Source organism: Neltuma alba, unplaced genomic scaffold, assembly GCF_004799145.2.
Source record: "Neltuma alba isolate B1F8T4 unplaced genomic scaffold, ASM479914v2 tig00002360_pilon, whole genome shotgun sequence".
Taxonomy (NCBI): Eukaryota; Viridiplantae; Streptophyta; class Magnoliopsida; order Fabales; family Fabaceae; genus Neltuma; species Neltuma alba.
In genome coordinates this window covers 1-54732 of record NW_021632831.1, presented here as the reverse complement: position 1 = coordinate 54732, position 54732 = coordinate 1, and the positions used below count along the sequence as shown (strand labels likewise).

At 32.7% G+C, this 54732-nt stretch overlaps 2 protein-coding genes and 1 pseudogene across 2 annotated transcripts; 1 reads left to right on the top strand and 2 right to left on the bottom strand.

Annotated features, from left to right (window-relative positions):
* Positions 1 to 3204: 3204 nt before the first annotated feature.
* Positions 3205 to 7674, bottom strand: LOC114722658 (chaperone protein ClpC, chloroplastic-like; annotated as a pseudogene).
* A 17158-nt stretch (positions 7675 to 24832) lies between these two features.
* LOC114722641 (transcription factor ICE1) lies at positions 24833 to 29683 on the top strand. Its single transcript, XM_028908720.1, has 4 exons — positions 24833 to 26046; positions 26654 to 26881; positions 28876 to 29046; positions 29346 to 29683. The coding sequence occupies exons 1-4, from the start codon at positions 24934 to 24936 to the stop codon at positions 29430 to 29432; spliced, it is 1599 nt and encodes a 532-aa protein (XP_028764553.1). The 5' UTR covers positions 24833 to 24933; the 3' UTR covers positions 29433 to 29683.
* A 1405-nt stretch (positions 29684 to 31088) lies between these two features.
* Positions 31089 to 36830, bottom strand: LOC114722650 (auxin response factor 2). The gene is made up of 15 exons (XM_028908731.1): positions 36231 to 36830; positions 36017 to 36129; positions 35626 to 35721; positions 35437 to 35493; positions 35192 to 35338; positions 35026 to 35110; positions 34701 to 34791; positions 34451 to 34615; positions 34155 to 34274; positions 33906 to 33981; positions 33649 to 33820; positions 32634 to 33532; positions 32345 to 32535; positions 32053 to 32249; positions 31089 to 31894 (listed from the first exon to the last, which is right to left on the bottom strand). Exons 1-14 carry the CDS (start codon positions 36364 to 36366, stop codon positions 32075 to 32077), a joined length of 2523 nt encoding a protein of 840 aa, XP_028764564.1. The 5' UTR covers positions 36367 to 36830; the 3' UTR covers positions 31089 to 31894; positions 32053 to 32074.
* Between the last annotated feature and the right edge of the window lie 17902 nt (positions 36831 to 54732).

Genomic DNA, 54732 nt, shown 5'->3' with positions numbered 1-54732 from the left:
TCTTCTCCCTCGTCCAAAACTAGCAACCTTGGAATTAAAACCTCGTACAAGTCTCACAGCATTAATAATGTGTTTGTGTCGTTCAAAAAAGGATTAACATTCGGAGTCCTGAGAAATCCGACATTCTTGAACCAGACGACGTTGTTCATATTCCATGTCCTTTGTGCTGATGATGATGATGATGATGACCATTCCTTTGGCCGGCCACTAAACCAGGCACATTAGTTGATTGAGCCGAAAGCCTCGACATGATTTCTCAACGGTTTTTTGGTTAATAATGGGATGGGATGTGTTAGCCACGCAAGTAATGAATTACACTCTTCGAGTTCAAAGATTAAAATGAGGGGAAACCACGAAGCACGCCATTAAAAAGAAACCAAAAACAAAATTAAAACAAACTCACCACAAGACTTGGCAGTTGCCAATAAGTAATTCAGAAATTCAGAAAGTTACGAATTGCCAGAGTAAAGGGGGAAAAAATCCACAAAGAGATGAAGTTAAAGGTTAAATTTTGCCTTGTCTTCTTTCATTTATCGGTCAAGGGCTTATACATAACAGGATAGCAGATCGTACCTAGACATATATCTTTTCTTCTTATACTCGTCTGGTCTTAATTATAAGACCCTCTCGTAGTGTAAATTACACTACAAAAGGGTCTTATATTTAAAATTGGAAAAATATATACTTATTTGGTTTGGCCAAAATATATATATTTATTTGGTTGTTAGATCTAGAGGGGGATCTAGATGAGATATCATATCTCTCCTTCAATATATTTTTTCCATCTACGAAATTTTATAGAACACAAAATTTTGTTAACTCTGGCATCACATCAATAAAATTAAGTGGGATAATCTAAAATAGAACCCATAATATAATTTTAAATTTTCAAAAATAAGAATATTGGTATAATTAATTGTAATTTTCATAAAATGTTTATTCCCTGTTATTGCTTTCTGAAAAAACTTTTTAACATGAAAAATACTACATCCAATCTTTAATATAACATCTCATTTGGCTTTTATTTTGATCCTAAATATAAAATCCCAATTCACTTTTTCTCTCATATTTTTTCATTTTCCCATAATAGTCCTTTTAATATGGTAGTTATAACCAATAAACTTGATTAGAAAAGATATTTTAGGAGAGACAATATATATTTATTACAAATAACTAACTTAATATATTTTCTTAATATACTCAAATTATTCAACTAGTTCTTATATTTAGGAGTGGAGGTAGTACACAATTATTTAATAACCACTTAAATACTCATCCGGTTCTTAATATAAGACCATTTAAACTAATTTGATTAGATTAAGAAAGTTCGATAAGTTAGTTAATTATAAGAAATATGACATATTTTTCCTAAAACCTCATAATCATCTTCCTCAATATCCTCCCTCTCTCTTTTACTTGATTATGGTTGAGGGAATATCCATAGAGGTAATTTAGAAAAAACTGATAAACATGAAAAATAGATCTTATATTTAGGACCAAAATCAATTCAATAATTAGGTCCTATATTAAGAACCAGAGGAGTATGTTTTTATGTGATGAACTTATTGTTAAAATTTTAAATTTTAAATATCAAATCTAATTTTTATTGTTTTTTCGCTAAAAATTTATGTACACCTTCATTTCCCATAAGAGAAGGAAAACTATATATGGTTCAGTAACAAACATGCAGCAGAACCAAAACCAGCAAAACATGCAAAAGCAAAACCCAAAGAACTAAAGTAGAAACAAAACACAAAAACAAAACGAAATCCAAGACATTAATTCCCAACCATCCTTGAATCCATCCCCTCAAAGCAACAGAGGGTAAAAGCTTTGTCAAGATTCACGAACTCCTCCACCAGTTTCAAGCCTGGCGAGGGATATTAAATTTTAATCGCTTGAATCAATGGAAGAAAATAATTTACAGAATGGGCAATGAATCTTCATCCCAATATCTGGGAGACCAGCTCAAATCACCCATTTTTCAAAGAAAAACCAACCAAAAACAATCAACAACTGGTGGAATATCCCCATTATGTAGGGGAACAACCTTCCAAACCAAAATCCAATCCTTATCATAGTGTTATTCTTAACTTCAATAAAAGTGATTACAGAGTGGTGAAATTGAGCTATTTCATCACGAATAAAAAGGTATCCGCCAATGCTTTGAACATATAATAGTATCAAATTTTGAACAAGAGTATATAATAAAATACTTTTTTCCTCCCTCAGCTGTTGCAAATAGTCTATTCGTTGGTGGAGCACTGGCTTCAAGATCTGTGTACACTGCAACATTTGGGAATCATGCACATTCTGTGTTTGTACTCCAGTGAAATTGGACAGTCAAATTTTCAGTTTCCTGACGTATTTGAGTGCAAAAATTACCGTGTAAGTCAAATTTTCTGCTGTTTTATCCACCATAATATTATCATTATTTTGAATATGCTAATTCTGACCTTTTCATAAGCATTTATATGGGATACAGATGACATTGAAAACTAGAGGGTGATTGTTTGTTTCTTTCTTCATTATCTTTACCTTCTGTAAATCTTGAGTCTGTCAATTCCTATCTCTTTATGCCATTGGGAAAGGCATTATAGCTTCTTTTTGATAATAATATTAGAGTCCAATACTGAACCAGATATGAGAAGTCAGGTTATCTACTAGGGGCGACCTTCAACATGTTATTCTTTATGCTTGTGATCTGTATGCTGCTTTATCTAATTATACTATACACTTGTTCTTGTGCTCGTGCATAATACGCTCTAACTCTGATGTTAGATAGCATAACAGCTAAGCTGTTACTGTCAGATTCAAAGGGGATTTGTGATGATGTAGATTCTAACATATCAGCAGGATATTTGAAGAAACCTGTGATTTTATAGATCATGTTGAACAGAAAGGCCAGTCAATTTTAGTTCATTCCTTTTGAAGGAAGAAGTAGATGCTCAAGAAGCAAAATATTTTTTTTTAAAAAAAAAAAACTTTGTAATCATATTTACAGTAAAGAATGTACTATTAATATACATCAAAGATGGCTTCGCAAAGATCTTACAGGGACTGCATGAGAAACGGCATGGAAGGGGTGGCAACAAAGAAAAACAACGATGAAGGCTTTGCCCAAAAAGAAAGACCGACTATGACTAGGGTTTAAATAAGAAATAAGCGCTAACATCATCTCCACATAAGCAGAAGATGGCCATTTTATGCTAGGATAGCCTCCGGCAAGGTCTCTAAAGCACCAATGCTTCCATTCAGCACCATCACACTCCCATCAGAATCAACATCCACTATAACAGAATCACCCTCTTTGATCTCTCTGGCCAGCATCTTCTCCGCCATGCTGTCCTCCAAAAGTGCCATTATGGCTCTTCTTAAAGGCCTCGCACCATACCTGGGATCATAACCTTCCTCGACCACTCTATCCCTAAACTTTCTGTAACTTGAAGTTCAATTTCCTTGGCTTTTAATCTGTCAAAGACTTCAGCATTATATCAGCAATCTCCTTCACTTCCAGCTTTGTGAGTTGCCTGAAAACAATCATTTCATCTAATCTATTCAAAAACTCTGGTCTAAAGTATTGTTTCAATTCCTCAATCACCAAACCCTTTATACGGTTATAGTTGTTGTCCTTCTCATCATAGTCAAGGTTGAATCCTATTCGACGGCCACCTTTCTCAATCACACTGCTTCCTACGTTTGAAGTCATTATAAGAAGTGTATTCTTGAAGTCCACAGTTCTGCCCTTACTGTCTGTTAGCCTTCCGTCTTCAAGAATTTGAAGCATCATGTTGAATACATCAGGATGAGCTTTCTCGATTTCATCGAAGAGGACTACAGTATAGGGCCGACGCCGAACCGCCTCCGTCAACTGGCCACCTTCAGTGTAACCGACATATCCAGGAGGGGAACCAATGAGCTTGGAGACAGTGTGCATTTCCATATATTCACTCATGTCAAGCCGAACCATGGCTTCTTCAGAGCCAAAGCAATATGTAGCCAATGCTTTTGCCAACTCAGATTTCCCTACACCAGTTGGACCGGAAAATATGAAGCTGGCAATGGGACGATTCGGGTTCTTCAACCCAACCCGGGCTCGGCGTATAGCTCGACTAATGGCTTCCACTGCTTCATCCTGACCAATGACCCTCTTGCGTAGGGTCTCTTCCATCTTAAGGAGAAGGTCAGATTCATCCGCTGAGATTTTCTTAACAGGAATACCAGTCCAAGAAGAGACTATGTGTCGGATGTCATCCTCAGTAACAACTTGAACTCCATCTCCTGCCTCACTCTCAGCCTTGTTCATCTCCTTGCGTTTCTCTACAAGTGCTGAGATTTGTGTCTTAAGATCCATTTCTCTATCTCGCAGCTCTGCCGCCTGCTCAAAAATTCATGTGCCAGCAGCAATCCATTAATTATTAACTAAACAAGACTCCAAGTTATTAGGACATAAGCTCACTTGATTAAAATAAGGAAAATGTTAACACTAAACCCTAAGTTATTGTGAAACTAGATAAGTTGCTTCAATTTTTAAAGAAAACCACCATTCTCTTCTTTAGAGTAAAAGCATTACCATTTTAAAGTCTTGGTGGTGTGAAGCTTCTTCTTTCTCCTTCACAATCTGCCTGACCTCCTTTTGTAGCTCTTTAGCTTCCTCAGGTAACTGGAATAACATAAACCCAGCTCAAGTATCACAAAACTAATCAATACAAAAATTGCTAGTTAAGTAAGGTAAAATTACACAAGATACCTGTGCATGTCGAAGTCCAACCCAGCATCCAGCCTCATCAACCAAATCTATAGCTTTGTCTGGTAGAAATCGATCACTGCAGAAAACATAATTATTTAGAAACCAGGAATCACTTGGTTAAAAACACACTTCAAGAAGAAAATAACAAGCTTGAAAGAGCATCTAATTAATCTAATGATATTGCACAATTACATTAGACATGAAATTTTCAAAAAGTTAAAAAGGGCTGTTAACATTATACCACGAGCTTCATTTTAACATGCAACCTTAAAATAATATATTTTTATATATGCTACATCGAAAAAAGAAAAGATTAAGTAAAAGAAATAAATAAAATTGCAACAAACCTGATGTACTGGTGTGACAACTGAGCAGCAGCTACAAGAGCCTCATTAGTGTAGCGGACTTTGTGGTAAATCTCAAAACGTTCTCTCACTCCTGTCAAAATCTGTATCGTCTCGTCCACAGTAGGCTCCGGTATTTTAACAGGCTGGAATCGCCTCTCCAATGCTGCATCTTTTTCAATGTGTTTCCTGTATTCATCCAGAGTTGTGGCTCCTATACACTGTATAGATCATTAAGCATAAACTTAATTTCAATACAAGCAGCAATAGCGATATTTAGCTACTCATTAATGGTCATTTCAGTAAAGGCTTGCCAAGAACTCCACTAACAGTTGGTCTAACTTGATCATTTGGCATTTTAATGTCAAAACTGTTTTGGAAATTCACATTCCAAACCTCAATGTTGGTTATTACTTGTTATTAGATCCATTTGTATTACTCAATAACAAATATTACCTGCAGTTCACCTCTTGCAAGAGCTGGTTTTAGCATATTTGCAGCATCAAGTGTTCCTTCAGCTGATCCAGCTCCAATTAGTGTGTGCACTTCATCGATGAAAAGTATTATATCATTATTTTGTTTGATTTCCTCCACTAATTTCTCTAATCTCTCCTCAAACTCTCCACGATATTTAGTTCCAGCAACAAGTAGACCCATATCAAGACTGATAACCTAAATTATTCAGAAGAAATCAATCTGTTAGAAAACAATGGGAAAGGCACCAAGATATAACTAACTACTTATTATCTAGGAAACAGAATTCTGAACCATGCATCTATTACAGCAGCAAGATTGACAAAATAACAAGGACAGAGAAACTGCCTTGGCACTTCTGTTAATTTGACAGAGACGTCTAGAGGTAGCCACTATGTGCCAAATACAATTGAGATGCAAGATCTTTCAAATGATTAAAGTTCCGAATTCCCCAAAAATGTGTTTAAATTTACACTGAACTTAAGAACTATATAATTAATCCTTTAATATCGATGGAAGTATTTCTAACCTTCTTCCCCTCTAGAGTTGCAGGCACTTCACCATTTACAATCCTCTGAGCAAGACCCTCAGCAATAGCTGTCTTCCCAACACCAGGTTCTCCAATTAGACAAGCATTATTTTTTGTACAACGACTTAAAATTAGAGTGACACGTTCAATTTGCTCCTGCCTTCCAACAACAGGATTCAATTTTCCCTGCAAGAACAGAAATAATAAGCCTACGTACACATTGACGCATCATAATTATCAGTCATCAATAAATATAAACTTTCAATTACCTCTTCAGCTAGCTTGGTCAAATTTGTACCATATCCCTCTAAAGTGGGCATTTTCTTTTGTGGACGAAAAATTGGCATTAGATTGCCACCACCACTTGGGCCCACAATATAAGGGGCCTCGATAGAACTCGCAGTAATTATGCAAATAACCTGTGCCCGTAAACTAAAATTTAATAACTAACATGGAAGTTAAGATTATCAGCAGATAAAAAACAGAAAAGATGGAAGGAAACTAGCCTCTGAGCGAATTGTAGTTGGTTTAGTACCCAGGTTTTGAAGAACACGTGCTGCAACACCTTCGCCCTCAGCAAGGATACCCAAAAGCAAATGCTCAGATCCAATATAGTCGTGTCCTGAAATTCTCATCAAGATTAAAATGTTGGGGCAAGCTAGGCCAAAATATAGAAACAACTAATATAGAATCTTCATTATCAAAATGGCCACTTATGGGAACACAAAAGCTCCGACTCTCTTAAATGGTTCCCTTGAAAACCATATATAGAAACACCTCAAGCATGTATAAGGTTAAACTTGGAAGTTGGAAGTTGGAAGCTTTCTGATGTCTAACTACTCTTAGTTTTTTCTGTTCATGGTTTCCCATCCTCCAATAATAGGCACTTAACTGGCCTCCTCAAGTTGTGCAAAATAACTATAAACATATAAGACAAATTACCAAGTTAGTAATTTGATCACATGAAAAATAGATGAAGGTATTAACAAATTACTAAGTTTTTTCGCTTCTTCATTTGAGAGTTCCAACACATGCTTTGCTTGACGTGTGAATGGAATTTCAACAGCAGCAAATCCACTGCCCTTTCCAATTATTTTCTCAACCTCTTTACGTGCATCTTCAAGGTTGATTCCGTTTGACTTGAGAGCATGAGCAGCAATACCCGTGCCTTCGCTAATGAGACCCAGTAGAATTTGCTCTGTTCCAACAAAATTATGACCAAGACGTCTCGCCTCCTCCTGTGAAAGCGTGATTACTCGGATTGCTCTCTCTGTGTAACGATCAAACATGGCTTTAGGTACAAATCGTTTGGCCCTCCCTCCTCTAGAAGAAGTTGCAATTGACACCATGGAACGAAAATCTTGTCGAGGTCTCAGAATTGTATTTGTGTGCTCCAAAGGAATAACAGCTTGGAGTCCTGATGAGAAACCTGACATTCTTAAACCAGATGCTCCTAAAGTGTGGCACATTATTTTAACTGATCTTCGTGATTTTTTAGACTGCTTACGTTGATGGCCATTCCTTTGCCCACAGACTAAACCAGCGACGGTAATTGGCTGAGCCAAAAGCCTGGACATGATTCCTGATGGGAGGGGGAACGAGAAGCGACAGTCACAGGAGAGGAAGAGAAAGGTTTCGATTCATTAAAACGTGTATTTAAGGCACTATTTATAGGTTTCCCCGTAACTCTATAAATAGATAAACGAAACACAAGACAATGATAAATTATCAAGACTCAAATTTAAGAATAAAGAGTTGCCTAGGAGAAGATAGCTACATTTTGACCCCAAAAAAATCTTTTCTTTAATCCTCATATCATATTGGGATCTTTGTAATATCTTTTTTTTAATTTCTATCAGTTAGCCAAATAAATAACTATACTATTTTTTTTTGTTGCCAAAAGTAATTATATTCTTAAAATTCAAGTATTAAAATGAAATTACAAACTCAATAGAAGCCTTGGCAATTTACGATAGCTAATTCAAAAATTCGGAAAGTTAAAATTGATCCGTGGGACGCAAGGATAAGGCTGATGCTAGAAAGGAAATCATAAAAATTCCTATTGATTCAAATATTTTCTTTCCAAAAGTAAAAATAGAATAATCCAGAACATTAAAAATTAATGACTAAATTCTAAATGTAAAGCAAAAGATATTCTAAAATATCCTAACTTTCTAACCAACATGAAATGATCTAGATTATGATCACATTAGATGGATTCTAATCTTTATTATTAATGAGAAGATTTTTATTCGACTTTATTAATACAATAGAAAACAATTAAATCATCAATACAAAATAAAAAACTTTAAAATAAAACAAATATAGTTCTAACTAATATATCATATAAAATAATCCTTTACGCTTCTTAAAGCTTTTTGACCTTTTATGCAGGTCCCCATTTTATCATTGCAAAAATAATTGGCACATCATTATACTTTACCTCAATTTTAAATTTAAATTAGTTCCCTTAGTTTGAATTTTTTTTAATTAAAGTTTATAATTTCATTAGTAAAGCAATTAGTCCTAAATTGCCAAGTGGATAATTATTCTCTTAAAAAGGCATAAACACGCTGGGGGAAAAATAAAATTAAAAAAAAAAAAGCATAAACATCATCGTTTCAAATCAACGTCTTCTCAAAAGGGGGAGGATATCACTCGAAAGTCAAAACCAGATGAATAGCATAAAAGTCAAAGAACGAATAAGACAAATCAGACAGGGGCACGCTTAATCGTATCCCTCTCGTGTCCCATTTCTTGTTCTTCAGGATCTCGACAAAGCTCTGCGCCGACGGGATCAACGTATTGTATTGTAGGTGAAATTGAAGGAATTCAGAGGCATGAAGGCAGCTTATAGAAGGAAAGATTAAACACATGGCCAAAGCGAGGAAATGACAATCGCTTGGCCACGACTCCGATGGGCACCGCAGGGTCGTCTTCTTCCTCCCCAATCCTGACCACAAGCCCCAATCCAACGCCATGGAAATACGTTTGGGACAATGGTATTATGCGTTTTTAGGTAAATAATACTCGGGTCCTTATATAAGACCCATTTAACTAATTTAATTAGATTAAGGAAGTTAGTTAATTATAAGAAATGTGACACGTCTTTCCTAAAATACCATAATCATCTTTCTTAATACCTCCTCTCCCTCTTCTACTTGATTATGGTTGAGAGAGTATCCATAAGGGTAATTTAAAAAAAATTGATAAATATAAGAAATAGATCTTATATTTAGGATAAAAACTAACTCAATAATTAGATCCTATATTAAGGATAGGAGGAGTAATAATAACCCACTCGGCAACAAAATGATCTTAAGATAATTTTACCGTCTCAGCAAGCCATGTCGAAGCCACGTCATAAAAAAATGCAAGGGATAAGAACTAATTCCTTCAATAAATAAATTCTAAGAATTTGACAAAAAAAGGTTCAAACTTCAAACTCTAACTCAAAATTGAGGTAAAAGTCTTCTCTTTTTAATTCAAGTTAATAAACATGTTGGGGTTTTTCTAGATATATCTAATTGGGTGTGAATATAGTTGAATCATGTTATGAAACTCTCATGGCTCACTGCATATAGTGCATGTGGTTCGTGCCCAATTTAAAATTATAGCTCCATTAGACTTGTCCATGTGTTTATAAGAGTATTGGACCTTCGACAATTTAGGTATTTATCCTTTAAGTTCTTAGATCATGGTCTTTTCTCTCTCAACTTTTGATCGTAAATACAATAATAACTCACATGTCATGTTGGCTTTGTGGGCATCCTCTCACGTCAAGGTCCGATCCATCTAAGCATTCTCAAGTCTTTTTTTTTTTTTTTTTTTACCAGAAAGCATTGTCAAGTCTTGATATTTTAGTACAATATGAGTGATCATGCCTCTATAATTTATTTGAACATTTTAAAGGACTTTTTGACTCAAATTAGTGCTTCTTGAGTTTTACAATCTTCCTACTAGAGGAGATATTTTGTGTCATTTGGGTAAAAATCTGAAATGCAAAAAAATTACTTTTTTAACTTTTTATTAAGAACAAAACATTTATTCTTTTTTCTATGTTAGTAGTGTAAGTTAAACGTTTATAAATCTAACGTGAATGATTTTAATTTTTTATTCTAAAAAAATGAACACTGATAATTGATGAGCTGGTTGACTAATTCAAGTAGATTAAGAAAGTCTGTTGAGTTAGTTATTTAAAATAAATAAGTGTTATCTTTTTAAAAATACCCTTATTAATTACGTATTAATTAGAACTATCATTTAATAGAACTTTTAATATGTACAATTATTATAAAGATTATTTTCAAAAAATAAATAAATATAAAAAACAAATTAAATTAGTCTTATATTTAGAACTAAATTGAATGTCAAACTAGGTTTTAATATTTCAACTTGATTTATCATATCATGAGTGATTAATCTCTTTTTCCTAAATTCAATCCCAATTGCTTATAGTTTGCTTTTGAGCTGAGAAACTTGTTCACTATAATTTTAAAAGTGATTTTATGATATATAAAATAAATATATGAAGAAATTTGTCTCGATTTATAAAAAATTATTTTTACAAAATATTTTTGCAGAATCCAAAGACCCCTTATATCATATCTCATAATACTCTTCCGGTCCTAAATGTAAGACCCTTATACACTCTAGTATAAGGGTCTTATATTTAGGACCGGAGGAGTATTAAAATTAAAACTTCTCAGATCACATCTACTCAAGTTTATTAACACTTATCTTTTTAGTTACGTCCTTATTTATACTGCCTCTCAGTCCTCCAGCTCTCTATCTATTGTCACCACACTCTCCACTCTATTTCTCCTCTTCTCTCTATTCTCTAAGTTGATTTTAAAAGTAATTGTTTCAAACAATTTTATGTTTTTTCCAAATGTAATTTTTTGAAATAATCATCACAACAGCAAAAATTTTCCCAAAACTTTGTTTTAAAACATAATTTCTTGTTTAATCTAAATAAAGTGGGAGATTTTTTTTTTTTTTTGTCAATAGAAAGTGGGAGATGACTATTGTTACGAAACATAACTTATATGTATGCGATTATAAGTTTACTTTGTACACGTTTAAATGCATGCAATCCTACACAAGCATGTTCACTTGATCTATACGGGTTATAGTAAACAAGTTTTTAGAAGCTTCACCCCTTTTTATTTATAAGTCGCTTTTCACGATTTCATACAATTCAAAAAAAAAGAAGTTAAAATCAGTTCATGATTTTAAAATTCTTTAATCTTATTAAAAATGCCCTTAATTAAATATGATAAATTCTAACCGAATTTTAGTCAGTTCTCAAAATCCTTCTATTTACTATAATTACTCGATAATATGATTATAAAAGCACTGGAAAAATATTAATTGTTCCCTAAATTTTGCAACAAAACATTGAATCCATAGTCATCACAGGTCACAAGTTGATCAACAAGTATAAAAACAATAATATTTAGAGTTAGACCAAAGAAATAACTGTAGGTGCACAATCTTTGTGCCTTTGCTTTGCACCTATGTTACTCCAAAAAGAAAAATCAAATGAATAACCAGTATTAATTGCATGGCCAAAAAAGGTCATCTGTATTAATCTTATGAAAATTATACAAGGAATAAGAAGAAAATTAATTAGTTTATCTTAACAAAAACAGTGTAAGGTATCTTAACGCTCACTTCTGAAGTAATTCTTCATACACCTACGCATAAATAAATAAAAAAATTTGTGAATTTCAATGATACGTACACCTCAATAAAACAAAAGGCCTCCCTAAATCTTTTCTAGAAAGATTTTTATTCAATTTATCACCAACAATTAAATTGATGATAAGAGTAACGCAGATTAGATGTATGATAGAAGAGCCTTAATTATTACTCCCTCTTAGTTAAGGTTTTGTTAATTTGGATTTTAAATATAAGATCTTGATCAACTTTCTTTTATAAATTTATAATTTTTCCCCAAACAATTATGAAATAACTTGTGACCATAAGCTAAAATTTAATAACTATCATATGGAAGTTCAGAACTTTAGATTATCAACAGAAAACACAAAGGAGGGAAGGAAACTAGCCTTTACGCGAATATTAACTCGATCAACACCCATGTTTTGAAGAACACGCGCTGCGACACCTTCGCCCTCACGAAGGAGACCCAAAAGCAAATGCTCAGATCCAATATAGTTGTGTCCTGATGAAATTCTCGTCAAGTAAATATTAAAATGGTTCCTCAAACAGGAACACAAAAGATCCAACTCACTTGAATGGTTATCACTTAAGATTTTGGAATGAAAAGGGTATGCAGAGGTCAAGGAAGAACCATTTCAGCGTTGTTAACACATGTAGGAGATAACAGTCCTAACCAAATAAAAGTTATGGGAAATAATAGTACTAACGGAACAAAATTAAAGGATTTGAATAAAGAAAGAAACACATAACTAGATACCAAATTAAATGTGGAGGAAAAAAAATATAGGTGCCTCCAAAATAAATTTTTTTCCCAAAGGTTAATCATCCACTAGGGCCCAGTGGATAAAGACCCTAATGCATGTCTGCATAAGGTTGAACTTCCAAGTTAGAAGGAAGAATTACAGTAACGTCCAAATAAAAAAATTACAAAACGAGTACTAAAAGTTGTTATTTTTTACTCTATAACTTGTAATTACAAGCTACTTGTGTTGTTATCAGGACTTTTTAGTAATTATTTTTTTTTAGACCTCATTGTAATTCTCGCTAGTTTGGAAGCTTTCCTATGCTGGCTAATCATAGTTCTTTAGTTCATTGTTTAATTTCTCTCCATTTCAGTTTTGCATGCGCTAACAAGATTATCTCATATAGTCCAATAGGCACTAATTAGTTGGCGGCCTCCCAAAGTTGTGCAAAATAATAAGTAAACATAAAATATTTGAGCGATCTTTCATTAAAAAAATGGTACAGATCAATAGGAAGACAAGCAGGAGAAGATAGCTGAGTAATATGATCACATAAAAAATAGATGAAGGTATATATTATTATTAAGAAATTACCAAGCCGGCGAGCTTCTACAAGTGAGAGTTCCAAGACACGCTTTGCTCGAGGTGTGAATGGAATTTGAACAGCAACAAATCCATCACCCTTTCCAATAATCTCCTCCACTTCCAAACGCGCATCTTTAAGCTTGATCCCCACAGATTTCAGAACCTTAACGGCAATCCCAGTGCCCTCACAAATGACACCCAATAGAATCTGCTCCGTTCCAACAAAATTATGACAAAGACGTCTTGCTTCCTCCTGTGAAAGCAAAATGGCTGTGATTGCTTGCTCTGTGAAACGCTCGTACATGGCCTTAGGAACAAATCTGCGAGGCCTTCTTGCTCCTCCGAAACTGGTTGGAACATTAGGACCAAAAACTTGTACAGGTCTCAGCATTGTGTTTGTGTCCAGAGGATTGACAGTTCGGAGTAGTCCTGATGAGAAACCTGACATTATTAAACCAGGCACTCGTAAAGTACGATACATGGTTTTCACTGATCTTGGTGATTTTTCAGATTCCTTATGCCGACGAACATTCCTTTGCCCGGCCACTAAAGGAGCGACGTTAATGGACTGATGAGCCAAAAGCCTCGACATGATTTCTGATGAATAAGCTGGATTGAGTGAAGTGTTAGTGATGGAGGACGGGGAGGGGAATGAGAGATGATAGAGGAGAAAATAGTTGAATGATGGGATCGGTATGAAATGATGATTCATTAGCACTTTTGAATATTTCATATATTTAAGAAGATTTCGAAATATTTGGTTTTAAATTTTGATTTGATTGTTATTTTTTCATTAATTTTCATTTACATTTAGTTCTAGAATTTTAGATTATTCTCTCCTCAATTCTTAAGCTTAAAATACAATCTTTTCATTAGTTGTTAGATGGTGTTGGCATCCTTTTGATTTCTTCCTTTTTTTTAATTTGCGTGAGTTAGCCAAATAAGTAATTGCAGTTTTTTGTTTGAACAAAAAAGTAATTTTACTCTTAAACTCAGTGTTAAATGAAATTACAATGTTATAATAAGAGACTAATTCAGACAAATAAAATACTTTCTCCCGTACTTGTTAGAACTTCCTCCTGCCGGAGTATTACATAAAAACGTTTCCGGACTCATAAATCATAATAACGGACAAATATTCAAGTGAAAGAATTAAGACAAATTTTTAAAAAAATACCTTTGAATTTTAAAATTTTAAATTAATATTACTTACTACATTTTAATAACAATGACAGTATTTAAAAAGTAAATGATAACACATTTTATAGTCATTTATGATTTGGGATTTTAAAATTTCAAAGGTATTTTTTTTAAGATTTTCCCAAGAATTAATCCCTCGTTAAAAAAAAAGTGAAAGAATTAATATAAATATACACACAGAAGTAAAACGAAAATAGAAAAAACTATATACATAAAAGAAACATATCTTCTCATCAGATATATATTGTAATATCTTGTCAACAGATTATTTTTCAAAAATTACTTATATAAAAACTTTTCCCTAAAATAAATGCGATGACCATTAGGTAACAACATTTATAGAGGGAAAATTAAAGCAAAGAACCTATAGGACCTGGTCCTTGTTATAAGTTACTTATAATTGATTCTCACACATTAATTAAGAAATGTATTAAATTGATAAAATTGATAAAACTCGTTCTTATTAAAAGAATTTTCTCTCAGCATTTACAAATCATTAATGAGAATGATCCTAGAATCCTACCATTAATGAGAAGATTTTTATTTGACTTTCTATTAATTGATACAATATAAAATAATAAGTCCTTATATTTTAAAAAACAAGCAGTACAAAAATGGAAAACTACAAAAAATGGAAAACTAATTAAAGCAAATATAGTCATAATCAATACCATATAAAATCATGCTTGATGCTTCTTGAAGCTCTTTGTACATGTTATGAAACTTTGACATATAGTTCCTTCTGCAATGCATTTGGGCCACAATTTAGGATGCATTTGGATTGGCAGGACAAAAATGACCCATTTACTCAGGATGCCAATTCAGACATGGGCTTGTTTGGAACTCCGTTCAAAACGGGCTTTTAAGCAAGTTCACGTAAGCCGAGACAAAACTCTCCTCACATACTTACTTCGTATTCCGTAAATCACGTTTGAAAAGCTACTTATAAGTCAATCCAAACAAGCCCATAAGTTTAAAGTCATAAAGTTACTTTTCAAAGTAATAGAGAAGACTTTGGCCAAAAAAAAAAAAAGTAATAGAGAAGTCGCCTTGAAGTTTACTAACACGGTCCCCCAAACACATTCCTGAAACATTATAATTATATCAAACCTTCAATGCCTGGGTATTGAGTTCAAAGGCTTATATTTTAAATAAGGGTAAAAAAATTTTACCATTCAAATTTATAATTTTTCTTAAAATATCCTTGTTAATTGTAAAAAAAAATTTACTAAAAGGTAAAGCACATGATTAAATAGAGTAGTTTATAGAAATCAATATATATTTGTTACAAATAATTAATTTAAATTAGTTTTTAATATTAACAATCGTAAGTAATATCTTAATTAGATGCCACTACAAGTTTGTGCACGTCTAAATGCATGCAAACGTACACAAGCATGTTCACTTGATTTATGCGTGTGAAAACACACCCTATATTTGTTCCACTAAATTTAACATTAAATTCTTTCACTCAAAAAAATTTAACATTAAATTAAAACATATCGTGTGTATCAAAAAAAAAAATAAAACATATCGTACCCTCTCCGTTTCATACATTGATATTTTTGGTAACATTTATGTTGGAGTATGAGTTATTTAAGAATTTCTCGTCCTTCGGTTCTTTTAGAATTTCAAATTGTAATATTTAATATTTTTTCTTTACCCTCTTTTAATCTGACATTTTAACTAACTTATAATTTAATATAGTTGAGCACTTGTATTCCTATATTCCAAACGTGACTAAACGAAAGGCGTATTTAATGAAGCGTGCCTTATATTTTAACATATTCATTGTGTTATTCATTATGTTTCTTAATCTACATCATTCTCGCTCTTATTATAAGTCACTTATAACATATTCTCACACATTAATCATTAAGAAATGGATTAAATTTGGGTAAAATTGAAAAACAATCATCAAATATCTCACAAATAATTTATATTTAAGTGACTAATATAACAAGCATCGAAGTGGTATACTAGAATTTTAGAACTCAGTATCGAACGAAATGAAGGGATCAATAATGAAACATAAATTTGTATCTTTTGGTTTTATTTATGAGGCAAATTTTGAAGATTTTTCTTAGTCTTTTTTATATGTCTCATCATTATATTTTTTAATATAAATATACCATGTTAGCTTTTATTTATTATTGTGTGAATTTTGTATTTATAGCATATATGTTAAGTAAGTGTAAAACCAAAAATTTACTCTCCCCGGTACCATTTATAAACTTTAAATTCGAAATAGGATGTGGTTCCTTTTATAAATTTTAATTTAGGCTTGTTTTTGTAGGCAAAGAAAAATTGTGTTTGTCTCAGTATTTAATGTATTTTTTTTAATTTTTTCTTCATAATTTATTCTCTTTCTTTTGCCACACTCTCCTTCATTATATATGGTCATACATTTTCTTTAATCTCTTTTCTCATTCATTACAAGGACATATTCAAAAATAAAATATATTTCTTACCTATTCGTTGTTTTTAATTAATTTTAACTGATTTTTCATTATATACCAATTAGTTATTCAAAGTTTATAATAAGAATACGAGATAGTATTGAATCTTAAGGTAAAGTCATTAAATTTAAGGTTTTTCTTGATTTCAATAAAACTTGTTAGACTTGATTTACTAATAGGACTAGATGAGTATGAATAAGTAGACATGAAATTAAAGCACATATAACAGAGCAATTTCGGAGAAACCTAAATGCACTTGAATAATTTAAGGGGACAAGTGGGGCATGCCTAGGAACTTTGAGAGTAATGAATAATCATTTGAGAGATTGATGGGGAAATTAAAGAGGGTGGAGGGTATGTCCTACAAAATTAAGGCGGAGGCAGCAAAGGTCACGAGGTTAGTGAAGAAGCAATAAAGGGAGTGTCTTCCTTTCTGTCCTTCCCAATGGCCACTGAGCCTCACTGTGCTTTGCCTATGACCAACTAATAATGCCCCTCCTACTACAATATATGTTGGCATGTTGCCCACCCATTCATTTCTATATATCCATTTATTGCATCCAATTGGGGCCCGGAACTATGCCCTGCATAAACCTGATTTAGTGGGGCCCCTTCTTTCTTTTTTCTCGTAAGAAAAAAAATTCAGTTAAAAACTCTAAAATGAGTATAACAAGTTAATTCTTTATACAGTTTTAATTCTATGGAAGAACAATATAGAAAAATAAATGTTATAAATATTATTAAACTCAACTTATATTTCAGATGAAGCCAAGTAGAAAGAGAAGAAATTGGATTGTGGACGGAAGGAATAAGCTTCTAATACTTGACTTGAAATTCTATTCTAACTGTGTAAAATACAATAATGTCGTTTGTTTTAAGAATATAGTAGTACATTATATTTTTCCCTTGGTTGAAGTAGCAGTGATATTTGCAACTAGTAATTTAAAAGTTACTTTTGAGGTTGACGGTTGGTTGTCCTGTAACACAATGATACAACTACAACTAATAGCAGTTTAGTGAGCTTATATCTTTTTTTTTTTTAGGCATAGGTATCTTTTTATTAGAAACAATCATATTTGAGACATTGTCGGACGCTTAATGTAAACATCTCTCTCAGCAGTAATTTGAATATTAGTTTACCATGTTATGAGAGACTAATTCCTTCTACTAGACTTAATTCTTGTTGATAGTAAGCTTATATTTTATCTCTTCTCCTAAATGAAGGAGTTAATATATGGATAGAAATGGAGGATCCGATAACACATTGGAAAACAACTCAGGGATACGTGGTGCAGTAACTGCGGTGACCCAAAAGCACAAGCATTCACGAGATCCTTCTGATTCTATTACTATTACATTTACATTCAACTTTTTTTTAAAAAAAGAAGTTTTATTTTTAAACTTTAATTTTTTTTTTGTAAAGAAAAATAATAGGCACTCATTACAAAAAGAACTAATAAAACAACGGTTTACAAAATGATAAGATCATGTTCGCATAGCCATTGAAAGAGACAGATGGAATGGAATTGTCAATACTGTAAATTTGGATTCAAAGTGTTTACCGGGACATACTGGAGGAAAATTCCATCGTTTTTTTTTCTTTTTCAAGGGCAAATATTTTCTTATTAGAAGCAATCATGCTCGAGGTATTATCAGACACTAAATGTGAGTATCTCTTTCAACAGGAACTTAAATTTTAGTTCGTCATATTATAAGAAACTATTTCCTTTCATTATATCCAAATATATATATTTTGCTAAAAATGTGTTTGAAAATTGAAATCACGTTTTGAGGTGCTAACAATAACCTTGATGAGTCCAAATATTATTCTAAATATGATATAGGGCACAACTTAAGGCTAACTTGCATTGTAAAAACATGGTAAGGTATAAGTATCGTTTTTTTTTTTGCCAAAAAGATATAAGTATGGTTAAGAATTTAACAATCATGCCTGAGCAATGAGCATCAACATTACCTCTACATTATGTAATTAAAATTGAAATTCAATTTGTCTCTTTTATGATTTTATATATATATATATATATATATATATATTTCGTTGTCCACAAAACACCAGGATAGAAACTTGTCAAATTCTTTAAAATCTAAGTTAGAATATACTCCTGTAAAGTCAAAATAACAAGTTATAATACCACATCTGATGCTTATATAAGAGCTAGATTATTAATTTAAGGATATTAAGAAAACTAATTAAGTTAATTATTTGTAACAAATATGTATTGACTTTTATAAATCACACTTATTCAATCATATATATTGGAACTACATTTAGGTAAAAATACCTTACCATTAATAAGGATGTTTTTGATAACACATTATAAATTTAAAAAAACAAAATTTATTAAAATCTTATATTTAGAATCAATAACTAGTTTTTATATTTAGAATCGGAGAAAGTAATATGGTTTATTTACGGGGTTGGAGGTAAAATTGCCCGCTTAAGTTTTCTCCCACTCGCATCTAGCATCATAGAGTTTCTCGAGAGGCAAGAATATACATAAAATCCCAAAAGGTGGGGAGAAATCCCTCATACCATTAAGTGGGCTTCATGCTCGTTAAGTATGTGATGTGAATTATTCCACATGTAAATGGCTTACGAGCCAAAATACTCATGAAATATTATATTATGATGCAATTTCGCTCATTAATTTTAAAACAGGCACAAAAATCCTCAGTCCAAAATATAAGCACAGATTAGTAAGAACTGATTGTGAATATGCAAAAATATTGATTATTTATTTATCTAAACTGTAAAGTATAAACATGAAAATATGTTTAAATTTGTACCAATTAGAAGAAACCTTAGATACAACATTTTATTTTTTTCACACTTCACAATTCATTGCCATATATTCAAAAGCCATCTGACTCCCAACTCTTTTGGCTCTTCATTCGACATCGATTCATATAATGTGTTCAATTCTTTAAAGTAAAATGTTGTTCCTAAGATTTCTTCTAATTGGTACAATTCTAAACACAAGTATTACAGATTAAGGATTTTTGCCCCCTTTTTTTGAGGTGATGGGCAAAATTGCACCATAGCACATAATAAATTATGGGTATTTTAGCTCATAACCCATTTACATTCGACGCATTATGTAGGACTCACATTCTGCACTCATCGAATGTTAGGTATCCGTTAAAGTTTGCGTATAGTTTTTTGTTATCTTTAGTATGTGTTTATTGGCCTTTAATTTTCTTTTGGTTCCTTTGCTCAAATTAATTAAATATGATTGGTCGGTCTCTTTATATAATTTTTTTAATTTAGGTTTGAATAAAATTGACATCAAAAGAAAAAAAGTTTGGGTATTTTTACCTCCCTTTGAAATTTCATGTATATTTCCCCCTTCAATAAACTTCATGAATCTTTATGATGCTGGGCATCCATATGAAAACAATTTTATGTGCATTTTTTACCTTAATCCTTGTTGTTTAATTAATGTTAACACAGGAAAGGGTATAGTATTTGTCAAAAGAAGACAAATGGATCCACCATGCTGGACCACGAGATGGGTATACTGTGCAGCACAATAAATGCCTCTATTTTTTTTTAATACACCATAAATGCTCGTCTTGTGGATCGGAAGAAAAAGACCTAACAGTAATCATTCTGCATAAATGATTTAAATTTTAATTAATTTGTAACGTTATGTAAAAAAAATATTTTTTTTTGTGTATACGGAAGAATTAAATGCCATAGTTCCAATCAATGTTCCTAAGATGGGATCAAATTGACTTTGGTTAGCCATTGCGCCCATTTCCTTAGCCACTGAGAGAGACATGAAATGGAAGTGTCAATAATGTAAAATGGGAGTCCAAATATGTCCAATGTTAGAAGCAGAGTGGAGCGAAGGAAAGAAAAGACCAATGGTTTTCCCAAAACTGAAATAAAGCCAAAAAGAGCTCCCTGAAAACAAGCCTTTTAATTTATGTATGCCCTAAAACAACAAAATTGCTGTTTCAAAGGTGAGCGTTCGTTTCACGGAAGTTTCTTTAGCTTTTTGCAGAGAAACTGCAAATTCAGTTTGAAGCCAAAAACACAAATGGTAACCTCTTTCTATGATCTCGTCACATCAGTTTCTATTTCATCAACGTGTCCAATTCATCATTACAAGCCGCCATTGCTGGCTTCATTTCCATTTCTTCATGCTTATCTTACTATCTTCGATTTATAATATTATAATTTTATGACCCAGCGCTATCTATAACTAACATGATATTTGAAATCACGTTGAAATGGTTTGAGTTTACGTTTTAAGGGGGAAAAAGTAATATTACTTTGTATTATAATTATATCTTGTGCTATTTTTAAGGCGCTGCCTTTTTTTAAAGAAGCATATTAATAAAAGCCATTTCTTTATAACATTTAACTCTTAAATCAGTTGGTAAGAGTTTGTTTGTTTTTTTTTTTGTTGGACTCAGAGTTTGTTTTATTTTAACCCAAAAGTCATGGGTTCAATCATTTGAGAGTCGCGCAAGAATTACAACAACAACCAAAAAAACATCTATTTACGTATGTAATGCTAATTCTCCAATCAAAATTGCTCCTTTTTTTTTAATAGCTTAAGATTGCTACTTTAGTAAAATTATTAAACGCATACATGCGAGCTTGATTTTCCCTTCTTTTTTTTTTCCTCAGAGAACTTTTTCTCATGCACTTAAATAAATCAAAGTTTACCTTATGCGATGTTTCTCTCGGTTCAAGTCCCCATTTTGTTGCCAATGAATTACTCATTTAGTCCTATTTATAAGATAGAGAAAATATCTTTTTTTTTAAATTCTATTTATAAGTCACTTTATTAAATTTTTAACATAAATATACTATTTTATCCTTTATTTATTATAGTGTAGACTATTATCTTTTTTAAAAGGCATGTATACTAAATAGGAGTAAAATTAGAAAGTTATTATATTTTAATTGAGAGTTAATACATTTTAAGTTTTTTTTCTGTATGAAATATGTTGGAAGTACTTTATAAATAGAACCAGAAGAATACTTTGTTATAGTTTTATTGTTAAATTCGATAAAACCATAACAAAGTACTCCTTCTGTTCCTTATTATAAGAGACAAATAACCAAATTACGTTGATAAAAAAAACAGTTAAAATTAGTTGAGGACAATTAATGTGTAAAAAGTATAATATTTTTTCCAACAATACCCCCATTAATAAGGAGAGAGAGTATGAGAGAGAACAATTAAATTATTAAAAGAAAGAGAAGTGGGAGGGAGAGAAAGTATGAGTTGGAGACAAAATAAATAGGGGTAAAATAGGAAATCAATACAAAAAAATAGAGACAACTTTTAAGTGTCTCTTATATATGGGAACATGCCATAAGCATCAAATGTCTCTTATAATAAGAAACGGAGGGAGTAATTTTATTACTCCTTTCAGTATTATATATAAGCCTCACTTTTAGAGAAAGATCTAGTTTAAAATATAAGCTTTATTTTTTAGTTTGCTTGAGCATTTACTACTTTAATTTTTTCTATTTTGCCCTTAGTTGATTGTATTTAGTATTCCCTGTCTTTTATTAATATTATCCTCATTTATTCTCTTTCAATATTTTTTTTATTTATTGTCTACCTCATTTACTTTCTTAATAAATAAGGGCATATTTGAAGGGAAATATATTTCTGACTTATTTATTATTTTTAACTAATTTTAACTGCTAATTCATTAAACGTAATTCGATTATTCGAAACTTATGTATAGGACCTGAGAGAGTATATCCATTTTGTCAAGTTCTCCAATTATATATGGCTATACGTCCTTTTTTTTCCCCTTTTATGTGACTTTATGATTAAATGTTATTAAATACTAATATTTTAAAAAATAGGACACATGATCATATGTAATTGAAGAACTTGACATAATAAATATAAGAAATTTGATATAAGTATTATCTTATAATAAGCAATGGGCAAACCAATCTTGAGTTGTACATGACTTCATGATAAGTACTACTTCCGATCTTAATTATAAAACCTCTTTTTTATAGTTACGATTGGAGGTAGTATATTATTGACCAAGAAGAATGACATCTAAAGATTGGTAATTTTATCAAAATGCTTAAACAGTAAAAATAATTACTCAAATGTTATACTATAGAAACTATTTACTTGTACACTGCATCTTTTTAAAACTCATTCACACCCCCGTTGAACTTTCACCCTTACAGCTATTTTTTTAAGTGAAAAAATGAAACTCGTTCAGGCCATCGTTAACTGTCTCCATTTTCATTTTCGGCAAAATTACAACGAAGTACCCAATTTCATCACCCTTCGCCCCTGCCTTCTGAGTTGAGTGCGTAATAGCTCACTGATCGAGTGCTCTTGCGCCGAAGATGAACAGGGCTAAGCGACCTGCCGAAGCTGTGGAATGTAAAAATGCATCAGTATGGGAGCGTTCTGCCTTAGAGGGAAGGACCCGCGTGAGCAGTGGTGGACGAAGCGGAAGCGAGAATGTCGGCTTGAGTAACGCAAACATTGGTGAGAATACAATGCCTTGACCCCATCCATCATATCCATTGCCTATTTTCTTTTACTCTGCATTTTCTTCTAAATAGAATAAATATAAGTAGATTTTCCAGAAAATTTGCTTTTTATCTTGGTACTTAAATTTGGGAGAAAATAGATAAATAAATTAAATAAACATAAAATATTTAAAACTTAATAGGCTCACAAATTTTGTGGAATTGCTAAGTGAAAATATTAAAAAACTTTAAGTTCTTAAAATCACTTAATATAATTTAATAAACAAACTATGATGATTCTAAATAGGTTCTTGATTAAAAAAAAAGTATATTAATATTGATTAAAAAAAAGCATATATTAAGAGATCTCGAAAATTACAGTTAACATTAAAAAATATTATTGCTTTTTTATAGATTATTACTACTATCAAGTACTAAATATTATACTCCTCCGGTCCTAATTATAAGGCCCAATTGACTTATTTGAGGAAATTAAGGAAGTAAGTTAAGTTGGTTATTTATAATAAATAAGTGTTGTCATTCCTAAAATATCCTTGCTAATTAAGTATATTGGCTAAAACTATCATTATTAGAAGGATTATCTTGGAAAAAATACATAAATATAAGAGACAAAATAGACTGGGTCTTATAATTAGGACCACATAAAAAGTCAAATTGGGTCTTATAATAAGGACTGGAGGAGTAATTCTAAATGGCTTCGCTGATATTACTTTCCAACAGAAGATAATGTCTGTGTATTACCCAGAGTTTAAAAATTAGCATATTATTCTAAGCTATAAACAATGTGATTAATTAAAATTTTATAAATATATAATAATACGTGGTGTGCTTGGTACAAGAACTGCACAACTAATTTGTCAAATATTAAAAGAATTAGTTAAGTTAATTATTTATAATAAATAGATAATGTCTTTTCTAAAACACTTTTATTAATCATATAAATTTGAACTCTCCTTCAAAGTGATTTTTTTAATATATACAATTATTTAAGAATAAAATAAATTAATACTCCTCTGGTTCTTAATATAGGATCTAATTATTGAGTTAGTTTTGATATTAAATATAAGATCCATTTCTCATATTTATCAATTTTTTCTAAATTACCCCTATGGATACTCCTTCAACCATAATCAAGTAGATGAGGGAGATGGGTATTAAGAAATATGATTATAGTGTTTTAGAAAAAACGTGTCATATTTCTTATAATTAACTAATTTATCTAATTTTTTTAATCTAATCAAATTAATTAAATAGATCTTATATTAATGATCAGAAGAGTATCTTATATTTTTAACCAAAGTATCGGATTAAATATCAAGTGTCTGTTTTTTCACAAGAATTCTATCGGCAAAAGAAAACACTTTTTGCACGGAAATTTCTCGCTGGATGTGAGAAGCTGTGTGCTCTGGTAACGTTCGCAGACAATGCTTTGCTTGTCGCAATCCTTTGATAATTAAGTTACAAAAAGCCAATGCCCTTTTCCTTCTGCAACGTCCGCTTCCATTAAACTCTCTTTCTCTGTCACCCAAAAAAAAAAAAAGCTCTCTCTTTCTCCATCCCCTCTTCAGCTACTCAGCCAATTTTTCTTCTTCTTCATCTTCTTCCCGAACGAAAAGCCAGAAGCTTCAGTCACTGGAGAATTTCACAATGATTTCTGGAGTAAGCGGCGTCGCTTGGATGGACGAAAACAGAGAAGGAGGCGACTCTACTGCTCCATCTTCATGGGCTAACGTGAACGCCAACATCAGCATCGACACGAACCAAAACCAGAGCCATTCTGGTTTTGTCCAGAACAAGGACGAGATGGGTTCTCTATGTGCTCTCAAACCCATGCTTGAAATCGATGACGATTGGTACATCGCGAACAATGGTATCCAAAATCAACCAGAAATTATCAGAGACATCACTTTCTCTCCCAACTTCGCTGACCAAGATAGTTTATTGCTGAACCCAGTAGATTCCTCATCTTCGTGTTCCCCATCTACTACCGTTTTCAACAATCTCGACCCATCTCAGGTTCCGTACTTTCTTCCTCCGAAACCCACCTTATCATCTCTTCTCAATGTCATCCCTAGTAACAACCCTTTAGACCATGGTTTTGATGCGGGTTGCGATGTCGGGTTTCTTGAGCCTCAAGCTTCCAGCTCTAGCCTTCTGCGAGGCTTCACCGATTTCGGCTCAAATAACAACCAGATAAGCCTTCCTAATTTATGCTCAGATCCACAAGTCCCAATGTCAGATATATCGCAGATAACCGAAATCGGTTTTTCGGGTTTTCGGGGTTTCGAGGAAGGTCATGGAAAACCGCTCTTCCTAAATAGACCCAAGATTTTGAGACCCCTTGAATCATTACCTCCTTCCGGAGCACAACCCACTCTGTTTCAGAAGAGAGTGGCTTTTCGAAAGAAGCTAGCGAATAACGATTCAGAGAGAGACGGAGGAAAGAGTGAAATTGGAGAGGGGAATGAGAAGAAGAGGAAGATGGGTAGTTGGGAAGAAATAGAAGACGCTAGCCTTGATGGGTCTGGGTTGAATTACGACTCCGATGAGTTGACTGAGAATACGAGGACGGATGAGAACGGCAAGAACGGAGGAAGCAGTTCGAATGTGAACAGTGCGGTGACTGGTGGTGATGGTGGCGATAAGAAGGGGAAGAAGAAGGGAATGCCTGCGAAGAATTTGATGGCTGAACGACGTCGTCGGAAGAAGCTCAATGACAGACTGTATATGTTGAGGTCCGTGGTTCCAAAGATTAGCAAAGTAAGAATTTTACCCCACTTCTTCCTCTTAATTGATGAGCCAACTGTGATCCCATCCGATGCTATTAGAGAGTATCTATTTTTACTGTGTGCTCTTTGATCTGCCTTTCATATTTTTGGTTGTTTTTAATTTTTAATTCATCAAGACAATTTGAAGTCGATAATCTGCTTACTTGACTCCTTTTTCCTCAAGTTCTCACTTACATATACAGGTTATTTTCAAATGAGTTGAATTTGATACCGCCCAACTTGATCTGGGTGCAATTTATTTAATTGTCCTTGTTCTATTGCAGATCGGCATAGCTATCTGTCAATATATTTTGTACTTCTCTTTGATCTTGGTTTGCAGGACTGCTAATGAAGCTGCTGATTTAGTCCAAGATAATTGTAACATAGTAGCTGGAGAGGGTTGAGCGATGTTATATTTTGTAGTTCTATTTATCTAACTTCACCTTGTTCACACTGGATCTGATCTAAGTTTTTCCTCTTTGTTGTTTCTTTTGTGAAATATCTTTTGCCCAATATATATTAACATGAGATCCTAAGATCTATCCTCTGTAACATGCCTTCAAAATTTTGAATATTTTGACATGCTTTTGTTTGAATAGATGGACAGGGCTTCAATCCTTGGGGATGCGATTGAGTACCTGAAAGAACTTATACAAAAGATCAGTGCCATCAATAACGAATTGGAGTCAACTCCTTCTGGCTCTTCGCTAAGTACTCCTGCCCCCAGCTTTCATCCTCTGACACCTACTCCGCCTGCATTACCCAGCCGTATAAAGGATGAACTTTGCCCTAGCTCATTGCCAAGCCCTAATGGCCAACCTGCAAGGGTAAAGTATTGTCTATTCTGATATTATCGTGGACGTATCAATGGCATGCATGTTTTTTTTTTCCCTGTCCATTACTTTCAGATAATAGATTATTTTAGGTGTAATCATGGATGTGTTGGATGTATCGATCGCGACATCTTGCTTCCTTGTCGTCTTCGATGCCTAGATTTGATGCCGACATTTAATAAGTTGTCATATGATTATATGGTGATTTTTAGATACTATCTTGGCATCATATCCGAACAAAAGTTGATATTTGATGATATCTAAAAGGTGATATATATAATCCTTTGCTACAAATTACCGACTTTACCCTTGCCTTAAAGGTAGTCAAGGGCAAAAGGCATCCTTAATGCATTGAATCTCAAATGCAGCTTTGGCAAGATGTGCTAGAAAGGCGCACATGCAAGTAAAGCAGCGCGCTAAAGCTAATGATGAATATGGTGTGGTTATGGTCCACTATAATCATCAATTATCTTCTTTGTTTTGTGGATCATTTGCATTATTGTGGGGCTGAAGTCCATGATGTCTTCATTGTTTTGTGTTTATTTACAAAACCTTAAAAAAAAAAAAAATCTAATAACCTAAATAATCTTTTAAAATAATTTTTTCAAATAAAAAATTCTTAAACCTATATGACTTGCTTGAGGATGGGTTTGAGTTTCTATGTTATTTTAATACTATTTTTATATTTTTGGTTGGGCTAATAAACTTACTCTTTTTATTGTTTTCAAATACTTACGCAGCGGAAACACAGCCCAATAACAATCGAAAATTTTTATGACCCTTGGTTGAATGCACCACCAATCATAATGTGAGTGATGCTAGCCAGGAATAACGCCTTGTCTAAGTGCTAGGACATGCACCTTTTGCATTGGGTTATTACTGAAAATTCAAGTAAATGGTGGGGACTAATGTCTCAGATTTTACAATGAGATAATAGATTATAGATGTAATTATGGATGTTGAATGAAATGGTTCTTGGTCTTGACATCTTGCTTCTCTTGTCTTGGATACCCTAATTTGATGCCTATGTTGGGTCAGTTGTTATGTGACTATATGGCGATACCTAGATGCCACCATGGTATAATATCTGAATAAAAATCGATATTCAACACCTAAAGGTGATATAAACCTTTGCTACGAATGACCACTTTTGCCCTTGCCTTTAAAGCAGTCAAAGTCCAAAGGCACCTTTAACCCTTAACCTTCTGAATCTTTAAACAACTTAGGCAAGAAGTTACAGAAAACAGAAAATATTGATGATTACAGTGGACTACAACCATAATATATTAGAATCTTGCTTCATTCTCTGTTCTGTTGACCATGTGTTTTAGTGTGGCTGAAGTCCACTATGGCTATGCGTTTTTGTGTTCGCTTACAAAATCCTGAAAGCCTAATAGTCTAGATAGTGTCTTAGGATAAGAATTACTATTATACTCGATTCCTTAAATCTAAAAGATTGGGTTGGGCTTTTGAGATTGGGTTTTATAGTTTCCTATTTTATGCTTGTAGTATTTTTACATTTTTGGGTTGGGTTAATAAGCTTTTCTTATTGTTTTAAAAAACAAAGGCACCTAAGACGGATCGAAAAACCCTCATCTGATTTCATTGAATGCTACGCCTCTCATATCAAGAGGCGCTACTCATGAATAACACCTTGTCTCATTCTCTTATGTGGTACAGTGAGCACCTTTAGCATCAGGTTATATCTGAAAAATGAAGTGAATAACTGATGAATGTCATAAATAGGTTTTTACCGATCTTACATTTCCCATAATGATATATTTTAAGGGACATGCGATATGTGGTTTCCCAAAGGCCTTCTTTGTGTGTGTTCATGAGAAGATCTTGCTATCCTGCCACCAAATTTAGAATTTTTAATTTGTTGACTAGCAGGGTCACATCTCACGACTTTATTTTAACCAGCACAGACTAGTATAACTGTTTCTTAATGTTGTCATGTAACTTATATTTTTTCACGTCGTACATAGATTGAGGTTCGGATGCGCGAAGGAAAAGCTGTAAATATTCACATGTTTTGTGGTCGCAAGCCTGGCCTCTTGCTTTCAACCATGAAGGCTTTGGACAGCATTGGGTTAGACATCCATCAAGCTGTTATTAGCTGTTTTAATGGATTTGCCATGGATATCTTTCGAGCTGAGGTATGACTCCTATTATTACCAATACCTACAAATCAGTTTCAACCTGTTTGATCACTAGTGAATTTTGTATCCTGTCTATCTGGAGCTTCATATACCTTGTACGAGAAGAGATACTATCATAATTGTTTGCGTACGTATCAACCTGGTATCCTCATCATCATGTAACTTGTCCCTGATATTTCTAGCGACGCGTAAGATGCCATTTTATGTAGCTTCTAAAGACAATCTTGAACCAGAAAACGTGGTTGTGTTTAAGCTTGCTGTGATGGCCATAAAAACTAACCTTCACTTTGTTTCAGCAATGGAAGGAAGCTGAAGACCTTCTTCATCCGGAGCAAATCAAAGCAGTACTGTTGGAGTCAGCTGGCTACCATGGCGGGATCTAGGTCATCTGGGCAAAGATACAAACTTTTAGTTGAAAATTTCCTTTCCTTTTCTCCTTTCTCCTTTTTCTTTCTTTTTTTTTTTTAAGATTAACACCCCCTCCCCGAGTTAGGTTTTTTTTCCCTGGGCATCAAGTTGCAATTTCGACTCAGATACTTGTTAGTTTTTTCTCGCTTCGAATACAAATAAACTATGAATGGTATGTAGTCGCATGTGTTTTAATTGAAGAAAGATTTTCATGTTATGGAACCAATTGAGCACAAAGCAGTTGCAGACCTTGCCCCTTCCCCCACGCTACATGTGAAGATGATCTTCCATTAGTGCAAGAGAAACGGAGATGCTTTGAGGGACTAATTCCTTCCATTACATCAACTTTGATTGACTTTGATTGCTTTTAAAAGTAGTTTGTGTTGTTGAATTATTGGGCCAACTCAATCCTTAGTGGGTTCCCTCTTTAATGGACCCAAGCTTGCCCATGTAAGGAGCGTATAAGGAGCCCGAATCATCTCAATTCGAAATCTCATCACTAGTATCACTGTAAAAATCAATTTTAAAATTTTTAGCTAGTTGCATTGTTATGGATAATGTAACAATTTTTTTAAAATTCTTTGTAAGATAAGGATTCTCATGTAGTTAAATAATAAGAAAATCTAAAAAAAAATGACTATTAAATTTTAAAATTTTAAATCAGTATTGATTACTATATCGTAAAAAAAATGACAATATATTTTATAATAATTTTTTATTTGAAACAATTATTTTTTTGATATTTTTCTTTAAATAATTTAAAACATTTAGATTTGATGCATATAATTCAAAATGTTTATTTTCTTAATCCAATTATCATATTTATAATTCACAATAAAATAAGACTCAAAATTTACAATAAAAAGAAAAAAAATCACATTTTAAAAAAAAGCTAGAAATTGTAAAATTTCAATTGAGAAGAGAGGAAGTGATATTTAATCTAGTACTACCTCCGGTCCTTAATATAAGACTCTATTTGACTTTTAGTTCGGTCCTAAATATAATACCCCAATCCACTTTATTTCTCATATTTATATTTTTTTTTCTAAAATAACCCTTTTAACAATGATAGTTCTAGTCAATACACTTGATTAGCAAAGATATTTTAGGAAAGACAACACCAATTTAGGACAAATAACTAACTCAACTTACTTTCTTAATCTCCTCAAATTAGTCAACTGACTCTTATAATTAAGACCGGAGGTAGTATTTTACAAATATAGTTAAATGACAAAAAATACCAAAATTTATTAACAAGTTGTGGATCGAAAATAACAAGAATTGAGCAGCAAAAAAACAAGAAATATACTAATAATAAGTTATTTATTAATAAATTATAAACTGACAATAATAAATATTGAGCAACCAATAACAAAAATGTATTAAACAAGTTTAACGGCTTTTTTTTTAAAAAAAATACCATACAACATTTTTATTATTTGACTTAATTTACAAAATACCAAATTAGATATCACTTCTTTTTTAAAAAAAAAACCAACCAAATAAAAACACTTCTACACCATATTTACCTTTTTTAAAATTATAATTCACAACAAAATAAGACATTCATAATTTGAAGAATCGGGCAAAACCGCGGGGATATCGCACCAAGGAATATGTACGACTTTGAATAAAGTATTCAAACTGTTTCGTTGCTGCCACTAAATTAAGTTCTTGAAAAAATACATTTTCTTCGTCAAAGGCGTTAAAAACCAATGAATCTTCAACTACTAACCATCAACACAAATGTCCCCGTCAAATTCAACGGAAACCTCTCTTTCTCAATAAAGGAGCTTTGTTTTTAGTCAAGAAAATACGTTTCATTTGGGCCAGTGAAGTTGAAGACCCAAATCATGGCAAATGAAGGCAGAGACGCAATGGCCAAGTATTCTCCGCATCTGGCACGGACATGTCTTTCCTTCATTGCACCTTCCCCACACAATAGTCCAATATCCTCCATCCGCCACAGAGCAAGGTCATAAAACAAGAAATGTCATTAAGCCTTTCAAAATTGTATAGGCAGCATAAAAATATACACCTTGTAAACGGTAATCCATAAATACTACTACTCTATCTCAATCCTCAATCAAAGACATCAAAATCAGATAAACTGGATGTTACCAATGAGGCACCTACCACATAAATGAACTTACTTACATATGGGGCGGGCTGGGGTGGGGTCGGGGAGGGGAGGGGGTAGCGGAACAGCTATTTACAAGGCAGGGGGGTTGAAAAATTCAAGGCCATATTTCACGTCGCTCGACGCACAAGATGTACTAAACTAATTCCAAGATGGGTCCAAAAATCGGATGGATATATAAATTCATGCTATCCATATTCTGATTCAACTAGTCCCTCGTCAGTTCACAGCACGGCTTCCGTCTTCAGATCCTATCTCCGACTGGATGGCTTTTCAGTAGATCCCACTTTTCCAGCCCTAAATAGGAGAATCAAAATAAATTAAATCACAAATTAGGATACATTCGAAATCTCCAATTGTCAACAAAATAAAATGGACTAGTTGCAAATGAAAAATGAAGGTCATCTAGAGAGACCACGACATCAAATCCAAACGAAACAGAGGAGCAGAGTTACCTGGAAACTACAGAAAACAAACCTACGAATTATCAGGCACCAAAGCTAAATGATGCAACTGACTTCCAATTTTGGCCTCTGCACCTTCGCTAGCCAACTGATTCTCTTCATTCCTTAAACTTAGTGTACCTGGGTTCATTTTTTGAATCTCCTCCTTGGGATAGATATAAATTTTGCGAACCATGGCACAGAATTCCCTGCATTTAGTAAATTCATGCAAATGAGGCCCCGTATAGATAAACCATAAAATTCAGTTAAACGTTCAGTGGATGTATAATTTAATGGTACTTACTGCCATGGATCATCCCCAACAAGCATCATGTCATCCTCATCATCAGTATAGACAATAAGCCAATCCTTTTTAGGAGACATCAATTCACCAGCAAATTCAAACAGCTGGTCTAGCTCAACAACTAATTCTTCATAGTTGTTGAACTTTGTGAGGTCCACTGACCTACCAAGTGCAATTCCCTTCTTGTGTACCTAGAATTGAGAATTGATGATTAGTTTTCTAAATCCCACCTTCTGTTTTTATGGGGGGAAAAAATTATCAAATACAGAAAAAAGAGAGAATATTTTACTTTAGTGCAACTCCTAGCAGAACCACTAGGCAGTTTGGCTTGAACTTCTTTCAGATGTGCACGAGAAGCTTGCAATGACTTCTCTGGGTCTTCGTCAGCAGCCACATCAGCTGGTTTTGAGCCCCTCGATTGATCTGATTTATCATCACTTTCATGAAGTTTGGAAGATGCAGGATGCATGTGACCTGGTGACTCGCGAGTCACATTTCTTTGGGATACAGATGGCTCTTGTGTAACAGGGCCACTGATAAGTGAGAAGCCAAAGAGCTTATAATCCCCATCTTTTGGCTTGACAGACTCACTTGTACGTGTTGAGACTGGTTTTGACATCAACTCTCTTGGACGAGAACTCTCATATGGTGTTGAAGTTGGTGGCGGCATCAACGAATTCCCATGTAACTGCTGGATTTTATGACTATGGAGAACAGGGTAGTCACTAAACGCACCATACCTCACATTCCCTGGGGTATGATATGTTACATCACCACCATTCACAGAACCCTTGATATTTGAGTCAAGGAGGTTTAGTGATAGACCAGAGGGCCCTAGAGGCCATGGATTGGTCATTGCCTTAAACCTCCCATCCTGTTCCCTCAAATGCTTTTTAGCAGGACTAGCCAGAGGCCCAGTCTGACCAGCCACGGGTGGTCGAAAAGAATCTCCACTGGCTCCAAATTGTGACAATAGATCTGAGTACGTTGGCTCATGCCTCCCCATTGACATCCAGCTCTCTGACTCGTATCTTCTTGAGGTGGAAACCATATCAATCTTTTCATCATCTGCAGTAACAGACTCGTTGCTTTCTGCAAAACTGCCTCCCAAGGTCGGGTATTCTTGACCTTGCAAGACCCTTGGAAACCCACTTGCCAGTGAAGGGTCTTTACTTACTTTAGATGAGGCTGCATATTTAAACCCCCCATCCCAACCACCACCAAACAAAAACGTCAGACTTCATGAGACTGCAAATGCATAATATTTTTTAAAAGACTGTACACTAATAGTAAGTCATTCATACCTTCTCGAGTAAGAACAGAGGAGTCGGGGGATAGTGGAACCACATTAGTACGAGGCCTCTTAGGCCTGGGCATTGGAAGAGGATTCAAAGCTGGAGGAGCAACAGCAGGCTCTATTTTCCAAGGGGAAACTCTCTCAGGGCGAGGTATATTAGATGTTTCATCCCATCTCACCTGGAAGATACAAATGGAACTCTATTATGCCTTGTGACATTTTGAAAGTCATACATAATTGCAAGATAAAAACTGCAAGTACAACCTTGAGGCATCTCCATTTGGAATTCGGCCACCTGTTGGGATCAGCATCTTCAATTCCAACAATGGTACCAGTAAACCTACAATTGAAGAGGTTATGTCAAAAAAGTTCTTCCACTTTTAACTCGTATTCTAGTAATTGAACTTTCACGGATTACATTTTAAGCAGAAGAGAAGATGCTACAAGAGAGGAATTTTCTTCACTTAGAATCAGGCACTACAAAAGTAAAAAGACAACGTTAAATGTTCATACCTTTGCTCTGGAGCCTCCTCACCTTCAAACCTCATTTTGAATCGCATCCCTATTGTGTAGTTATTTTTTAGAGACTCCATATATTGATCGTATGGAACAATAAACTCAGCTGGACTTGTCCTACAGCAAATTATATGAAGTACAATGAATGTTACTATGGAAAATTGAAATATACGCCCTAATACCAATCACATAATCATGAACAGTAACATTCATAACACCAGAAAATGATGCATTCAAGCTGAAACTGCTAAAAAGATTTAATATAATCATAGTTTCAACAGTGAGCTACAAACCTAGGCTTGTAATAAACAGTGAACATGGTGCCAGTTGAGATAGCATGCCAAGCAGTCGCAAGGACACCGAGATGCATGCTATGACAGGAGATCACTGAGGATGGAACATTACCCTGCTGCCTCATTGCCCGCCTGACACCAACACGAAGCTCCCCATTCTCGCCCCTGGACGTTCCTAATTAGTCCCATCTCAAAAAAGAAAAGCAAAGTAAACTAGCGCAGTCTAAAACCCCATTCCAAGCATACAAACCTAAGGAATATGAAGGCGTCCCCTGCAACGAGCCTCTTGGAGCTGACAAAAACACTCCAACCACTCTGCAGTAAGTGCCTACGTGGTTGACCTGAAGATTTTGTCACCAGTCACAATCATCAGAAAAGATAACAGCAAATACGATGCCGAGCTATCTAGCAAATTAAACAGCAAAAAATATTAATTGAAGTGCAGATTGGGTCTCAATCCTCTGGACACCAAGTTAATTCTCAGCAGCATGTATTCCAGAGTAGGCATTGACTCAATATTCACCACCAAGCATATCCCACAATTACCAGATGAATTGTCAATTACGAGTAATTACCACGAAAGATATGTCTGAATCGCCACTCATTGCCATGCAGATCCTTTGCCACTAACTCCTGGGTAGGTGGCTGCTTAGACATATCCTGTCAACAGAGAAGCAGAGAATCCCAATCAGTTTTGACCAGATATATTTTACTGTAGAGCGCGGGAAAAGTGATACGCACCAAAGGAGGTAGGCATTCGTCAGCATGTCGTCTCAGTACCGAAAAGCCGCCATGAGTACTGGTATCAGAGGCAGTCAGGGTTTTACAGAAAGAATGCACGTGAAATCGCGGCGGTGAAAGTTCCTCCTGCACGGTCTTTTCACCTTCCTGGCATTTAAATCAAATTTAAAAAGTAAAAATATATGAGAACCATATTTGTGATAATTTCTCCAGATCCTAGGGGCTTGGACAAGTCTAGAACTTACACTGTTCTCAGGAACCAAGGTGATCTGGGCGAACACCTCGTCAGTGTCTGGCTCGGCCTGAAATTTCCACGAAAGAAATTAAAATAAAATTAGTCGCCATGTGGAACATTCAACAGTCACAACTTTATAAAGGTCACTTGCTTTAAAAGCTTCGGAATAGATAATTCGGCATAGATCAAGTATCGTTACCTTCAGCAGCACGTTGATCACCCGACACGGGATTTGGGAAGGGAGATCGTACAAGGGCATATGCTGGTCCGCCACCTGATTAGTGGACGCCTCAACCTAATGTGGCAGGAAAACAAACACAGATGCTCAGCAACCTCAATAAAATTCTTGTAAATTAGCTGATTTAAAAAAAAGGCCTTGAAGCTATATGTCGGCGCAAATACATCGCTAAGTAGCAAGGGGATGATAAAAAAATCAGGGCCAGAAGTCAGACTCTAGAAGTCGTGACCCGTCTGAACTCTGATAATAATAAACATTGCGAAAATCATATCAAGGCAACTAGAAATTTGGATAATAAGAACGACTAACAGGAGACGAAAAATCCGAGGCTCGGAAATCGTTAGGGAATCACCTGCTCGATATGTCCTTGGGGAAAGTAAAAGACTCTCTCTCCTTCCCGGGGGACTGTAACAAGAGGACCAGCACATGCATGCCACAGCTCTCTGTAAAGTGCAGCTTCTGCTTCTGTGAGGCAGAGGGAAAATGTTAACAGGCAGTCATCCATTCCAAATATTTGAAGAACCTCAAATTTCTGAGGGGAAATAATACTAATTCGCTAGAATTACCTTTCCCGGTTAATGAATGAGCATTTTGACCCTCTGTACCGTTCCTAGCATCGTCATGGTTGCTATAACCAGAAGAAAAGCCTTCCCCCATCCCGTTCACGCCATTTCCCTTTATCGATACCTCTGGTGATGCCATTTTTCTGATATCTCAGCACAGATCTGTCATCTGAGACACTTTCTAGACAATTCCGAGGTGATATCACATCCCAAGACCAAGACCGATACCTTCACGAATTCCCCCCCGTCCAAAACCCACAGCTAAACAAGCCGGCAAGAAATACGGGGACCAGTGACCAGATGACCAAACCAAAATACCAAAACTCTCAAAATCGGCAAGGCCTTAGTTTTCTTGCTTCCTCGTCTCCCGTCCTTCTCCGCAAGCTACACGCAGATACACCACCTTCAATCAAAAACCGAGCCTCGACGCTCAGAAGAGGGCTTCTTCAGCAGAAACACCACACAATTCCGAACGCCGCTTCACAATTCTCAACCTATTGCTCCAATCGACCACTAAATTGACCCACGCGATTACAGGAACACAATATTTTACGGACTCTGTCGCTCTTCCTCTCTCAGAAGATAAACGCTATCTGCACCAGAAACAACTTACAGTATCTGTCCCTGTGTAGGCCGAAGGGAGACTTAACCAGAGTGGTCAAAACTGTGTACAAACAATTCAACCGTGGTCAATCCTTAACCGTGCTCAGCCACCGGCATTAACCAGTAAGAATGACCGGCCACAGCCGGTAATAGCACAGAAAACCTCTCTTTCAGTGAGAAAATTTTTTTTGAAAAGAAAAAAAAGCAGACGATGAGGAATGAGATCACAAATAAAGGCGGCTCCAACGGAGAAGGTACAAACGGCGTTAAAGCCCGGGGAGTGTTGTCGAGGAGGCATTGGACCGGGGGAGCAAGTGACGGCGTGGGTCTTGACGGTGGTGGAAAGTTGCTGTGTTTTTATTGGGAAGTGGGCTTGTCGTGGTACTGACGGGCAGGGGTTGATGGGGGGGCGAGGGGGAGGGGGCGTAGGGAACACCCCCGCGGCGCAAATTAGCAAAGGGTTTCTTTTCTTGATAATAAAGGGCGCATGGAGAGTTAAATAAAACTTTGGCAATGCTTTACTTTTTATGGAGTTACGATAAGAACTTTGGTGCACCTGGGCGCAAGAGTACCACACACTCTCAAAGCGTGAGCAGCACTTGTCCCCTCCATACATACCCCCATTTGCCTTTTCTTCTCTCTCTTCCTCCTATCGTATCGCCATCGCGATATTTTCCCCCTCCGCTGTATCGCTCTGTCCTTTGTATTTTTTGTCTTCTGCTCCTATAGACTCGTTTAATTAATTTAATTAAATTTTTAAAAACTAAATAAATTAGTTAATTATAAAAATCTGACATATTTTTTAAAATATTATAAGTATCTTTCTTAATATCCTAACTCCCTCTCTTATTTGATTATAGTTGAAGAGTACTAATAAAAATAATTTTAAAAAATAATAAATATAAAAAATAAATCTTACATATAGAACTAAAATCAGTTATATATTAAAAACCAGGGCAGTATGTTGTACACTCATTGCAGGTTTAAAAAATTGGTCAAATCTCTAATCAAGAAATTAATTCCTTAGAGATCCTTAAAATTTGTTTAAGAAGTCAAGCGGAACATATATTCAATGGGTGTCAACCGTGTAAGTTTTCTTCAGTTATTTTCATTTATTTGTAAAATAAAAGACATCTGCACAAAACTCAATAATTAGACCATAAATGTGCACCCGCTCACAGACTTGAGCCCTTGAGTATCCGTGTATAATTAATTTTTTAATTAGGAAGTTTTTTACCGCTTAGCCCAGTCTAGTTATATTCTCTGGGCGTGTGCGTGTGTCCCATGGAAAGAAAAATGTTACTCCTCCGATCCTTAATATAAGATCCATTTAACTAATTTAATTAGATTAAGGAAGTTAGGTAAGTTAGTTAATTATAAGAAAAGTGACACATTTTTCCCAAAATATCATAATTATCTTTCTTAATACCCCCTCTCCCTCTTCTACTTGATTATGGGTGAGAGAGTATCTATAAGGGTAATTTAGAGAAAATTGATAAATATGATAAATGGGTCTTATATTTAGGACCAAGACCAACTCAAGAACTGGGTCCTATATTAAAGACCGAAGGAGTATAATTTATATAATACATTTTATTTTGAAATTGTTACTGTTTCGATAAACTGAATAATGTTCTATAACACAGAACTATAAATAAGACATAAAAAATAAAATAATTTATGTAATGCGATAAATAAGCTTATGCCTACATAGTTAAATAAATATTTAGTTTCGATAGATGTCTCGTCAATCAGAATTTAAAACACATGGTAGAACATTAAAATTGGTGCTAGTTGATGTCACGTAAATAAATATTTATCCACGTTCCATGAGTTCATATGATTTAAAATTACTTGATACTATGGTTATATTTAATGCCAACCATATTTGCTTCTCCATGAAATTAGTTAAACGCGAGTTGGTCTGGAATCAGTGTGTGTGTGTGTGTGTGGTCACCGTATAAATTAAAGTTGAGTATTGTTAGGGTAAATCGAGAGTCATGATTTTGTTCATTTATTATAACGTTTAAGCCAACGATCTAATTTAAAAGACATTATAAATCATTTCTACTCATCCAACCATCGGTGACTATACTAATGTGTATTTGATTCCCAGATGGATATGCGTTCTTAAAATTTTTGAGAAAAAGTTACTCTCATATTAAATTTTGAATTTTGCTCTAAGCTATTCTCAACAAGGTGTGTAAATATTACTGGCAAAAAAAAAAAAAAAAACCAAGGTGTACCAAAACCCTCCTTCGCAAAACCTGTCGTGTTTTTTTTAGTACAAACCCAGAGTCTCCCAAAATTATTTTAGATTTGAAATTAATTTTTGTCGAGTAACGTCCTCCTAACAAGTACGCTTATTGTGATTCGAACTTGTATTCTTCTCCTTATAATAATAAGACCACTGACCATTTCAACCAAAAACTTGTTAGTAAACCTGCCTTGTCTGAATGAAGAAATTACTCGCTCTGTGAATCTCATTACTTCATCTCTAGTTGTACAAGCCTTATCATTTTAATATAATTGATATTTTTATTTTAAAAAAATGAAGAAACTACCCGGCTAATATGCATATAACCTAGTCAGGGAAGTTGTTATGAAAGGGGTGTGTGTGCGCTGTACATTATAGTCAGCAAAAGCTTGAGGCCTTAAAATACATTAGTTGCTTTATTAATACGAAACCCGTTAGTTACATGTCTAATAAAAACCACAGTCTGTAATTTCACCAACAACAAAAAAAGTCTGTAATTGATATACTCCCTCCGTTCCTTATTATAAGAGACATTTGATACTTATAGCATGTTCCTAAATATAAGAGACACTTAAAAGTTGTCTCTATTTTTTTGTATTGATTTCCTATTTTACCCATATTTATTATCTCCAACTCACACTCTCTCTCCTACCCACTTCTCTTTCTTTTAATAATTTACTATTGTTCTCTATCCTTATTAATGAGGGCATTTTTGAAAAGAAAATTATACTTTTTACACATTGATTGTTCTTAACTAATTTTAACTGTTTTTTTTATTAACGTAATTCGGTTATTCGTCTCTTATAATAAGGAACAGAGGGAGTAGCTAATTCGTAATTAATTAATTAATGCATGAAGATTAATGCTTCATTTCCTTGATCATCAGAGCAATATATAGTATCACAATTAATATGCTACTAATAATTATCGCAACATAATTTAATATAAATTGGCCCCAGTCAATAATGTTCGTAGGTTGGAAATAACACAGTCAATTCACCAAACTGTAACATTAATTATTGTAAATGATGAAGAAAATAATGATAAATGAAGTAGGAAGATGTTAAGACAAAATAAAAGATTTGCACCAAACAGATTCATTGCGCAATCAATTGCAAATGGGTCAGAAAATTAATGGCATAAAAAGACTGCAGTATATTTATAGTCTTACGAAAATATTGAGAATATTCAATCCAATGGATCACAAGGGCAGAGCACTGAAAAAATTAATACTCTCTTTAGTTCTGATTATGCGGATTAAATAAGTAATTTATTTTAATTATAAATACAATACATCAGTTCATTTTAATTGTTTCCTCAAAATACACGAATTATTTGCACATATTGAGAGGGCTTCTGTCATAAGTAATTTCAATTTTTAAATATGTACGTAACCCACTTTCAAGATGATCAATCAGTTGAATAAATAAAATAAGAAATAATTAATGTTGAAGTGGTATTAATACTTTTGCAATATTGCATCATACTAATTAAATTAAACAAACTCTTAATTGACACTATATTGATAGGGTTAGGTTATATATTTTCTCATAGATAATTCTGTGTGAACAAAGACTTGTCAAGTCTTGGATGAATTCCTCTCCATGCAGAATCATTTTTGCTTAAAAGAGAATCCAAACCATATGAATATTTTGGTCTTCTCATTTAATATTACCCGTTATTATGTCATCATGCACAAGAAAACGTGTTTTATTCAACAATAACAACTCTCATATTTTATTAGGTGAAATCGACAATATGAATTATACAACACTGAATATTTATTTGGTAAAAAAAACACAGCTAAATATTTAAATATATTTTTCTTGATTTTATTCAGATATATTTTTCTTGATTTTCCTCTATCCAATTTTTTTAAAAACCACTTATATACATCTGATACAATATCTAAATGATGTGTTTATCTGGTCCAATTTTCTGTTCGTAATCTGGCCAAGGCTTGAGCGTATTGAAGGGTTTGTCTCTATCCAGTTTTAATTAAATAACTCTATATTATATAATTCACATTGCTTCTAATTAACGATTTTTTATGCATGTTCAAATAGTCTCGAATAATGTTTTATTAGTGTTTTAAATTTCGTTTAACCTTTCCGTAAGGGCTTTTGATTTAGAAGAAATCTATAATAAAACAAGCTAGGACATTTTTAGTACGTCAAACCTTAATTCGAGGCTCACTACGCAGAATTACTCGCAGTGCAATGTCTGGTTTAAACAAAAACGTCAGAGGAGCGCATTGAATAGTTCTATATGATGGTCATTTAATTTATATTTTAATTAATACATTATTTTGGTTTGCATTTTAATGTTAAATGTAGTAAAATTAATTAGACAAGAGAGAGTCCCATAAAAAAGGACAGAGAAAGACTGAAAAGAACGCTTAATGAGATCATTGAACGAGACCTCTTAGTCAACAATATATCTAAGGATTGGGTTGTTGACACAGAGTACGATGACATCGTGTGATTCATGTAGCCAACCTCACCCAATGAGATAAGGCTTGTTGTTGTTGTTGTAATAAAATTAATTAGCCTACGTAATAATTAATTTTCATCTGAAGATATATTTCTTGAGCAACTTAAGTGAACTATAGATCAAAAATACATATATCACACATTTATCTCATTTGTTTAAGTGCGTTTCTATAAAAACTATGAAAAATAAAAATTTGACAATAAGCTGGCAAGAAAAAATTGACAATAAAAATTTAATACAACGAGTTATTAATTATTCTAAAACCATTTAATTTGATCATTATTTTGGAAATGAGAAGGTCAGTATAAAAGGCTATGGCTGGACCACACGCAATTAACCCAGCTAACAGTTGCCAGGTCACATTATTGTTTATTATAAATTAATCATAATTAATAACGAAGGAATTGTATTTAATTAACATGGTTTAATAAAGCATGGAGATAGCTAAAATGACACTTGACAAATCTTGAAAACTTCTAATTTCATCCATTCAAGCAGAGATAGCCGTGCACGTAACTCCTTTTCGAAATTACCCCATTAGAATATTTTATATATAAAAGGTAATTAATAATTATGTAAATTTGGTGGAATTGCGGAATATATGGAAGCTAAATGCGGTCAAATTGAACTGTATGTTATTAATTATACTATTAAATTATTAATACTTCCTCTGCCTCTGCGTGTTGGTTAGTGAGGATTCAAAGAGAAAGGCTTATAATGTGAATTTCTCTGGGTTGTTTTTTGAGAAAATTGGGGGAAAATCCCCACTAAAATTTTATTAATTAATAAAAAAACCTGATAAAGTTTTATCCGTGTAATACTCTGTAAATTTTATATACGCAGAATACCGTGCTATGATTTAAGTCAATAAAATCTTCAACAATTGACTTTTCCTCAATTTTGTTTTTCATTTTTACCAAGGATTTAAGTAAGGAAAAATCACTGGAAAAAAATTCATTACAAAATTTATTATCTAAAAGTATTCAAAAACTCAGATCTTTGAGCAAGCACAACTTATTTTCGGCGGATGCACCAATTTTTTAACTGATACGTAAATCTTTTCTGTTTTTATACATGGTTTAAGATAAATAGTACATGACTGAAGAAAAGTTACACTCGTGAAAAATAGGTTGCAAGTGAATTTTTAAACAAATTTTAGGTATTTTTTACGCAAACAGGAGATTATTAAGTAATTTTATTTTTAAGATACGGGGATAATTAAATTAAACCATATTTAAAAAGTGGGGGGGGGGATTTGTGTCCACGCGTGGGATGATGAAAGGAGGAGATGATAAAAGAGAAAATGAGGCAAAACGAGATGAGACGAGGAGAAATTTGGAGCGTATGAAAATGGGACCCACGTGTATTGTCTCATGAAACATCAATTGCAGGAATCTTCGGCCCCTTCGCTTCCAAAATACCATAGCCTCACTCTATATTTTTCTTTTCAATGTCATGGATCACATGAATAAATTACATATAAAATTCATAGCAGGGGAAATGACATTTTGAGTAAATATAAAAGATAAAATAGATCAAGATCTTATATTTAAAATCAATATAAAAATCAAATAAGATGTTATATTAAGTACAGGAGGTAGTAATACTTTATGATCTCAAAAACGTCGATTAAAAAAAATGCCCCAAGTCACATTATGGAAGTTGAAAATTTCAGAAGCCTCAGTTGAAAACAATTTCTAATCAAGCTTTTTTTTCTTCCCATGTCCAGTCTTCGGTTTTGAATATGTTTCAGCTCGGCAAGTCAGTGTTTGCCTTCTCACTGGGAGGGAGCTACTCGTTAAAATGAAATTTTGATGGTTTTTATTGAGCTATTTATTTATTTGCTCATTTTATTTTAACGATTCGACAAAATATCATATGGAATACTATTTTTAGTTCTCAATATAAGAATTTGTTGATTAATTAAAGAAACTAATTAAGTTAGTTGTTCGTAATGAATATGTGTTGTCTTTTTTAAAATATCTTTACTAATTAAATACTCTATGTTGGTTAGAACTACTATTATAAAAAGATTAACTTAGAAAAAAATAGATAAATGTGAGAGACAAAATGAATTGAAGTAATATACTACCTCTGGTCCTAATTATAAGAGCTAGTTGACTAATTTGAAAAGATTAAGAAAATAAATTAAGTTAATTATTTGCAATAAATAAATATTATTTTTCTTAAAATATCTTTGCTAATTAAATTTATTGACTATAATTACTATTATTAGAGGGACTACGTGGGAAAAAATGAATAAATATAAGAGATAAAACAGATTAAAATCTTATAATTAGAACTAAAATTAGATCTTATATTAAAGATCGGAGATAGTATTTATGATCAAAATAAAAATTAAATAAATTATTATATTAAACATTGAAAATAATATTAAAATGGGAGTAACGTTAATATTTAATTTTGCTAAAAGAAAAGGGCAGATTCGTGAAGTGAAGGGTCAGGGGACAGGACATGAAGGAGCACATGCGTTGAAGGGACGTGAGGATGACTGGAAGCGAGAAGCGATTTGAATCCGAGGACCCGCAATTTAACCCATTTTAGGGCCAACAGCATATCAATTATCAAGTGCCTTATTCTCAACACCCTTCCCATCTCTCGCCTGTCGCGCATGCTTACTAATAAATACAGTCATATCACCCTTAAATTTAGTACAAGGGCTAATCAGTAATATGTCACAATGTGATGAATTACAATTTAAATTTTTATTAAAAAAATTCTCGTATTTAATATTTGATAATACTTTAAATAGAATTATCTTTAATAAAATAATAATAAAAATATATCATCACATCACATTATCACTTCTTGTTTCTTTAAAACTATTTTTATGGTCAGTTCAACAGCAAGCTGTGTCCTTGTAACGGTGCCTCCCATCATATTTGAATGGAGCTTTAAGCTCAACTCCAGTGTTAACGTATCTGAGCATGTCCATTTAAATCGTACTGGAAAAAAAAACTATTTTTTAATTAATTTCTGGTTGGCCTGAATTCTTTTACAGTTTCATTCACTGCTTTTATGTTTGGTTAAAAACTTGTTAACCAATTTTGATACATTACGAAGGTTTGAAACTTTGGATAATAATATATTGACTTACATCTATATCGTCCTACCTCCCTCTTATTAGCCGAGCTAATTTTATGTAACACCTCTTAGCCTTTTAAACGATCCAGTGGAAGCACCTACCACCTGAATTTGATGTGATTTGGTGCCTCTGAACCTTTCAAAACGATCAACTTTATTTAAGGAAAACAAGGTCTTCTCTTATACTACCTCCGGTCTTTAATATAAGACTTCATTTGACTTTTAGTTTGGTCCTAATTATAAGATCTCAATCCATTTTTTCTCTCATATTTATGTATTTTTTTCCAATATAGTCCTTCTAATAATGATAGTTCTAGTTAATATACTTAATTAACAAGGATATTTTAGGAATGACAATACTTATTTATTACAAATAACTAACTTAACTTACTTCCTTAATTTTCTCAAATTAGTCAACTGGGTCTTATAATTAGGACCGGAGGTAGTATATACGTAACCCAATCACTGATGATAAAACCTGTAAATGTCCAAAGACTAATAAATCACAGTATAATGTAATGAAACAGTGAGTTTACTTTTAGGCCCCCTCGTGAATGCAATCATGCAATGTGTGAATGGTATACAAAAGTCTAATAGAAAGGACTAATTGTTTACAGCATGACGAACTAAATTTGAATATTGGTTGGGAGAGATTCTCACACTTAATATCTAATATTTGATAATTCTTTAAATATGATGATCTCTAATAAAAAATACATGTACTCCTCCGGTCCTTATTATAAGACCCAATTGACTTATTTGAGGAGATTAAGGAAGTAAGTTAAGTTGATTATTTATAATAAATAAGTGTTGTTATTCCTAAAATATCCTTGCTAATTAAGTATATTGGCTAAAACTATCATTATTAGAAGAATTATCTTTGAAAAAAATGCATAAATATAAGAGATAAAATGGATTGGGTCTTATAATTAGGATCAAATAAAAAGTTAAATTGGGTCTTATAATAAGGACCGGAGGAGTATTTAGTTAAAAAAATTGTGTATTTTAAAATCTACACTCGTGTTTTTTTTTTCGGATTAAAAAAAATGTAATTGTGAGTGCGAGTTTCAAACTCGAACGCACAAAATGGGGAGAAGTTGGTGGGTGGGAGCCATACAAAGTGATAAGCATGGGGCGGCAAGGGGTACCACCAATAATAGCCTCAGTCAAGTCCGTCTTCAGGTCGTACGCGATAAGATTTTCCACCCAAAAAGAAAAAACAAAATTTATAAATCCTAAATTTTTAAAAATAATTTTATAGTATATAAAATAAATTATAAAAAGAATTTTATTTCAATTTACCTAAAAATATTTTGAAGAAAACCGAAGCCATGAGTATAATTCGTTGGTTGAAAAATCATCATTATAGTTCATTAAATCTATATATATTCTTCCAATTCTAAATATAAGACCTTTATACTTATATTGGTGTATAAATTTTATAAGAAAATTTTATTTTATAAATTACAGGTAATGTGACTTATTTCTAACTCTACAAAATAGGAGCCTCTATCGTACTAATTAATAATAAGGATAATTAATTTAGTTTGATATTTCAAAAGTTGTTAGTTTATTGCTTTTAAATAAAGCTCACCTTTAAGTTTTAGAAAATATAAATCGAGAAACTCTATCAATTCGATTTTCAAACAGTTTTCCTAATCATCAATTATTTTTTTAAAGGATACCCGTAGCTTTTTTAGGGATTAAATTTGTCTGTTTTGTATGAAAAGGATGTTGGGACAAGTGTTTTTTTTTTTTTCATTCTTTTTAGTCACAAAAAAGTATATTTTTTAAGAAGAAATTAAAAGATAGGCCACTTTCAATTAATTACTACAAACAGAAAATTATTTTTTATAAATTAAAATTTGAATCCTAAATATTTGCTCAAATAATTTGAGTCCATGTCACTTATGTTAATTATGAGAAGACATCTAAAGGTCACATAACTTAATAATATTCACAAATTATCCACTGAAACTGCATTAAAAGATCATTTTGTTTTTAATCAAGTAAAAAATTTAAAATGAAATATGTTGTTTCGCAGAAAATGAAAAGGACAATAAAATTTCTGAAAAGTAAATTAAAAACATTTAATTTAAAATTAAATAGAGAGGAAAGTAATTTTTTAAATACTGTATGTAAAACGACTAATTCAATTTCGTAACTAAAGTGATTTATTTTAAATTACATACTTTTTTTTGCCACGATTTTAAAATGCACACAAATTTTTGGATCCCACCATATTATTAAAAGGAATTGAATTTTTGTCCAAATATACGAGACTAGTTAAATTAAAAATTAAAAGCGAGGCAAGGAAAAAGAAAAAAACAAAAGGTAGAAGAGGAAAAGGGGATTAAATTAACAGGTCCTGGGGTGAAGGCTTCAGTGGGTCCCTATAAGATGTCCCCTGTTAATGGGACTTGTGGGCCCATCTTCATTCTGCCCCTCGTCGCTTCGGCAGTTCCCACGATTGCCTTCTTTTATGTTTTTTTTTTTTTTTTTACAAATGTGCACTATTTTAATATATCTTTCCACGTCATCCCCTACTTTTCTTGCACTTGTCTCTGCTCCGTTGCACGCACCTGCCCGCCAACAGCACGAAAACGTCGGTTGCGGATTTGAAACGGGATTTAATTATGGTTTATTTTCATTTAATTATAATAAATTGGAAAAACGGAACCACTATGATTCTTGTTGGTTGGCGGGGTAAAGCACAAAGCGAACCGCCACGTGGCGGTAGAATCAGTTTGGACATTTGAGGGGACCAGACGAGTAGTGGTACGTGGATAACCCATCACGCTGGTAGCGTGAGTGATGTTAGGTGGGGACGGAAACGGAACAGCGTTACGGACGATGACGTCATCCCACACTAAGAACATGCCACGTGGAATTGAAGGGGAAAAGAAGTTAAGAAGCCTTCAGCTGTTATTCTATTTCCCTGTTCCGTTTTTACCCAGGGTGAAAGCGTGATGAACTGGGCTTTTTCACTTTTATGATGCAAGTTGCGTCCCTTCTCAAGCAACAACAAACAAGAATATTGGTTTTAGGGAAGGTTTGGAAGTACCTGGAAGCATTTTTTTTAAAGATATCTCCACATATTTACTTTATATATTATAAAAATACTTTTAAAATTATGATTTAGATTCTATTCAAACACCCCATTGATAGAAGAAGCTAGTTTCTCATAATATATTAAATTAAGGTTTGGTTCATGTCCCAAAAAAAAAAGTTAAGGTTTGGATCTTTATTAGAAGAGGTATTTATATTCAGTATCCGATAGTAATTTGAATTAGATTACAGCCAGTAAAAAAATACATATGCTGAGCAAAAATAAATAAACAAGTGACAACAACAATAATTGTACTATTTATAAGTTATAAATAATTATAAAGTGATTAGAATTGCATACATGTATGAAAGAATTGTTAGCTCGTGTCACCAAAGAATGATAGCAGAGAACTTATGTTGACAACGATAAAAATATTTGTTTGGCACATGGTAAAAAATTAATGAGAAAATCTTTTACATAAAAAAATCTTATATACTTGAAAAATAATGATGAAAAATGAAATATATATATATATAATCTTCTGATATTTAATATAGGACCCAATTATTGAGTTGGTTTTAGTCCTAAATATAAGACCCATTTCTCATATATATCAATTTTTTCTAAATTACCCTTGTGGATACTCCCTCAACCATAATCAAGTAAGAGAGGGAGATGGGGTTTTAAGAAATATGATTATGGTATTTTAGGAAAAATATGTCATATTTCTTATAATTAATTAACTTACCCAATTTCTTTAATCTAATCAAATTAGTTAAATCAGTCTTATATTAAAGATCGGAAGAATATATACATATATATATCACGTGTTTGGTATTAGAAAGGTTGTGGCTCTGTATCACGGTTGGGTGATGAGCATTGGGTTGGATGGTGATGAGCATTGCGCTTTATTTATAAGTTATTTATATGGGATTGTTTGATTTGGTTTGTGATTCGCTCTTCGGTCTTTATTCGTGTTGATGATTTCCTTCATCATGCCATTACAATTCCAGGTGGTGCGTCTGCTTTTGATCGGATCCTCAATTTGATACTCTTTATTTTTCCACCTTATGTTGTTGATTTGTTTTTTTTTCTTTCAGATCCTTTTTATCTGCATAAACGGAGCTCTTGTAGTTTTTTTTAATGGTTTTATCACGCAGATAAGTTTAAAACTTTATGCGCCTTTCTTTTATATGGGGGGCAAATGAAGAACACACAAGATAAATTAACGCACAAACACGCTCACACACGATATAAGTTTGAACTCATGACTTCCTTCAAGAGAGAATTGATGGGATGTTTGAATTAAAGTCAAACTATAGTTTTAAAAATATTTTTACAGCTAAATATATATGAAAAGAAATTTATCTCATTTTATAAAAAAAATATTTTTATACATTTCCAAAACAGCCCGATGTCACTAGACTCAAATGTCTTTTTAGTCTATCATGTATAAGACCTTGTTTCCACTGCTTATCTCTCTCCTTTCATTTTGTTTGGGAAACTGGGTGATCGGTTTCCTGTATATAGGAATTTTAATAAAAACATCTTTTTAAGAGATAATTAACTTCATTTGCTATGCGAAGTTTAATCTAAAACTCAGAGATTAAAATAATTATACATGGTAATAATAATAACAACAACAATAATGATAACAATTAAATGTCGACAAAATTGTCACGTGAGATGATATGCCCAAAAAAATGAAACAGGATATGAATTAGGAAGTAAGATTCATATGTAATCAAAAGGAATCATAATGAATCCGCATGCATGAGGGGTTCCTCCGTTCCTGTTCTGTTTTCACCGACCAAACCTTGGATTTAAATTTTCTAAGTGGACATTATTTTATTGAGGGGAAAAGCCGCCCTTTTATGTAAAAACAAAATGATAACATAAATAAATAAATAGAGAAGCATTGGTGGCTGCTGAAAAGGAAATGCCATGGCCCTGGGGCCCAGCGAGCACGTGGGTACCATGTTACCCCCTAACTATACGTACAAGAGTGGGCCCCTACATTAAATCTATATATCTAAATGGAAAGAAGAAAAATAATTAATAAAAAGTTTTAAAGTAGAAAATAATAATTTTTAAAATTTATTTGGTTATTCATACCCCATAAATTATATTACTTCCGATCTGTAATATAAGAGTTAGTTTGATATTTAATTTGATTCTAAATATAAAATTTAATTTATTTTATCTTTCATATTTATTTATTTTTCTTAAGATAGTCCTTATAGTAATTGTATATGTTAAGTATTTTATCAAATATTAATTCTATGTAATACACATAATTAGCAAGAAAATTTTAGGGAAAACAATATTTATTTATTTCAAATAACTAACTCAACTAATTTTTTTAATTTACTCAATTTTACACTACAAAAAGAGTTTTATATTTAGGATTGGAGGAGTACATAAATATGAGAGACAAAATAGATTAATATCTTATATTTAGAATTAAAATAAAAATTAAACAAAGTCTTATATTAATAACGGAGGTAATATTTTCATATTTATTGTATAGAGATGTATTTTATGAACTTGGCGAGTAGCTAATACTTGATAGGCACACACGTTATATAATATTTTAAACTTGAACCTCATGGATTGGGAAAGGAAAAAAAAACATGAAACTTACCCATTACGTGGGGGGTTAATTATGCCTGAATTTCGATTAGCTCGATGATTCTTTTGAAGAAAAAAATTGTGCTCTGCTTGCATGACATTATGCTTATCTAGATTTAAAAGTAGATCTTAAACAATGAACTGATAAGATTAAGATAAAAGCTATATGACGATGATGATAATAATAGTAATATTATTACTATGTACTGTGTTTGTTGGTTAATATGAAAACTAGTTTCAGTTAAATCTGGTATTAAGTTTAAGACCTCAATGTCTTATTTTTTTAAAAAATATCCGTATTGATGGTAACATTTTATATCAAGAAATAATTTCAATCATCCAATACACATAGTTGGAGAGGATATTTTTGAAAAATCAATGCATACTTGTGATAAATAACCAACTTAACTGATTTTTTTAACATTTTCAAATTAATTATTTAGCTGCAAGTATTATATTAAGGAGCATAGGTATTCCAGTTGTAAATATAAAATTTACTTTATAGTGTAATTTTGTAGTATTATTTTATTATTACGTTGCGGTAGTGCATCTCATGAAAATGATATATTAAGCATAGTGCGTCTCATCTGAATGTTAATTAATTCTCACGACGGCTTATAAAAATTTATATTATTCGGACTTGTTTATTTTTGTAAATTCCTAAATTATTGGAAAAATCCCATTCTAAGACTAAATGAGGGGCATATTTGGTCAGTCACCAAGCAAAACATCATTAAAAGTTGTGCATGAAAAGTTGCAAAAATCAATTTTAAAAAAAAACCTCTTAGAATAAGCGATCCCCTTTTTTCTCCTTTCATGTACAAGTTAAATAAGAGGCTTATTCTAGTATTAAGTATAAAACCTGATTCTTTTTGGCCACCAAATAAGATTTGAATTTACTTTATTTTTTAAATTTATAATTATTTTTCTAAAGTATAATAATGGTTTCTTATCAATATAATTTCAATACACATAATTAAGCAGAGTATTTTAAAAAATTCAATACATATTTATTACAAATAATTAATTTAAATTTTTTTAAAGTTATATCAATAATATCAAATACTACATCTGATTCTAATCATAAGACCTTATTTATAGTTTATAAACAAAATTTTATAATTACTACCAGACTTGATATAACCAACACCCATTTTAGTGAGGTCACGTTTGTCACGTGGGAAAGAGCTTTGAGAAGGATGGCGAAGATCTTAAATTTGCATATTTGACTACTAATTGAATCATATACTACTTTTTTTTTTTTGGTTTTGATACATTTATATTTTTTTAAAATAAAGAATAAAAGACAAAACGGATCTGATTAGCATTGTGGCATTGCATAACGCGTTGTTCTTTTTTTTTTTTTTTTGCGTTTGAATTACATCCTTATTTCCAAAATATCATATTCTATACTCTACTCTTTTATTTATAGAGTAGAAAGAGAGGAAATTTTTTAACTCTATGTATAAGGTAAAGAGAAATTTTTTTTATACGAGTGTATAGGTTTAGGTACAATATATATTAAATAAAAATAAAAAAAATGTTATTAAATTTTAAATAAGAATTAATAAAATTTAAGATATATCTTAATATATATGACACACGTTAGAAATAAATTATAAATAAGACCCGAGAGAACTACACTCCAACATAGTCTCTAATTTCCAGACTTGTTTTTTTCGGCAAAATCTAATTTTCAAAGTGAATTAAAGAGCATGCCATTCCACACGCATCTAAAGCCCAATAAAAGCTAATAAACATGTTTTACATAATTTAAGACAAAATTTTATCACATATTTACCTTTGTATTTCATGAATTACGGTTAAAAAGTAATTTATAAGCTATTCGAAAGGGACACTAAATATCTAATAATGACACATTGGATTTAATAATTTGCAGAAAAGAAACCTCAAAAGTCCTATTGATGTTTTCATAGTCATCACTGCTGTTTTTCTCTCTAAGTCATAACTTGATCCATATATTTTTTTGACCAGCAACTTGATCCGTATACTTAATATACGTTATAAGAACAATTCAAATAATTTTAGTGAACACAAATAGTGACTTAAGAATAACAAACACGCAGAGATTAAAAAAAAAAAAAAAACTAATTATAAAAGTTTTGTATTACTTTTCATGAAAAAACTCATTTAATAATTTATTAGTAAAAACAACTTTCTTATAAAAAGCTCTTTTTTAAAAATAAAAAACACCTTTTATAGGTAAAAAAAACTTTTAATATGTGTGACAATAAAAAAAATTATAATTTAGAAGATAAAACAAATTGAAGTCTTATACTTAAAATTAAAACCAATCTATATACTGTATTAGTCTTAGTATGAAAATCAGAACTTCTCTACGTAACCGAAACTTTCATTGATATTCTCTATAATCCTGATTAATTCTTCTTGAGTTATTATTTCATACCGTTGGATTATAACAATATTTTAGGCTAACAATTTTAAAGAGCATAAATAATGATTAATGACTTTGAACATCACCAATAAGTAATAACAAATGAAAATATTAATATCTCAAGGCAAAAAAAAAAATTTAATGCTCAAGATTAATCTCTTAATATTATTAAATTTTAGTAATTTTTGAACTACTATATGATACTCCTAACTAGATTAAATCCAAGTATTATTACTTCACCAAAACATTCAAGTACTATTAGATCCAAATAAGAATTTTCTAGGCTCATCTTCAAGGAGCATACCTGTCACCCTACCAACCACCACTGGTGAATTTTAGTAAATTATTTCTTTTATTTATTTTTTAATTTGCCAGGAAATATGACATTTTTAATTAGAACACGGCACTTACAAGGCCTCAGGCCATGCTTCCTTGCACTCTATATGGACCACAATTCAGCATAGACCGCACAGCTCAATTGCTCCAGCGAATCATCGCCATGGCTGAATCCCTTTTTTATTTTATTTTTGCATGTTTTTATTTGATGTTATTATTTCTTTAATTTAATATTTTAATGGAAGAAGATAAGCTTCAAGAAAGTGAAACGAGACAAAATATGTCATTCTTCGGTTTCTTTCCCCCTTCTGCTTTACATGTCTTTTCCTAACTACTAAAAAACAGAGGAATCACCCCCACGTGTTTGCCATTTTGTGATCATTCATCAATTATCATAAAAAATAATTATTATAAAAAAATCTCATTATTATTTTTTATTTTGAAACTTACTTATTATATTGAGACTTTATAGTAATCCTGTTTTTTTTTTTTTGTGATTTTATTGCAATTCTCTCATTTTTTAATTTTGAAGTTGTTGGAGAGACATGGAACCAATGTGGAATCAATGTAAATTATATTATGTTAAACAACAAATAAAGTCTCATATATAAACAAATCGATATTAACAAATGTATAAAATCTGTAACAACTTGTAATAAATGCGACTTATTTATCTAATCAAATCAAACATTAGGCATGATATTAGTGTCTTATGTGTACTGATAAGAGTTGGAAATGTAAGAATTACTTAATGAAATTATCAAAAAGAGGATTACTTTAATGAAAATGAAAAATAATACAAAAATTATCTCGTGCGTGACTCATTCAACATTATTAAAATTTCCTTTTAAATTACTCAACCTGATTTATTATTTTTCTTTTAAAAAAAACAATTCAGAATGACCCGATTACTTTATTTCGTAGGCTGGAGATTTTATGCAACAGCTAGATAATCTTAATTTATACATGACAAGCAAAAGGCAGACATTCAAAGCCATCAGCTCAAATGCTTTTGTAAGCAAAAGAAACAACAGAGCAGTGTTGGCTGTTGAAACGTCAAAACATTATTATTATTATCATCATCAAAACTAACTAAATACACACCGCCATTTGCCGCATGTTTCCCTATTAAAAACTTCATTTAGGGGCGTGCGAGCCTCAATCTGTTTGGTGTAATAAAGTAAGAGAGCCTGATGAATTATTTTATCCCAATCATTTCATAACTTGGGCTGGCCAAGTTGAGTAGCTGAACAAAGCTGGTATCTTTCTTTGGTCTTTTTTTTTTTTTTGGTCCAAGGTATCTTTCTTTGGTCTAATGGGGAAGCAAGTGTTAATAATATCATCAAATTGTCTTTTTCAGAATGGTCCCCATCACACTCTGCTATTAAATACAAATGCTCAAATGGAACCCCTCGTATATCACATGACTCAAGCCCATCCTTTTGGCTTTTGTGCCCTGAATGGTCAAATTCATTGCCTTTGCTCTTCCGTTTGCTTCTGCTGTGAGAGGGACAGAGAGAGAGAAGAGGAAGGGGAAGAGAAGGGAAGGTCAAAGAGGTCGGCCACCTCTGCTACGACCCTTTAAAAGAAAAAGCTTTCACCCTCTTCTGCAAAA

Bases quoted from the DNA above. Each gene is read 5' to 3' on its own strand.
- LOC114722650 (XM_028908731.1), bottom strand. From the start codon at position 36,366: ATGGCATCACCAGAGGTATCGATAAAGGGAAATGGCGTGAACGGGATG. The intron at 36,130-36,230 runs GTAATTCTAGCG...TCTGCCTCACAG, and splicing joins TCATTCATTAACCGGGAAAG to AAGCAGAAGCTGCACTTTAC. The intron at 35,339-35,436 runs GTAAGTTCTAGA...TTTAAATGCCAG, and splicing joins CCTTGGTTCCTGAGAACAGT to GAAGGTGAAAAGACCGTGCA.
- LOC114722641 (XM_028908720.1), top strand. From the start codon at position 24,934: ATGATTTCTGGAGTAAGCGGCGTCGCTTGGATGGACGAAAACAGAGAA. The intron at 26,047-26,653 runs GTAAGAATTTTA...TTGTTTGAATAG, and splicing joins TGGTTCCAAAGATTAGCAAA to ATGGACAGGGCTTCAATCCT. The intron at 26,882-28,875 runs GTAAAGTATTGT...CGTCGTACATAG, and splicing joins CTAATGGCCAACCTGCAAGG to ATTGAGGTTCGGATGCGCGA.